Here is a 72,089-nt window from a genome sequence, read left to right on the forward strand (position 1 = left end):
TCATAAAAAAATATGTGATTGGACAACTCAAACTGGACTTCAAAATAATTTGGTTGACATATATGAACTCACACGGAAAACCAATTATTGTATCCACCTTTTCTCTTTCAATGTAGTTGCTACAATTTTAAATTCAATTGGTTTTAAAATATGTGATTTTTAGTTATTTGGTCATAAACTATGTTGCATTTGTTTAATAATCTATGAAGTTTCATTCAGTTGTTATATTTGGTTGTGAATGTTAAAATAAGAATGAGGGTGCGCTGCTCAGGAAAGAATTGGCAAGAAGAGGACCCGTGCTTCTCCCCACTTAATCTATACTACTATTAAACAATCAAACAAGAATTACACTATAGACACCCCATCAAACGCCCCACACACAAAAAACCAATCAGCACCCCACGATTAATCCCACAAATCTTAATCTAACAGCCCTCATTAATCCACCGTCTGCTGGGTGTACTTAGCAATTACAATTGGCTGAACATACTCCACCAACGAAACTTCCAATCATGCAAGAAAAAAAAGAGGAGAAAATGCCCAGCAACGTCCCCTGTAATCACGGGACCATGCAGCCACCAGCATCACGGGATTCTCATCAGGACCATCTGCCCAGTCGTACGTCCCCTGCAAGCATCACGGGATTCTCATCAGGACCGTCGCGCCGTCGCCGTCGCCACCACCCGCCCGCAGCTAATCCCATCGCCGCCGAGGTCACCTGCGACGACACCTCCCGCTGCTCCGGCGTTGCTCTGCCCAGGACTCTCCCCCGCCGGCCAAAAAGGTCAGCAGCTCAGATCCCCTCCACTCCCCCCATCGCGATTTGCTTCAATCACGAGCCCCTTACACCATAATGGAAAGAATATGGTAAGTTTATTCCTGTTGTAGAGGAGCTCAACATAATGGAAAGGATAATTCATAGCAAAAAGCATTCTCAGCTACACCATTCTTGTTGGCCACTTAAATTTTACAGTAACATCAAATGCCAAGTTACAGAAAATGGTTCACATTGCAGACTTTTTTATTTTCACAACAGTGGTCCCTCCTAAATAACTGGACCTCAGGAAACATTAGAACATGACACACATGCTGCCGAACTGGAGATGCATAAGATAAATTAGTGTAATGGCCATGACCACCTATCAATGTTCAGCGGGCACATGAAAATATTTATAAACGTGTCTTCAGTACCTTTTTTCACATTGCAGAATTTTTTATTTTCACAAGAGCGGTCCCTCCTAAATAACTTCCATCAAACACTAGCCTTTTACTGGACCTTAGGAAACATTATAAGATGACACACATGCTGCCGAACTGGAGATGCATAAGATAAATTAGTGAAATGGCCATGACCACCTATCAATGTTCAGCGGGCACATGAAAATAATTATAAACGTGTGTTCAGTACCTTTTTCACAAGGAAAAACATAGTCCCCTTTTAAGAATGTACTACCTTCCAGATTTAGGCGCACTATCCCCCAATTTCCGCTTTATTCCTGAATAAGGTATATGCCATGGAATCACTCTTATTCCTGAATAAGCTATATTTTTTTTGTTGCTTTGCAGCAATACTGGTGATATACTTACAGGTATTCATTTTGGTTGGGCTCATGTTTTGGTCTGGGGTCCTTGAGATGAAGATGTTATTCCTGTTGTAGAGGAGCTCCGCAGATGACTACCACCTTAAATTGCTGCTCAGCATAATGGAAAGCATAATTTGAGTGGCCAGCGGGATGTGCAAGCTGCCAAAGAAGATGGTAAGTTTATTCCTGTTGTAGAGGAGCTCAACATAATGGAAAGGATAATTCATAGCAAAAAGCATTCTCAGCTACAACATTCTTGTTGGCCACTTAAATTTTACAATAACATCAAATGCCAAGTTACAGAAAATGGTTCACATTGCAGACTTTTTTTATTTTCACAACAGTGGTCCCTCCTAAATAACTGGACCTCAGGAAACATTAGAACATGACACACATGCTGCCGAACTGGAGATGCATAAGATAAATTAGTGTAATGGCCATGACCACCTATCAATGTTCAGCGGGCACATGAAAATATTTATAAACGTGTCTTCAGTACCTTTTTTCAACTTTGTAAATCAACTTTGTAAGGCTCATGCTATTGTCAGGATAATGGAAAGGATAATTCATAGCAAAAAGCATGCTCTTTGCTTTGTCAGGTTGCTATATCTCTATTTTTTTCCTTTTTAGTGTACGTCCATGTCAGTTCGACATTCTTTTGGCTAATGTATGGCACTCTACACCATGCAAAAAAATCACACGTAATCTGATGAGAGAAATTTGAGATACTACAATACTGGTCCAGAATTACTGTTATGTGCTTCTCCAGAATTAATGCAATAATAGAGACATCAAGGCGAAGGTATGTCATTTCCCAATAACACCGGGCCACGCACCCCATTTCAGGATATAAGTAACAACCAATTATTGGGTAACTATCATCAAGCTCTTCTGAATTCGGTTACTTTGTTGCTGATGATTATGTCCTAACTTGCTGAATTTACTTATACAGACCCTAAGGAATTAAAGAGGCAAAGGAACAGAGAGTATTATGCATGCAATAAAGAGGAAATTCTTAAAAGACGTCGCGAGGCCCGTGAGAAAAAACAGGCTTCAACAACAGTTGTTAATGACAAGGAAAATGTAGCACATACACCCCTGGCCATGACGCTAGGTAAAATTGCCCTTATACTGCATGTTTGTTCGTAACTGATGAGATGCCATGCTCCAAACTAATGACAAACTGCCATAGATGTGGATCCTAATGAATTGCAGATGCAAATGGTTGGGGAACATTATTCACAAAACATGGATGTTGTATTGAATAGACAACATGAAGCCTATGGTGATAGAAGATTGTCCATGGTGATTGTTGGGGAACGTCGCATGGGAAACAAAAAATTTCCTACGTGCACGAAGACCTATCATGGTGATGTCCATCTACGAGAGGGGATGAGTGATCTACGTACCCTTGTAGATTGTACAGCAGAAGCGTTAGAGAACGCGGTTGATGTAGTGGAACGTCCTCACGTCCCTCGATCCGCCCCGCGAACAATCCCGCGATCAGTCCCACGATCTAGTACCGAACGGACGGCACCTCCGCGTTCAGCACACGTACAGCTCGACGATGATCTCGGCCTTCTTGATCCAGCAAGAGAGACGGAGAGGTAGAAGAGTTCTTCGGCAGCGTGACGACGCTCCGGAGGTTGGTGATGATCTTGTCTCAGCAGGGCTCCGCCCGAGCTCCGCAGAAACGCGATCTAGAGGAAAAACTATGGAGCTATGTGGTCGGGCAGCCGTGAGAAAGTCGTCTCAAAGCAGCCCTAATTGCTCCATATATATAGGAGGAGGGAGGGGGACCTTGCCTTGGGGTCCAAGGGACCCTCAAGGGGTCGGCCGAGCCAAGGGGGGGAGGACTCCCCCCCCCCCCAAACCGAGTTGGACTTGGTTTGGTGGGAGGAGTCCCCCTCCCTTCCCACTTCCTCCCTCTTTTTTTTTCTTTTCCTTTGATTTCCTTTTCTTGGCGCATAGGCCCCCTTGGGGCTGTCCCACCAGCCCACTAAGGGCTGGTGTGTCTCCCCAAAGCCTATGGGCTTCCCCGGGGTGGGTTGCCCCCCCCCGGTAAACTCCCGGAACCCATTCGTCATTCCCGGTACATTCCCGGTAACTCCGAAAACCTTCTGGTAATCAAATGAGGTCATCCTATATATCAATCTTCGTTTCCGGACCATTCCGGAAACCCTCGTGACGTCCGTGATCTCATCCGGGACTCCGAACAACATTCGATAACCAACCATATAACTCAAATACGCATAAAACAACGTCGAACCTTAAGTGTGCAGACCCTGCGGGTTCGAGAACTATGTAGACATGACCCGAGAGACTCCTCGGTCAATATCCAATAGCGGGACCTGGATGCCCATATTGGATCCTACATATTCTACGAAGATCTTATCGTTTGAACCTCAGTGCCAAGGATTCGTATAATCCTGTATGTCATTCCCTTTGTCCTTCGGTATGTTACTTGCCCGAGATTCGATCGTCAGTATCCGCATACCTATTTCAATCTCGTTTACCGGCAAGTCTCTTTACTCGTTCCATAATACAAGATCCCGCAACTTACACTAAGTTACATTGCTTGCAAGGCTTGTGTGTGATGTTGTGTTACTGAGCGGGCCCCGAGATACCTCTCCGTCACACGGAGTGACAAATCCCAGTCTTGATCCATACTAACTCAACTAACACCTTCGGAGATACCTGTAGAGCATCTTTATAGTCACCCAGTTACGTTGCGACGTTTGATACACACAAAGCATTCCTCCGGTGTCAGTGAGTTATATGATCTCATGGTCATAGGAATAAATACTTGACAGGCAGAAAACAGTAGCAACAAAATGACACGATCAACATGCTACGTCTATTAGTTTGGGTCTAGTCCATCACATGATTCTCCTAATGATGTGATCCCGTTATCAAGTGACAACACTTGCCTATGGCCAGGAAACCTTGACCATCTTTGATCAATGAGCTAGTCAACTAGAGGCTTACTGGGGACAGTGTTTTGTCTATGTATCCACACAAGTATTGTGTTTCCAATCAATACAATTATAGCATGGATAATAAACGATTATCTTGAACTAAGAAATATAATAATAACTAATTTATTATTGCCTCTAGGGCATATTTCCAACAGTCTCCCACTTGCACTAGAGTCAATAATCTAGTTCACATCACCATGTGATTTCAACGAATCCAACACCCATATAGTTATGGGGTCTGATCACGTCTTGCTCGTGAGAGAGGTTTTAGTCAACGGTTCTGAAACTTTCAGATCCGTGCGTTCTTTACAAATCTTTATGTCATCTCATAGATTCTGCTACTACGTGCTATTCGGAAATGCTCCAAATATCTACTCTACTATACGAATCCGTTTCACTACTCATAGTTATTCGGATTAGTGTCAAAGCTTGCATCGACGTAACCCTTTACGACAAACTCTTTAACCACCTCCATAATCGAGAAAAATTCCTTAGTCCATTAGTTACTAAGGATAAATTTTGACCGCTGCTAGTGATTCAATCATGGATCACTCTCTGTACCTCTCAACATACTTTGAGTCAAGGCACACATCAGGTGCGGTACACAGCATGGCATACTTTAGATTCTACGGCTAAGGCATAGAAGACGACCTTCGTCTATTCTCTTTATTCTGCCGGGGTCGGGTTTTGAGTCTTACTCAAATTCACACCTCACAACGCAACCAAGAACTCCTTCTTTGCTGATCTATTTTGAACTCCTTCAAAAACTTGTCAAGGCATGCATCTTGTTGAAACTTCCATTAAGCGCTTTCGATCTATCTCCATAGATCTTTGATGCTCAACGTTCAAGTAGCTCAATCCAGGTATTCCTTTGAAAACTCCTTTCAAACAACCTTGTATGCTTTACAGAAATTCTACATTACTTCTGATCCACAATATGTCAATCACATATACTTATCAGAAATTCTATAGTGCTCCCACTCACTTCTTTGGAAATACAAGTTTCTCATAAACCTTGTACAAACCCAAAATATTTGATCATCTCATCAAAGTGTATATTCCAACTCCGAGATGCTTGCACCAGTCCATTGAAGGATCACTGGAGCTTGCATACTTGCTAGTATCTTTAGGATTGACAAAACCTTCTGGTTGTATCACATACAATGTTTGCTCAAGGAAACCGTCGAGAAAACAATGTTTTGACATCCTACGTGCAATATTTCATAAATAATGCATCAACAACTAACATAATTCTAACAGACCTTTAGCATCGCTATGAGTGAGAAAGTCTCATCATAGTCAACTGTTTGATCTTGTCGAAAACATCTTTGCGACAAGTCGAGCTTTTCTTAATAGTGACTTATCACCATCATCGTCTGTCTTCCTTTAAAGATCCATTTTACTCAATAGCCCTATGACCATCAAGTAGTTCTACCAAAGTCTACACTTTGTTTTCACACATGGATCCTCTCTCGGATTTCATGGCTTCCAGTCATTTGTCGGAATCTGGGCCCACCATCGCTTTCTCCATAACTCGTAGGTTCACTGTTGCTCAACAACATGACCTCCAAGACAGGGTTACCGTACTACTATGCAGCAGTACGTGACCTTGTCGACCTACGAGGTTTGTAGTAACTTGATTTCAAGCTTAATGATCATCATCATCAACTTCCACTTCAATTTGGTGTAGGCGCCACATGAACAACTTACTGCGCCCTGCTACACACTGGTTGAAGTGATGGTTCAATAACCTCATCAAGTTCTACTACCCTCCCACTCAATTCTTTCGAGAGAAACCTTTCCTCGAGAAAGGATCCGTTTCTAGAAACAAACACTTTGCTTTCGGATCTGAGATAGGAGATGTACCCAACTGTTTTGGATATCCTATGAAGATGCATTTATCCGCTTTGGGTTCGAGCTTATCAGACTGAAACTTTTTCACATAAGTGTCGAAACCCCAAACTTTCAAGAAACGACAGTTTAGATTTCTCTAAACCTCAGTCTATACTGTGTCATCTCAACGGAAATACGCGGTGCCCTATTTAAAGTGAGTGCGGTTGTCTCTAATGCATAACCCATAAACGATAGTGGTAATTCGATAAGAGACATCATAGTATGCACCATACCAAATAGTGCGTGGCTATGACGTTCAGACACATCATCACACTATGATGTTCCAGGTGGCATGAACTGCGAAACAATTTCCACATTGTCTTAACTGTGTACCAAAACTCGTAACTCAGATATTCATTTCCATGATCATATCGTAGACAGTTTATCCTCTTGTTACGACGAACTTCACTCTGAAACGGAATTGAACTTTTCAACATTTCAGACTTGTGATTCATTAAGTAAATACTCTTGTATCTACTCAAATCGTCAGTGAAGTAAGAACATAATGATATCCACTGCGTGCCTCAGCACCCATTGGACTGCATACATCAAAATGTATCACTTCCAACAAGTTACTATCTTATTTCATCTCAATGAAAACAAGGCCTTGCTCATGTGGTATGATTTGCATGTCACTAGTGATTCGAAATCAGGTGAGTACAAAGATCCATCAGCATGGAGTCTCTTCATGCAATTTATACTAACATGACTCAAGCGGCAGTGCCACAAGTAAGTGGTACTATCATCATCAACTCGTATCTTTTGGCTCCAATATCATGAACATGTGTAACACTACGATCGAGATTCAATAAACCATTGAAGGTGATTATTCAAGAAAATAGAGTAACCATTATTCTCTTTAAATGAATAATCGTATTGCAATAAACACGATCCAATCATGTTCATGCTTAACGCAAGCACCAAATAACAATTATTTAGGTTTAACACCAATCCCGATGGTAGAGGGAGTGTGCGACGTTTGATCATATCAACCTTGGAAACACTTCCAACACGTATCGTCACCTCGCCTTTAGCTAGTCTCCGTTTATGTCGTAGCTTTTCATTTTGTGTTACTAATCACTTTAGCAACCGAACCGGTATCCAATACCCTCATGCTACTAGGAGTACTAGTAAAGTACACATCAACATCATGTATATCAAATACACTTCTTTCGACTTTCGCCAGCCTTCTTATCTACCAAGTATCTAGAGTTGCTCTGCCTCAGTGACTGTTCCCCTCATTACAGAAGCACTTAGTCCCGGGCTTGGGTTTAATCTGGGGTCTCTTCATTAATGCAGCAACTGCTTTGCCGTTTCACGAAGTATCCCTTCTAGCCCTTGCCTTTCTCAAAACTTAGTGGTTTTACAAACCATCAACTATTGATGCTCCTTCTTGATTTCTACTTTCGCAGTGTCAAACATCGCGAATTGCTCAAGGATCATTGTATGTATCCTTGTTATAGTTCATCACGAAGCTCTCACAGCTTGGTGGCAGTGACTTTGGAGAACTATCACTATCTCATCTGGAAGATTAACTCCCGCTTGATTCAAGCGATTGTCGTACTCAGACAATCTGAGCACATGCTCAACGATTGAGCCTTTCTCCTTTACTTTGTGGACAAAGAATCTTGTCGGAGGTCTCGTACCTCTTAACAAGGGCACAAGCATGAAATCACAATTTCATCTCTTTAGAACATCACTTATGTTCCGTGACGTTTTACAACGTTTTCGGCGCCTTGCTTCTAAGCCATTAAGTATTTTTGTACTGAACTATCGTGTAGTCATCAGAAACGTGTATGTCGGATGTTCACAGCATCCACAGACGATGCTCGAGGTGCAGCACACTGAGTGGTGCATTAAGGACATAAGCCTTCTGTGCAGCAACGAGGACAATCCTCGGTTTTACAGACTCAGTCTGCAAAGTTTGCTACTATCAACTTTCAACTAAATTTTCTCTAGGAACATATAAAAAACAGTAGAGCTATAGCGCAAGCTACATCATAATTCGCAAAGACCATTAGACTATGTTCATGACAATTAGTTCAATTAATCATATTACTTAAGAACTCCCACTCAAAAAGTACATCTCTCTAGTCATTTGAGTGGTACATGATCCAAATCCACTATCTCAAGTCCGATCATCACGTGAGTTGAGTATAGTTTTAATGGTAAGCATCCCTATGCTAATCATATCAACTGTATGATTCATGATCGACCTTTCGGTCTCATGTGTTCCGAGGCCATGTCTGCACATGCTAGGCTCGTCAAGCTTAACCCGAGTGTTCCGCGTGCGCAACTGTTTTGCACCCGTTGTATGTGAACGTTGAGTCTATCACACCCGATCATCATGTGGTGTCTCGAAACGACGAACTGTAGCAACGGTGCACAGTCGGGGAGAACACAATTTCGTCTTGAAATTTTAGTGAGAGATCACCTCATAATGCTACCGTCGTTCTAAGCAAAATAAGGTGCATAAAAGGATTAACATCACATGCAATTCATAAGTGACATGATATGGCCATCATCACGTGCTTCTTGATCTCCATCACCAAAGCACCGGCACGATCTTCTTGTCACCGGCGCCACACCATGATCATCCATCAACGTGTTGCCATCGGGGTTGTCGAGCTACTCATGCTATTACTACTAAGCTACATCCTAGCAAAATAGTAGACGCATCTGCAAGCACAAACGTTAGTATAAAGACAACCCTATGGCTCCTGCCGGTTGCCGTACCATCGACGTGCAAGTTGATATTTCTATTACAACATGATCATCTCATACATCCAATATATCACATCACATCGTTCGCCATATCACATCACAAGCATACCCTGCAAAAACAAGTTAGACGTCCTCTAATTTTGTTGTTGCATGTTTTAGGTGGTGACCAAGGGTATCTAGTAGGATCGCATCTTACTTACGCAAACACCACAACGGAGATATATGAGTTGCTATTTAACCTCATCCAAGGACCTCCTCGGTCAAATCCGATTCAACTAAAGTTGGAGAAACCGAAACTTGCCAGTCATCTTTGAGCAAAGGGGGTTACTCGTAACGATGAAACCAGTCTCTCGTAAGCGTACGAGTAATGTCGGTCCAAGCCGCTTCAATCCAACAATACCGCGGAATCAAGAAAAGACTAAGGAGGGCAGCAAAACGCACATCACCGCCCACAAAAACTTTTGTGTTCTACTCGAGAAGACATCTACGCATGAACCTAGCTCATGATGCCACTGTTGTGGAACGTCGCATGGGAAACAAAAAATTTCCTACGCGCACGAAGACCTATCATGGTGATGTCCATCTACGAGAGGGGATGAGTGATCTACGTACCCTTGTAGATTGTACAGCAGAAGCGTTAGAGAACGCGGTTGATGTAGTGGAACGTCCTCACGTCCCTCGATCCGCCCCGCGAACAATCCCGCGATCAGTCCCACGATCTAGTACCGAACGGACGACACCTCCGCGTTCAGCACACGTACAGCTCGACGATGATCTCGGCCTTCTTGATCTAGCAAGAGATACGGAGAGGTAGAAGAGTTCTTCGGCAGCGTGACGGCGCTCTGGAGGTTGGTGATGATCTTGTCTCAGCAGGGCTCCGCCCGAGCTCCGCAGAAACGCGATCTAGAGGAAAAACTATGGAGGTATGTGGTCGGGCAGCCGTGAGAAAGTCGTCTCAAATCAGCCCTAATTGCTCCATATATATAGGAGGAGGGAGGGGGACCTTGCCTTGGGGTCCAAGGGACCCTCAAGGGGTCGGCCGAGCCAAGGGGGGGAGGACTCCCCCCCCCCCCAAACCGAGTTGGACTTGGTTTGGTGGGAGGAGTCCCCCTCCCTTCCCACTTCCTCCCTCTTTTTTTTCTTTTCCTTTGATTTCCTTTTCTTGGCGCATAGGCACCCTTGGGGCTGTCCCACCAGCCCACTAAGGGCTGGTGTGTCTCCCCAAAGCCTATGGGCTTCCCCGGGGTGGGTTGCCCCCCCGGTGAACTCCCGGAACCCATTCGTCATTCCCGGTACATTCCCGGTAACTCCGAAAACCTTCCGGTAATCAAATGAGGTCATCCTATATATCAATCTTGGTTTCCGGACCATTCCGGAAACCCTCGTGACGTCCGTGATCTCATCCGGGACTCCGAACAACATTCGGTAACCAACCATATAACTCAAATACGCATAAAACAACGTCGAACCTTAAGTGTGCAGACCCTGCGGGTTCGAGAACTATGTAGACATGACCCGAGAGACTCCTCGGTCAATATCCAATAGCGGGACCTGGATGCCCATATTGGATCCTACATATTCTACGAAGATCTTATCGTTTGAACCTCAGTGCCAAGGATTCGTATAATCCTGTATGTCATTCCCTTTGTCCTTCGGTATGTTACTTGCCCGAGATTCGATCGTCAGTATCCGCATACCTATTTCAATCTCGTTTACCGGCAAGTCTCTTTACTCGTTCCATAATACAAGATCCCGCAACTTACACTAAGTTACATTGCTTGCAAGGCTTGTGTGTGATGTTGTATTACCGAGTGGGCCCCGAGATACCTCTCCGTCACACGGAGTGACAAATCCCAGTCTTGATCCATACTAACTCAACTAACACCTTCGGAGATACCTGTAGAGCATCTTTATAGTCACCCAGTTACGTTCCGACGTTTGATACACACAAAGCATTCCTCCGGTGTCAGTGAGTTATATGATCTCATGGTCATAGGAATAAATACTTGACACGCAGAAAACAGTAGCAACAAAATGACACGATCAACATGCTACGTCTATTAGTTTGGGTCTAGTCCATCACATGATTTTCCTAATGATGTGATCCCGTTATCAAGTGACAACACTTGCCTATGGCCAGGAAACCTTGACCATCTTTGATCAACGAGCTAGTCAACTAGAGGCTTACTAGGGACAGTGTTTTGTCTATGTATCCACACAAGTATTGTGTTTCCAATCAATACAATTATAGCATGGATAATAAACGATTATCTTGAACTAAGAAATATAATAATAACTAATTTATTATTGCATCTAGGGCATATTTCCAACAGTGATTACCAATCTCAATGACCAAGAAAATGGAACAGACACAACGGTGCCCACATCCAATGGTAATGATGATCAACAAATTAGCTACAGCTACAGCACTATGTATTCATGGTTATTATGTTTCTGACACATATATGCAGACCCTAAGGAGCTAAGGAGGCAAAGGGACAGGGAGCGATATGCTCAAAACAGGGATGAGATATTAAAACGACAACGCCTACCCCGTGAAAAGAGGAAGACTGCAAGTCGACTCCTGAACGATGATACCACTGTCTCACACACTCCAGCTACAGGTCAAACTGGTGTCACCCAACTACAAAGGCTGACATTTACTGATACAGGTTGTGGGTTACCATGTAATATGAATCTGTGTTCTTAGCTCATCCAACATGTCCAAACCAATGTTTACTGATGTGGTGCTGAAAATTTGTCGCAGGCTTATCAAGTATGCAAAATTCTGCTGATGAACGCGTCACTCATAACCAAGACATTAATTTAACAAACGAGGAAGATTCCAATTGGTTGCGCAGGAATGATGCGTATCAGAGGCAGCAACGACATGGTAAAGATTCCACAATCGAAGATGCAGGTTAGTTCAGAGATATAATCCTTTTGCATGTGGGCCAGCATGATTTATTTTGTCGTAAATCTGGGTTCTCTATCTTATGTTCAGGTATACAACCTTCACACGGATCCAATCAACCTTTACCTAGGCCGGCTAATAATACGAGAAGAGCTGCTGAACCGGCTACGCATGGTACTCAAAACACTAATAACTTGTAATTGGATTTGCGACATTCTTATCCTCTATTGATCTTGTGATTTGCCACCAGGCGAGGACCGGAATGATGATCCATATGGAATTTTTGAGCCCGTTGTTGAACATACCAGTTTAGAAGGTAAAACACATACTTTCGTTCACATATAAACGTCGTACATGCTTGTTTGCTGACCAATATATTCCCTACTAGACTGCTTGGATCCATTGCATAGTGGAGAACGTGCATACCATGAGCCTGATGAAGAAGCTAGAATTTATATGGATCAGGGTGTGTCCATTGTGTATTTCCTAATTTAGCATCCTCAAGTGCAAATTTTATAAGTGTTTACTGATGATGTGATACTTGTATCTTCTGTTCTAGATGTTGCTTTTAAATCGTTCCAAGATGGACGTCATACTACACGAGCAGCACCCGTAGCAAGTACAGATGAATTCATATACCGAAACCTACCTACAAAGCATCATGTCCTAAGAAAGGTTGCGGACTGTCGCCACTGTGGGGCATTGCGGTTTCCATTCGAGGGCCCAACATTTTGTTGCAAAAAAGGAAAAGTCGGATTATTTACTCCAGATGTTCCAGAAGAATTGAGACGGTTGTTCACAAGTCAAGATGATGAGGACGCTAAATATTTCAGAGAGCATATATGGTATTTCAAGTCGCACTTCTCATTCACAAGTCTAGCAGTCACCCTTGATCGTCGAGTAAGCACTGCGGCAGGAACTGGCGTATATACATTCCGTGCGTGTGGTGGGTTGTACCACGCTCTTGACGATCTGGTGCCGGGTGATAATGGACCTCGGCATTTGCAGCTCTATATTTATGGTACAGATCAAAACTTGGTTCACAAGGCTAATAGGTCTCCAGATCTTAATATAGACCTCATACGAAAGATTTTGAGAATACTAGAGCGTAACCCGTATGCACAAACTTTCAGAAGGCTTGGGTCGGTTCCAAATCTAGATGAGTACAAAATCTCACTAAACACGGATATCAAGTTGGATCAGCAAAGGTACAATGCCCCAACGACCTCCCAAGTGGCAGCCATATGGTTTGAAGGCATTGACCCACAAAATTGCTTCGACGGGAGTTTTGTCGTCCATGCGAAAAAACGAAACCGGCCACTATATATTAGAGCATACTATGGGTGCTACGACCCATTGTCATATCCACTATTCTTCCCACGTGGAGAGACTGGTTGGAATCGTTGCATTCCATATATTCCGCAACAGGATGACGCGACCCATGAGGCCATGACCCATGATTTACCTTCAGGTATCATTCATCATTGCTAAATATACAATTTGTATGTTGTCGACCATTATAGGTAAACCACCATACTGATATTTATGTTCGGTATCTTAAGATGACAATGAGGATAACCCAGATGAGGATTTTGCTCACAATGAAGGAGATGTAACACAATCCAGGAAATTTGTAACTGCAACAGAATAATATTGCTTCAAGCTACAAGTCAGGAGGAAGCTTTTTAACATAGTCTTCTTCGGGGGGGCGCCTTTTCCAACAATGGGCTGTTGACATGTATATTAAGATCGAGACTATGCGGCTTAACTGGTACTCAAAGCCGGAAAATCGGAAGGTCGTCCGCGCTGACATGTACCAGGTAATGTGCTTGTGTTTATTGTAATACATCATAATATAACTATGTGGTGGATGTTCCTGTTGGAATTATGCCCTAGAGGCAATAATAAATATAGTTATTATTATAATTCCTGTATCAAGATAATCGTTTATTATCCATGCTATAATTGTATTGAACGAAGACTTATATACATGTGTGGATACATAGACAAAACATTGTCCCTAGAAAGCCTCTAGTTGGCTAGCCAGTTGATCAAAGATAGTCAGTGTCTTCTGATTATGAACAAGGTGTTGTTGCTTGATAACTGGATCACGTCATCAGAAGAATCGCGTGATGGACTAGACCCAAACTAATAGACGTAGCATGTTGATCGTGTCATTTTATTGCTACTGTTTTCTCTGTGTCAAGTATTTGTTCCTATGACCATGAGATCATATAACTCACTAACACCGGAGGAATACTTTGTGTGTATCAAACGTCACAACGTAACTGGGTGACTATAAAGATGCTCTACAGGTATCTCCGAAGATGTTCGTTGAGTTAGTATGGATCGAGACTGGGATTTGTCACTCCGTGTGACGGAGAGGTATCTCGGGGCCCACTCGGTAATACAACATCACACACAAGCCTTGCAAGCAATGTGACTTAGTGTAAGTTGCGGGATCTTGTATTACGGAACGAGTAAAGAGACTTACCGGTAAACGAGATTGAAATAGGTATACGGATACTGACGATCGAATCTCGGGCAAGTAACATACCGAAGGACAAAGGGAATGACCTACGGGATTATATGAATCCTTGGCACTGAGGTTCAAACGATAAGATCTTCGTAGAATATGTAGGATACAATATGGGCATCCAGGTCCCGCTATTGGATATTGACCGAGGAGTCTCTCGGGTCATGTCTACATAGTTCTCGAACCCGCAGGGTCTGCACACTTAAGGTTCGACGTTGTTTTATGCGTATTTGAGTTATATGGTTGGTTACCGAATGTTGTTCGGAGTCCCGGATGAGATCACAGACGTCAAGAGGGTTTCCGGAATAGTCCGGAAACGAAGATTGATATATAGGATGACCTCATTTGATTACCGGAAGGTTTTCGGAGTTACCGGGAATGTACCGGGAATGACGAATGGGTTCCGGGAGTTCACCGGGGGGGCAACCCACCCCGGGGAAGCCCATAGGCATTGGGGGTGGCGCACCAGCCCTTAGTGGGCTGGTGGGACAGCCCAAAAGAACCCTATGCGCTATAGGAAGAAAAATCAAAGAGAAAAAAAAGAGGAGGTGGGAAAAGGGGGAAGGACTCCTCCTTCCAAACCTAGTTGGACTCGGTTTGGAAGGGGAGAACTCGCCCCCTTGGCTCGGCCGAAGCCCTTAGGGGTCCTTGGATCCCAAGGCAAGGCTCCCCCTCTTCCCCCTATATATACGGAGGTTTTAGGGCTGATTTGACACAACTTTGCCACGGCAGCCCGACCACATATCTCCACGGTTTTACCTCTAGATCGCGTTTCTACGGAGCTCGGGCGGAGCCCTGCTGAGACGAGATCATCACCAACCTCCGGAGCGCCGTCACACTGCCGGAGAACTCTTCTACCTCTCCATCTCTCTTGCTGGATCAAGAAGGCCGAGATCATCGTCGAGCTGTACGTGTGCTGAACGCGGAGGTGGGGTCCGTTCGGCACTAGATCGTGGAACTGATCGCGGGGTGGATCCAGGGACGTGAGGACGTTCCACTACATCAACCACGTTCACTAACGCTTCTGCTGTACAGTCTACAAGGGTACGTAGATCACACATCCCCTCTCGTAGATGGACATCACCATGATAGGTCTTCGTGCGCGTAGGAAATTTTTTGTTTCCCATGCGACGTTCCCCAACAGTGGCATCATGAGCTAGGTTCATGCGTAGATGTCTTCTCGAGTAGAACACAAAAGTTTTTGTGAGCGGTGATGTGCGTTTTGCTGCCCTCCTTAGTCTTTTCTTGATTCCGCGGTATTGTTGGATCGAAGCGGCTTGGACCGACATTACTCGTACGCTTACGAGAGACTGGTTTCATCGCTACAAGTAACTCTGTTGCTCAAAGATGACTGGCGGGTGTCAGTTTCTCCAACTTTAGTTGAATCGGATTTGACCGAGGAGGTCCTTGGATGAGGTTAAATAGCAACTCATATATCTCCGTTGTGGTGTTTGCGTAAGTAAGATGCGATCCTACTAGATACCCATGGTCACCACGTAAAACATGCAACAACAAAATTAGAGGACGTCTAACTTGTTTTTGCAGGGTATGCTTCTGATGTGATATGGCCAACGATGTGATGTGATATATTGGATGTATGAGATGATCATGTTGTAATAGATAATATCGACTTGCACGTCGATGGTACGGCAACCGGCATGAGCCATAGGGTTGTCTTTATAACTAACGTTTGTGCTTGCAGATGCGTTTACTATTTTGCTCGAATGTAGCTTTAGTAGTAATAGCATGAGTAGCACGACAACCCCGATGGCGACACGTTGATGGAGATCATGGTGTGGCGCCGGTGACAAGAAGATCGTGCCGGTGCTTTGGTGATGGAGATCAAGGAGCGCATGATGATGGCCATATCATGTCACTTATGAATTGCATGTGATGTTAATCCTTTATGCACCTTATGTTGCTTAGAACGACGGTAGCATTATGAGGTGATCTCTCACTAAAATTTCAAGACGAAATTGTGTTCTCCCCGACTGTGCACCATTGCTACAGTTCGTCGTTTCGAGACACCACGTGATGATCGGGTGTGATAGACTCAACGTTCACATACAACGGGTGCAAAACAGTTGCGCAAGCGGAACACTCGGGTTAAGCTTGACGAGCCTAGCATGTGCAGACATGGCCTCGGAACACATGAGACCGAAAGGTCGATCATGAATCATATAGATGATATGATTAGCATGGGGATGCTTACCACTGAAACTATGCTCAACTCACGTGATGATCGTACTTGAGCTAGTGTAAGTGGATCATGAACCACTCAAATGACTAGAGAGATGTACTTTTTGAGTGGGAGTTTAGCGAGTAATTTGATTAAGTTAAACTCTAATTATCTTGAACATAGTCTAAGTCCACTTTGAATATATTTGTGTTGTAGATCATGGCTCACGCGACAGTCACCCTGAATTTTAATACGTTCCTAGAGAAAGCTAAGTTGAAAGATGATGGAAGCAACTTTGTAGACTGGGCTCGTAATCTTAAGCTAATCTTACAAGCTGGGAAGAAGGATTATGTCCTTAATGCTGCGCTAGGAGATGAACCACCCGCTACGGCTGATCAGGATGTTAAGAACGCTTGGTTAGCACGTAAGGAGGACTACTCGGTAGTTCAATGTGCAGTCTTGTATGGCTTAGAACCGGGACTTCAACGTCGCTTTGAGCGTCATGGAGCATTTGAGATGTTCCAGGAGTTGAAGTTTATCTTTCAGAAGAACGCTCGGATCGATAGGTATGAGACCTCCGATAAATTCTATGCTTGCAAGATGGAGGAGAACTCGTCTGTCAGTGAACATGTGCTCAAAATGTCTGGGTACTCAAACCGTCTAGCTGAGCTAGGGATTGAACTCCCGCAAGAAGCTATCACTGACAGAATCCTTCAATCACTGCCGCCAAGCTATAAAGGCTTTGTGTTGAACTACAACATGCAAGGGATGAACAAGTCTCCCGGCGAGTTGTTTGCGATGCTAAAAGTCGCAGAGTCTGAACTCCGTAAAGAGCATCAAGTGTTGATGGTGAATAAGACCACTAGTTTCAAGAGAAACGGCAAAGGCAAGAAGGGTAATTCAAAGAAGAGCGGCAAGCCTGTTGCCATTCCGACAAAGAAACCCAAAGCTGGACCTAAGCCTGAAACAGAGTGTTACTATTGCAAGGGTATGGGTCACTGGAAGCGCAATTGCCCCAAGTATCTAGCTGATAAGAAGGCGGCCAAAGAAAAATCAGGTATATTTGATATACATGTTATTGATGTGTACTTAACCGGCTCTCGTAGTAGTGCGTGGGTATTCGATACCGGTTCTGTTGCTCATATTTGCAACTCGAAATAGGAACTGCGGAATAGGCGAAGGCCGGCGAAAGATGAAGTGACGATGCGCGTAGGAAATGGTTCCAAGGTTGATGCAATCGCCGTCGGCACAGTTTCACTTCAGTTACCATCAGGATTAGTTATGAACCTGAATCATTGTTATTTAGTGCCTGCGTTGAGCATGAACATTATATCTGGATCTTGTTTATTGCGAGACGGTTACTCTTTTAAGTCAGAGAATAATGGTTGTTCTATTTCTATGAGTAACATCTTTTATGGTCATACACCCAATGTGAGAGGATTGTTCATATTGAATCTTGATAGTGATACACACATACATAACACTGAGACCAAAAGAGTTAGAGTTAACAATGATAGCGCCATATTTTTGTGGCACTGCCGCTTAGGTCATATTGGTGTAAAGCGCATGAAGAAACTCCATGCCGATGGAATTTTGGAGTCACTTGACTTTGATTCACTTGACACGTGCGAACCATGCCTCATGGGCAAGATGACTAAATCTCCGTTCTCCGGAACAATGGAGCGTGCAAGAGGCACGCGGCAGATATCGTTATTTTCTCACCTTCACTGACGATTTGAGTAGATATGGTTATGTCTACTTAATGAAGCATAAGTCTGAAACTTTTGAAAAGTTCAAGCAATTTCAGAGTGAAGTTGAAAATCATCGCAACAAGAAGATCAAGTTCCTACGGTCTGATCGTGGGGGTGAATATCTGAGTTTCGAGTTTGGTGCTCACTTAAGACAATGTGGAATTGTTTCACAGTTGACACCGCCTGGAACACCACAGCGTAATGGTGTCCGAACGTCGTAATCGTACTTTATTAGAGATGGTGCGATCTATGATGTCTCTTCCTGATTTTCCATTATCATTTTGGGGTTCTGCATTAGAAACAGCTGCATTCACTTTAAATAGGGCACCATCAAAATCCGTTGAGACGACACCATACGAACTGTGGTATGGCAAAAGGCCAAAGTTGTCGTTTCTTAAAGTTTGGGGATGTGATGCTTATGTCAAAAAGCTTCAGCCTGAAAAGCTGGAACCCAAAGCGGAAAAGTGCATCTTCATAGGTTACCCAAAAGAGACAGTTGGGTACACCTTCTATCTCAAATCCGAGGGCAAAGTGTTTGTTGCTAAAAACAGAGCTTTTCTCGAGAAGGAGTTTCTCTCGAGAGAATTGAGTGGGAGGAAGATAGAACTTGACGAGGTTGTCGAACCTCTCATCCCTCTGGATGGTGGCGCAGGGCAAGGGGAAACCTCTGTCGTTGCGACGCCGGTTGAGGAGGAAGTTAATGATGATGATCATGAAACTCTGGTTCAAATTTCTGTCGAACCACGCAGGTCAACGAGACCACGTGCTGCTCCAGAGTGGTACGGTAATCCCGTCTTATCAATCATGTTGTTGGACAACAATGAACCTGCAAATTATGAAGAAGCAATGGTGGGCGCAGATTCCAACAAATGTCTAGAAGCCATGAAGTCCGAGATAGGATCCATGTATGAGAACGAAGTGTGGACTTTGGAAGTACTGCCTGAGGGCCGCAAGGCTATTGAGAACAAATGGATCTTTAAGAGGAAGACGGACACTGACGGCAATGTGACCGTTTATAAAGCTCGACTTGTGGCAAAGGGTTTTTCACAAGTTCAAGGAGTTGACTACGATGAGACATTCTCACCCGTAGCGATGCTTAAGTCCGTCAGAATCATGTTAGCAATAGCTGCATTTTTCGATTATGAAATCTGGCAGATGGATGTCAAAACGGCGTTCCTTAACGGTTTCCTTCAGGAAGAGTTGTATATGACGCAACCCGAAGGTTTTGTCGATCCTAAGAATGCTAACAAGGTGTGCAAGCTCCAGCGATCCATTTATGGACTGGTGCAAGCATCTCGGAGTTGGAACAAACGCTTTGATGAGGTGATCAAAGCATTTGGGTTTATACAAGTGGTTGGAGAATCTTGTATTTACAAAAAAGTGAGTGGGAGCTCTGTGGCGTTTCTAATATTATATGTGGATGACATATTGCTGATTGGAAACAACGTAGAGTTTTTGGAGAGCATAAAGGATTACTTGAATAAAAGTTTCTCTATGAAGGACCTAGGAGAAGCTGCTTACATTCTAGGCATTAAGATCTACAGGGATAGATCAAAACGCCTGATAGGACTTTCACAAAGCACATACCTTGATAAAGTTTTGAAGAGGTTCAAAATGGAACAGTCCAAGAAAGGGTTCTTGCCAGTTTTACAAGGTACGAGATTGAGTAAGACTCAGTGCCCAGCAACTGATGAGGATAGAGAGCATATGCGCACCGTCCCCTATGCTTCAGCCATAGGTTCTATCATGTATGCAATGTTGTGCACTAGACCGGACGTTAGCCTGGCCATAAGTATGGCAGGTAGGTTCCAGAGTAATCCAGGAGTGGATCACTGGACGGCGGTCAAGAATATCCTGAAGTACCTGAAAAGGACTAAGGAGATGTTTCTCGTGTATGGAGGTGACGAAGAGCTCACCGTAAAAGGTTACGTCGATGCAACCTTTGACACAGATCCGGACGACTCTAAGTCGCAAACCGGATACGTATTTATTATTAATGGGGGTGCGGTAAGCTGGTGCAGTTCCAAGCAAAGCGTCGTAGCAGATTCTACATGTGAAGCGGAGTACATGGCTGCCTCGGAGGCGGCTAAGGAGGGTGTCTGGATGAAGCAGTTCATGACGGATCTTGGAGTGGTGCCAAGCGCACTGAATCCAATAACCTTGTTCTGTGAGAACACGGGTGCCATTGCCCTAGCAAAGGAACCACGGTTTCACAAGAAGTCCAGACACATCAAACGACGCTTCAACCTCATCCGCGACTACGTCGAAGGGGAGGACGTAAATATATGCAAAGTGCACACGGATCTGAATGTAGCAGACACGCTGACTAAACCTCTTCCACGGGCAAAGCATGATCAACACCAGAACTGTATGGGTGTTAGATTTATTACAATGTAATTCGCATGACGATGTGAGGGCTAGATTATTGACTCTAGTGCAAGTGGGAGACTGTTGGAATTATGCCCTAGAGGCAATAATAAATATAGTTATTATTATAATTCATGTATCAATATAATCGTTTATTATCCATGCTATAATTGTATTGAATGAAGACTTATATACATGTGTGGATACATAGACAAAACACTGTCCCTAGCAAGCCTCTAGTTGGCTAGCCAGTTGATCAAAGATAGTCAGTGTCTTCTGATTATGAACAAGGTGTTTTAGCTTGATAACTGGATCACGTCATTAGGAGAATCACGTGATGGACTAGACCCAAACTAATAGACGTAGCATGTTGATCGTGTCATTTTATTGCTACTGTTTTCTGCATGTCAAGTATTTGTTCCTATGACCATGAGATCATATAACTCACTAACACCGGAGGAATACTTTGTGTGTATCAAACGTCGCAACGTAACTGGGTGACTATAAAGATGCTCTACAGGTATCTCCGAAGGTGTTCGTTGAGTTAGTATGGATCGAGACTGGGATTTGTCACTCCGTGTGACGGAGAGGTACCTCGGGGCCCACTCGGTAATACAAGATCACACACAAGCCTTGCAAGCAATGTGACTTAGTGTAAGTTGCGGGATCTTGTATTACAGAACGAGTAAAGAGACTTACCGGTAAACGAGATTGAAATAGGTATACGGATACTGACGATCGAATCTCGGGCAAGTAACATACCGAAGGACAAAGGGAATGACATACGGGATTATATGAATCCTTGGCACTGAGGTTCAAACGATAAGATCTTCGTAGAATATGTAGGATACAATATGGGCATCCAGGTCCCGCTATTGGATATTGACCGAGGAGTCTCTCGGGTCATGTCTACATAGTTCTCGAACCCGCAGGGTCTGCACACTTAAGGTTCGACGTTGTTTTATGCGTATTTGAGTTATATGGTTGGTTACCGAATGTTGTTCGGAGTCCCGGATGAGATCACGGACGCCAAGAGGGTTTCCGGAATAGTCCAAAAACGAAGATTGATATATAGGATGACCTCATTTGATTACCGGAAGGTTTTCGGAGTTACCGGGAATGTACCGGGAATGACGAATGGGTTCCGGGAGTTCACCGGGGGGGCAACCCACCCTGGGGAAGCCCATTGGCATTGGGGGTGGCGCACCGGCCCTTAGTGGGCTGGTGGGACAGCCCAAAAGAACCCTATGCGCCATAGGAAGAAAAATCAAAGAGAAAAAAAAGAGGAGGTGGGAAAAGGGGGAAGGACTCCTCCTTCCAAACCTAGTTGGACTCGGTTTGGAAGGGGAGAACTCCCCCCCTTGGCTCGGCCGAAGCCCTTAGGGGTCCTTGGACCCCAAGGCAAGGCTCCCCCTCTTCCCCCTATATATACGGAGGTTTTAGGGCTGATTTGACACAACTTTGCCACGGCAGCCCGACCACATATCTCCACGGTTTTACCTCTAGATCGCGTTTCTACGGAGCTCGGGCGGAGCCCTGCTGAGACGAGATCATCACCAACCTCCGGAGCGCCGTCACACTGCCGGAGAACTCTTCTACCTCTCCGTCTCTCTTGCTGGATCAAGAAGGCCGAGATCATCGTCGAGCTGTACGTGTGTTGAACGCGGAGGTGCCGTCCGTTCGGCACTAGATCGTGGGACTGATCGCGGGACGGTTCGCGGGCCGGATCGAGGGACGTGAGGACGTTCCACTACATCAACCGCGTTCACCAACGCTTCTGCTGTATGGTCTACAAGGGTACGTAGATCACACATCCCCTCTCGTAGATGGACATCACCATGATCGGTCTTCGTGCGCGTAGGAAATTTGTTGTTTCCCATGCGACGTTCCCCAACAGTTCCATGCTTTGAGTATAACCTGGTATGCTATTACAGGGTCTTGTTGACACCGTCATTGCCGGTGAGTCAGGCGGTGATCGAATTGGCAAAAGAATCGTGCTTCCACGGACATTTCCTGGTGGTGATCGTGACATGCAGGGGAGGTTCTTGGATGCTATGGCAATAGTGCAGCGGTCGGGTAAACCCGATTATTTTATCACGATGACTTGCAGTCCATATTGGGAGGAGATAACCGAGGAACTGTTGCCTGGACAAATGTCGCAGGACCGCCCAGACCTGGTTGCAAGAGTATACAATGCTAAACAGCGAGATATGATGCACTTACTAACTAAGGGGAAGCATTTCGAAGAAGTCGCAGCCTATGTACATGTCACCGAGTTTCAAAAGCGAGGTATCCCGCATGACCATGTACTTCTAATCATGAAAGCAAAAAAGCAAGTTAGCGACTCCAGATGACTATGATCGGGTGATATGTGCAGAGATACCTGACAAACATAAACACCCCATTCTACATGATCTAGTCGTCAAACACATGTTGCACGGACCATGTGGTGAGTTGAAAAAAAGTTGCCTATGCATGATTGATGGACAATGTCGGTTCCATTACCCTCGAGATTTTTGCGATGCCACACAACAAGGGAAAGACTCATATCCCATCTACAGGAGGAGGGACGATGGGCAGCGAATTAGGATCCGAGGAGCAGATTTGGACAATAGGTGGGTGGTCCCTTACAACCCTTCTCTGCTTATGCGATACAACTGCCACATTACTTTAGAAGCATGCTCCAGCATCAAGGCAGTCAAGTACTTGTTCAAGTACATCTGTAAAGGGTATGATCGTACATCCTTTGCATGCGAGCAAGATATCATCAATGATGGTGGAATCATCAATGAAATCCGGCAATATAGGGATGCACGCTATGTATCTCCTCCAGAGGCTATATACAGGATTTTTCGTTTTAAACTGTTTGGTGTCAGTCCGTCTGTGCTACAACTCTAGCTTCATTTGCCAAATATGCATACAGTTGCATTTAAAGCTTGTGAAAATCTGGAAGATGTTGTAGCACGACCGTCTTCTTCCAAGTCCATGCTTACAGAATACTTGGAGATGAACCGGAAGTTTCCAGTAGCACGAAACTTATTGTACAGAGAGTTTCCAGAACATTACAGATGGATACCTGGAAAAAAAAAGTGGCAGAATAGAAAAACTAAGAGATTACAGATTGGAAGACTTGTGTATGCACACCCTGCTGAAGGAGAAAGATACTACTTGCGTGTGCTCCTAAGTCATGTCCGAGGTGCCACTTCATTCGATGCTATAAAAACTGTAAATGGCAATCCATTCAGTTCCTTCAGGGAGGCATGTGAGCACTTAGGCCTGATTGAGCACGATAGAACTCTCGATGATTGCATGACGGAGGCAGCCACATTTCAGATGCCTTCTGCACTGAGATGGTTATTTGCGACTATACTGGTGTTTTGTGAGGTAACAGAAATCCGACAACTATGGGACAAACATCTAGCATCGATGTCTGAGGATTACCGTCGTAATCAATCCAATGATGCAGCAATTGAGAAGATGGTCCTCAGAGATATTAGGGAAATGTTGCAATCAATGGGGAAGGTATTGCAGGCTATGGACTTCCGGATTTGCTTGACACTGATGGTTCTGATGACGGTGAGTACAAAGAGGTAACAGAGGAGAGGGAAATCAGCGTGGACAAAGAACACCTAGATTTATTTAGCAGTTTGAACAATGAGCAACTTGCTGGTTACAATGACATAATGGATCATGTGATGAAACAAAAAAGGCAGATATTCTTTGTTGACGGTCCAGGAGGCACTGGCAAGATATACTTATACAAGGCATTGCTTGCGAAGGTGCGTTCAATGGGCCAGATAGCGATCGCAACTGCTACATCAGGGATAGCGGCGTCAATAATGCCCGGAGGACGGACTGCGCACTCCAGGTTCAAAATTCCAATCAAGCTCACTGACAACAGCATGTGTAGTTTCACTAAGCAGAGTGGTACAGCGGAGTTGCTTAAACAGGCGTCATTGATTATTTGGGACGAGGTTGCTATGACAAAACGTCAAGCAGTTGAGACGCTTGATAGATCGCTTCAGGATATAATGGGATGTCCTTTGCCATTTGGGGGATAGGTTGTAGTCTTTGGTGGGGATTTCAGGCAGGTCCTTCCTGTTGTGACACGTGGGACAAGAGCACAAATCACAGATGCTACACTTCTAAGATCCTACCTGTGGGACAAGATCCGCAAGATACGCCTCACGCGCAATATGCGGGCACAGGCTGATCCTTGGTTCTCCGAATACCTCCTGAGGATCGGCAATGGTACAGAAGAGACAATTGGTGACGACTATGTGCGTCTCCCTAACGATATTGTGATTGCCTATACCGAGGATGAGAAAGCTATGAACAAGCTCATCGAAGATGTCTTCCCATCGTTGCATGCCAATGCTAAATCGAGAGAGTACATGAGCACATGTGCTATTCTTTCGACCAAGAACGATCATGTCGATGACCTAAATGACAAGATGATCTCAAGGTTTCCAGGCGAAGAAAATCTATGCCATAGTTTCGACTCAATCGAGGATGACATGCAGAATAATTACACGGTTGATTTTCTAAACTCGATCACACCAAATGGCTTGCCCCCGCATGTATTGAGATTAAAGGTCAATTGTCTGGTCATTCTGCTACGGAACCTCGACCCATATAATGGCCTATGCAATGGAACACGGCTTATGATTAAAGCCTTCCAGGATAATGCAATCGACGCAGAGATTGTTGGTGGTCAGCATGCTGGAAAGAGGGTGTTCATACCTAGGATCCCTATGTCGCCCTTGGAGGACATCTCACTTCCTTTCAAACTAAAAAGAAAACAGTTCCCCATCCGCCTGAGTTTTGCAATGACAATTAACAAGGCGCGGGGTCAAACGATCCCGAACGTCGGTATTTACCTTCCCGAGCCAGTATTCGCACATGGTCAGCTATATGTTGCATTGTCAAGGGGGGTGTCGAGGGAGACGACACAGATTTTGGCCAAGCCAAACAAGGAGGTCGATAAATATGGGAAAAGCACCAAGAACATTGTCTATAGAGATGTTTTGAGAGATGAGGGAGGTGCGTTATTCCATTATTTATTTGCACACGTGAATATGTTAATTTATCTGAAACTACTCCTGCATTTAACGTTAATTGTTTTTCATTTACGGGCTTAACTAATGAGAAGAAGTAGCGGATGAGGGGGTAACACAGGAGTATCTTCTTCCATCCAGCAAAAGGTAAGAGCCTTTCTCTGCTTCTGCATGTGATCACCCTTTGATATAAATGTATGCTACTGTGTTCTTGTGCTACTGTTTTGAACTCTTGTGCAACTTTTTGTGCTAAATGAGCTAAGGGTATGCTAATATGTTCTCCTGCTAATGTGGTTTTTTCATGGACGGACATGTGTTTAAAAACCTTGCTGAAAACTTTAAACTTTTGACCAGTGAATTTGATTTTAGCAGTATGCTCTGAAAACTTTAAAAAAACCTTGCTGCCAAACAGATTGGTTCAACGAGTATATTATGATCCTAAATGTTAAAAAAAACTGCTGCCAAATATTTTGGTTCAACAAGTATATTATGAGCCTAAATATTTAAAAATAACGCAGTACGCTCTGAAAACTTAAAAAGAACTTGCTGGCAAATGTATGGTTAATGTTTTTTAGATAATATGAGCTAAATGCTAAATGTTAAAAAAAAATCTGATGCCAAACATATAATACAATTTGTTTCTCATTTGATTGGCAAGTAACTGGATGTTTGAATGGAAAAACTGGAATGAGTTGTTCATGGGAAGCATATGTGCTACACGTAGGTTGAGTAGTTGACAGAGATGCATTCTGTATTCTTTTTAGTGCATACACTTCCGTCTTTTAGACTTGTACCTAACTAACAAGAAAGATAAACATAGCCGTAGCAACGACTGGGTTGATCTTTGTCTTGGCCTGTTAACGGTGTAGTGGCAGCTAAATAATGGTGCCTACCTTTTTGAAAGTGTAGTGGGTTTACCTCTTTCTCTTCTTTTACAACATCTTTGAAATAAATGAAATGTTTAGTTTGCCTAGAATCTGTTTAATTTCTGTCGTGCAGGCTGATGTGTTACTTTCATGATATTTCCTGTCTTTTGATCATGAAATTATGCAATAAATGAATCAAGGCAGAATGATTAGTTCGAGATGCTAAACAAGAGCAAAATAGTTACTTATCACCAACATTTGTGACATTAGCTAATGCTATGAATCTCACTGCTATTGTCGGGGTTCTAATATTTTTCTGTAATGATGTCCAGTCTTGCAAATATCAGATTAATGTTGAATTTGAAAATGTCAGATATTTTTAATGCAAGGAGTACTGGATATAGATTCGGGAACGTTATCCAATCATCTCATGTGCTTGCATTTATATTTTGCAAAGGTGCTCCCTCCGTCCCAAAATACTGGAAGAGGCACACGACACATTGAGTGTCGAGGTGCATATTAAGCGAGAAAGAGGAGAAAGAAACAACACATCACATGAAGACGGGGCACACAAAGTTAATATGTTGTGGTCTTAATAAGATGATGTATCTATCATAATTATTGTCTTTTGCTATTTACTCGCTCATTATCTATATTTGGGCCATCACATTTTCCTGCTGTGATGATCAAGCGATTGCGCTCGTTTTACTGTAATGATTTCGGCTTCAATTTTGGGCCATCATATTTTCCTGTTATGATGATCAGGCTCCAATTTGGGTATGATGTATCTATCATAGTTAGTGGCTTTTGCTATTTTCGTGTAGTGTATTGTTTCAGGACCTACTTGTGGTAGTACTACCATTAGTTGATGTGAAATACTCCAATCTTGTTACCTACTTGTGGTAGTACTACCATTAGTTGATGTGAAATACTCCAATCTTGTTATCTACAGTGGCAAGAATTTTGGGTACTAACATTAATTTTCCTCTAAAAAGAACCACTTATGGAGCGATGGCTACACTGGGATTTCTACAGTGGCAAGAAGTTTAGTTTCATTTCTTTCCATTAAATAACTATTAAAGATACACCAGTTCACAAGTTCTTTCTTTTCTTTCACCTCAAAATCTTTGTTGCATTATCCACACAAGGGGCATCTCTCAAGCATAGCTTACGAAGTACATTTAATCTGCATACAACAGTGTCCTAAAAGGTACTCCTAAAGCTACACGCCACCTTTTAAAATGGATATAATAAGAGCATCCTCTCCAGTTCTCACTCCTTTGGCATCCACGCGTGCACGAAGCAAAGATGCCACAACAAACTTGAAGAGTGAATAGGAATCCTTTTCCAGTTTACCTGACAAATTCATTCTTGTGCTGAAGTGTACTGAGTTCAACTCATAAGAAGAAACATAAATGAATTGCCGCAGTTGCGAGAAAACTTGGCTATCATTCCTATCTACTCTTCGATGCAAATCTTGTAGGATTGAAGCGTGAGAAAATCTCTCTTCAAGCCTGCAAGGCTCTGAACTGCCAGGTACATTTGAGAAATCTACAGAAAATGCAGTACAAAATGACAAAAGTGAGCACATGAAAGCAAGCCTGGCTATAGTAGTAAAGCTTTCATGAACCATGTCCCCATGGGATGCAGCAAGCAGATCATAACTCTTGCCTAGGTCAATCAGTCTTAAAGAACAATTAGTCAAAGCTACAAGGACTTGGTTGTTCTCTATGGCTACACTTGAAGATTCATGATGGGGTATGTCTTTGGGAGGAGAAGAATGTGCATTAAGGATGCCAAGAACATCAGTTAAGATCTTAAGAAAAGACGCTCTAAGACTAATGAACCACCTCTGGAAGAAGAATTCGCGGTCTGAGGAGGCATTAGATGAGAGGACATCATTTGGTAATGTGTGCTGACCTGTACCAGGTAATGTGCTTTGATAAGAGCGAAGATCAGCCCTTAGTTCTTGAGCTCCCCTCAAATCTATTACTGCCAGATCTGGTCGATTCAATGAAAGATGGAGATTGCCCTTAAAGAACATAAGCAAACAGTAAGCCTACTGCCTGGATAACAAAGAATGAAAAATAGAATCCAACCAAATACGAATTTTGAAGTAACTAAGCCAACAACCGCAACAGGCTTGTTGTAAACCCACCAACCATGCTTGTATACTTCATTGCAATACATTTCCATAATATGACAATGCAAGTAGACACTGGTACAAAAAAACAATTATGTTGTATGGCCAATAACATTTTGTGGTATTACCTTCATAATATAGCCGGTTATATGCATATCATCAACTCGGAGGCTCTGCAAAATGTAAAGCAATGCAAGGAACATTACATGGATGATCCGCTTCCAAAAAGCATATCTATAAAAGGTACAGATTTCTTTGATCCCAAATTTGCTTAAGTATAAGGGGACCTGGAGGGAGTTGACGGCGCCGAGGTGCGGGGTGGCGATCTCCTTGCGGTTGGAGAGCGCGAGCGAGGCGGCACGACCGGGCGAGGGCTTGGAAGCGCCGCGCGGGCAGCTCCCCGCGTTCCCTTCTCCTCACCTTCTCCCACCAGATCCACTCGGGGCGCACCGCGGTGTATGCACTCTGCCGCCTCTCCCTCCGCGGCCTGTGGGCGGCGCGAGCCCCAGGGGCCGCCGGAGAAGCGCGCCCGCGGCCCTCTGCGCCATGAGCTTCGGTGGCCTCGAGAGAGGAGCGCGTACGGTAGGGGAGCGGCGGCGACGAACAGGAAGGAGTTGCCGGGCCGACTGGGCCGAGAGGTCAACCACCACGAGCTCGCGGCGGCCGTTGGCGGCGAACAGGAAGGAGCTACCGGAGGCACCGAGGAAGTAGAGGACCTCTCCCGGGGGCACGGCGGGGGAGATGATGTCCGAGACGGCGATGCAGAACCAGCGGGCCCGTGGAAGCCCCGTAGCGCAGCGCCGCGGGGCGGGAGCTTCTTGAACACAAGGAGCCACGCGGCGGCCGGGACGGGGCCGGACGAGACGGAGGACAGGTGGTAGAAGCGGCGGAAGTCTGGGGAGGAGATGAGGTGGGACAGGGGATGGGCAACGGAGCGGACGCGGAGCAGCTCCGGGAGCGCGAGGCGGATGAGGATCTCTGATGGGAGGAGCAGCAGGGTTTCGCGCGGAGCACACCGGAGTCGCCGCAGTGCAGAGGAGAGGATAAGGTTCGGGTGGGAAGAGGGCCGTGGTCGCAGTGCACTCAGAGGAAAGGATAGGATCGGGTGGGGAGAGGGGGAGTGGGTGAGATTGTGTTTTTTTTATATAACGAGGTGGGTGAGATTGTGAGTTTTTTTTAGAGAATTGTGAGGTTATTTTTTATAACGAGAGTGGGTGGGGTCTTTTTTTTTATAACAGGAGTATGTTCTTATTTTTCTTTTTTACCTTTTCTGTGTCTACCATGTTTATTTGTACATTATGGAATATTTGATTCTATTTTGACTACTTCCTCCATTCCTAATTATAAATCTTTTTAAATTTTCGAATATAAATCACATATGGATCAAAATGTCTATATGCATCTGTATGTACTGCATAAAAGATATATGTTTAGGCACGGAGGGAGTATACAGACAATAAGTATCCCATATGTTCTTTACGGAGAAATTCACCACGTTGATTGCCTTGGATGTGTGATTTTTGCTAATTATGAGCAGGGAATTTTCGATGTACGGTTATTCGTGCGTTGCACATGCATGCTTACTAGTAAATGAAAAAAACAAACAAAATCTACATCCATTTAGGATGAAGCGTTGGAGTTGGCCGTGGTTGTGTCCATAAGAGCATCATACCGTCCATAAGAGCATCATACCCAGTAAAAATTGATCCTTCAAAAAATATAAGAGACACCGTAAGTCGCTTTTACAGTCCGAATTGTCTCACTGATCTCGTAAATTAAATTGTATTCGGCTATAGCCTATTTTTTCCCCTTTCTCCTCCCGTTTCGACGAGTCCGTCTCCGGCCACAACATGCCTCGACCTGGTGCCCCGGCGTCGCCCACCTCGTCCCCGCCTCGTCCTGGCGCCATCCGTTTCGACCATGCATGCAGTGAAGGAGTCCCGCGTTGCCGTCCTCGATTGAGCCCGGCACTGCTCGTTCCCGATTGAGTCCGACACTGCCTACAGTCGCACGCACGTTCCCCGTCGTGGTCCCGCGAGCTTCCCCACACATGCCCAACTCTTCTCTGGTGCCGCTTCGTCCTGATTCAGGCCGTCGATGGCCTGCTTCATCCTGCCCGTGGACGGCCTCGCCTCGACAGTGAAGGTCGAGTTGGCCGCAGTTCTTCGTGCGGCGACTTCTTCCAACATGCGATGACGTATTCCGATGAGTTGCAGGTAGATATCGGTCAGTTCCGCGGCGGAGCGTTTGCTCCGACGAGGTTTAATCAGTTTACGGATTGAACTGTATACTGCCTCCAAAACTTTACCGTGTCCTTTATTAAAAAAATTAAGGATCAAGGCGTATTTTTTCATCGAAACTGTAAACGGCGTCGTTTTTTCTTATGGATTTGACACTATACGGGTATGCTAGATGCTCTAATCGAAGCCCGTATGCGTAATCTGTAACGAGAAGGCGCCTACGAGCGGCATGGAGCGCATGTGCATGTGTCGAACGGACATGGAGCAAGAGCAGGCGAGCAACGCCAGCGGCACACGTGACGCGATCCGCGCCCGGGCGCTGGGATCTGCCAGATGCGCGCGCGCCACCGCATGCGAGGTGTCATCATGTCGCCGCTCCGCTCTATCCACCACCACCTCGACCGCACGCCGAGACAGACAAGGCGGGTATACGCCGCCCCCCTATCTATGACCGCCAGGCCAGGGACACCCACCCCCGCACCGCCGGCCTCCGCTCCGCGGGACCCGCGCGTCAGCCGCGAGAAGCCCCGCCCGTCTCTGCTCCACGGGGACCGCAGCGCAGGCCGTTGGTTGCATCTATCTAACCACCGTGGGCGGGGGCGGGGGCGGGGGCCAACGACCTTTGCTTCCCCTCGCCGCATGTTCCCCCCTCACGTCATCGCCCTCGACCGCGCGTCGCCATCGTCGTCCCTCTACCTCGAGCTCTCGGCGACTCCTCGGAGCCGATGAGAGGCGCCGGGATCGCGGCGGGCCGTGACGATTCCGGTGCTGGAGCAAGAATTCGCGGGGAGAACTCCGGCCCCGGGGGCTGCTCTCACATGGACGGGCTGCCCGGGGAGCTCTGCTTCAAGATCTTCCACCTCCTCGATCACCAGGCCCTCGCCGCCGCTCCCCAAGGTTCGCTCGCTCGCTCGCTCGCCGCCTTCGATCAAAAACTCCACGGTTACTTCTGATGTCGGCATCCTATTATCAGCTACTCTACTTCTTATGTCGACGACATGCTATCATCAGCTGCTCTACCCAGGGCCAGGGGCATTTCCTCTTCTTCTGTACAAGCATAATTCACAACTTGTGGCGGCCTGAACTGAATTGTTAGTGAAATGCATAGTCTGCAGGAAGTGGAGCGCGTTGTCCTGCGACGACGAGCTGTGGCGCAAGCTGTTCGAGGACAGGTGGGGAGCCGACGCCACGGCCTTCTACGCGCCGGAGCCGGAGGGCTCCAAGCCCTGGAAGGACGTCTTCGTCGTGCAGGACCGATGCGACCGATACGGCCTGTAAGTCCCTTGTTAACACGGACTTCAGAGTTCAGCATATCATACGTGAGTGAGTTTCACAGGCAGTTGTGTTCGTCTTCCAGGGGCGTCAGGATCATCAGGGAAGGAAACGACTACTACCTCATCTACCAAGGCGAGATCCAGAGCTACCTGGGCACCAGCTGCGACGCCAAGGACGCGCAGCCGCAGGGCGCTCAAGCCGACAAGAGGCAGATATCTGACCGGATCCTCTTCTTCCTGGGAGACCTGGAGACTGCTTATGCGGACGCCAAGCGTGTCGAGGCGTGACCTCGTCCTTCAGAACCAAAGCTGTTGGAAAATGTCTGTAAAATCCTTGTCCCTGTTTTGCATAGCTCGTGCATAAGGTCGTATCTAGTCTACGTACAGACAAGCCATAGTGTTTCACCGTCGTATTCTTCGTCTGGACGTTACACTTCAGATGTTCACCTTTTACTAATCTTCTTGCAGTTCCCAAACTGCAGATAATGGACGATACGAGTTATTCAGTCACTTATGCTTGTAATAGCAGTAATGAAAACAATGGCGAAGGGCAACAAACTAATGAGTTTCATCGTCTTTTCTTTAATCAAAAGATATAACTCTACTTGTTCGTTCAGCCGTCTTCTCTTTAATCAAAAGATATAACTCTACTTGTTCGTTCAGCCTCGTACGGATAAGATAACCAATCTCTGCTATCAGGTGGATGTTTTACGCCAAGGAGCATACATAGTCAAATGCCGACATGTCAATGGTAAATTCGCTGCACTGAAACTCAATCATAACACGGTGAGACTGTTTTACTGCTTGTTGCTTCGGTTGAATTAGCATTTGAGGGCAGCTCTGGCCATTTCCAAGGCTCCCTCGTAGGTCTTGTTCCCACCAATGAATCCACTCATATGGATGAACACACAGCCAGGGATGCCGGTTTCCTTGGACAGTTCATCATCTCTCATGCCCCTCCACTTCTCTGGGAGAGCCTTTCGGCTCTCGAATCTGTCGGGTGCAACAGAGACGGCTTGCACTCGCCAGCCTTTGCTCCTCTCATCCTGCAGTTATGCGGACCAAGTCAAACATATGTATGAAAATCTGGTGAAACAAGAAGCATGCTAGGAAGAAACAGGTTGCAACAACAAAAATGCTAGGAAGAAACAAGTTGCAGCAACAAAAACAAAAAAACAGGCGAAGAAAGTTGATCGCACTGCTGGCTGCAAAACTGCCAGCATTACTATTACTTTAAAGCATTACACCACTTCTTCCCAAGATTAGCATTTTGGTGGTTACTATGCACAAGTGTATGCACACTATCCAAAGAGAACTAGAAGTAGTCAATGAAATTCATATTGGATGACCTGGAAGGGGCCACATTTCTTACCTCATACAGCACATACTTGGTCAGGGGATCAGTCTTCAGCTCCTGCTCTAGCTCAAATAGATGAAGTTTCCACTGCCATAATGGACAAGCGTTGAGGTTACATGCGCTGGTGATTTTAGTATTATCACACTTCAATATGTCAGGCAGTTAATAATTAAACAAAGCACTTGCTGAAAAAGGTTCAAAGAAGAAGAAACATAAAACTAGTAATGCAACCGGCAAGAAAGCAGCAAACATCCAGGGCCGGTACTAAGAAGCATAGGCTAAAGTTCTTATTGCCTAACAATTTTCAAAACTTCTACAGGACGTTAAAAACATGGTTTCAGATGGAAAACGCAAAAATATTGAGCACACTAAAGACTGACATAACCAGAATAGGTACAACATTCAATCATTTATGGCTTCCATGTGCAACAAAGAGCAACAGAACAAAAACACAGTTGTGCATAGGACAAATGTGTACACGGTTCCAAAACTACCAAGATCTTACCGGGCAGAATCTATCTAAAACCATGATTTCTCCACTTGGATCAACATTTCCTCTTGACAGCAAACACTCCATGACAATAGATCTTGCAGGTAGCCACGACTTAACATGAAAGCGGACACTCTGGCAATGAAAGCGGAAATATAGTCATACAAACAGGAGATGTTCTGCTTAGGGACTAATGGAATTTGGGACTGCCCCATTTGTTAAAAAAGCAAAAGATATAACAAACATAATTTAGTAAGTCCTTAAGCAGTGCATGAACAAAACACATCAACTGACTAAACAGGCATAAGTTATACCTCCATAAACTCACTTCCGGCAAGAGCCATTGCCTGTTGAAACGCGGCATTTTCCTTCTCAGGTGATTGATCTGGATCAGTCCAATCTGGATTAAGGCGCCCAACACGTGAAGACAAGTGTGTATTGTTCACATACTTGGGGGTTTGCTCCGTGTCATATTGATTGATTCCATTATCGATTGCATCAAGTGCCTGTTACATAAAAGATATTGCTTCTTTGGCAGATCATATTGTATTGGGTAATTAAGACAAACATTAGACAAACAAACACACGAATAAAATAAGGAAGGACAATGGGATGTGTCTCAGAAAATTGATGTCCATTTATGTACTGAGGTTCTCTACACTTTATTAACTTGCAAACCTTTGAGCGCAAGTATAGAACTTGCCAACTGATTGATGATGTAGGCTTATATTACCTCTTTTCTGCCTAGAAGAAACGCCTCTGAACCACACAGCCTGGCTACAAGCAGCCGTCTGCGACCGTGTTTAGCCAACATACAGTGCATCTTTCCAACTAACCCCGATAAAGCCAAATCACATCTATATGTTAAAGCTAACTACAGACCCTTAACACAGGAAACAGTTCAGGAAAAGGTGTAGATTCTGGAACTCCCTCCCTCAGTACCCCTATGTTTACGCAGCCTTAAGCTCATAAATTACTTTAAAAAAAACTAATCTAATGAATTTCACAGCTGGTACTGCCGATTCCTAGTCAACAGTCATGCTCCTATCCTTAAATCAAAGTTTCCATATTAAAAAGTACACATATAAATTTCACAGATGATTATGAGTTTAAATTCACACCTCAACAAAGCTTTTGTATATGGCAAGATACACGCGGTGAACATCTTCATGGTCCTCATTAAGCTGAAGCTCCTTCGCAATTATCTCCTTACCAAAATGCTGCAGTACAAAAAAAAATGATAAGCAAACCATCATTTTAACATTTGGGAGACAAAGTAGCAGTTACAGTCGATAATTTGCAGCTTATAAGCTTCGATGGACTAGCAAATTGTGAAAAGGCTGTGCGTGCATATAAGACAGGTGCGCTATGAAATTCACAACATCCAGTAACAAATCCCCCAATGAATCCACCTAGTTATGTAGTACGATTGGGACCCATTTGAGCAGATGTTGCCAATTTTATAACATAGCTTCTAATGGAAAAGAATTATTGTTTCAACACCTTCAGCGTCTATGGAAAGTACCTTGTAAACAAGCCCAGCACTGCTAAGTTTCGTGTTAAAGCCATATCCAAAGACCTCGTTGAAGCCCTTCTGGTGATGATCATAGCGATGACGGCTGGGATCATAGACACCACCAACGTCAAGCACGGCCTCCAGCGAATCAAGGATCTAGAGTTAAGTTCCAAATAAAAAGTTAACATACAAATAAGCGCATAACGGAATACAAAAAATGATAATGCATATTTTTAATATTTTTGCTGTATCATATACACGTGGGATTTTGTAAGCAAATCATCCAACCGGATGAAGTACAGCTGCCCACAGTAAGACAACTTCATAGTCTCAGCCAACAATAATTGTAGAACTGACATGAACTGCAAACTAAAAAGGGTCATGAGATGTGAAATCATGCTATTATAGACACAAGAAAACATCTTAACTACATGGCATACTAAGCATGGTATGTTGACAGGATGGAGTTCATGACTTCCTGTACTACTCCCTCCGTTTTCTAATTATAAGCCTTTTTAGAGATTCTAATATGGACTACATACGGAGCAAAATGAGTGACACTACACTCTAAAATACGTTTATATACATTTGTATGTAGTCCGTAGTGAAATCTCTAAAAAGTCTTATATTTAGAAATGGAGGAAGTAGATGATACTAGGAGGCCGGAGCACGCACAAAAAAGAGGCGTTCATATACAAGTGTGATTTCATAAGCAAATCATCCAACCAGATGAAGTGCGGGCACACACATTAAGACAACTTCATAGTCTCACCCAATAATAATTGTGGCACTGACACGAATTTACAAACTAAAAAGACACAGTACTCCCTCCGTTTCATAATATAAGTCTTTTTAGAGATTCCACTAGACGACTACATACGGATGTATATAGACATACTTTAGAGTGTAGATTCACTCATTTTGCGCTGTATGTAGTTCTTTAGTGAAATCGCTTAAAAGACTTATATTTAGGAACGGAGGGAGTATAAGACCTTTTAGAGATTGCACAATGAACTACATATGGATGTACATAGACATATTTTAGAATATAGATTCACTCATTTTGTCTCGTATGTAGTCTTCTAGTAAAATCTCTAAAATGTCTTATATTTTGGAACGGAGGGAGTACATCCTAAATTTTACGAATCCTAGCAAGGTACGCCTCGGCGAAACAACCACCGAAACATTTCTTGCAGGAAATGGCAGGCCAATCGAGCCAGCGACGAGGCGACAGACCTGGGAGTCGCGGGTGCGGACGACGTCGGCGCCCGCGAACTGGGAGGTGAGGCGGATGAGGAAGCAGCCGAGCGCCTCGTCGCAGTGGAAGCTGCCGTTGTGGGTCCCCACGCGCCTGCCGTTCCCCGCGCCGTTGGAGGGGTCGGCGTCGCCGGCGGCGGACGAGTATACCCTCAGGCGCTTGGGCGAGGCGGCGCCGGCGGCGGCGGCCATGGGGAAAGGGTTTAGGATTTGGGGTCGCACGCGGGGAAGGAACGTGACGGCTCGCTGGGACAGCCTCCAGGCGCAGGCGGCGAGCATTATAGGTCGTGCCGACGGTTGGGCTGCGGTGGTTTCGGGGTTGTGTGGAGATGTAGGGTTTTCAGGAGGGGGGTTTGGGCTTTTGGCAAGTCGGCCAGACGCATTTCCCAACCCTTCTTTTATTTCCGAAGGTGCTAGATATTTTATGTTTGCAGATTTTTGTGTTGCCAAACTAATTCTAACTATATTTGAACAACTTTTTCTTTTCGGGTAAATATTTGAACAACATTGTTACGGTGTTATATTCATAATTAATTTCATCCACCTTTTACACTCACCATTATAAGACTGGCAAGTGCTAAATTTGTTTTCTTTCATATAACGAAAATATGCATCACTCTTTTTCACTAGATAATTTTCCATATGGATGCGTAAATAGTCTAGTAGGTTACTTCATGATTTTACGCGCCTATATTAATTTGATTGTGTAAAAAAAGGTACTAGTATGACTTTACTCTATTCGCTCCTAAATATAAGGTGTATTAGTTTTTTTTAAAGTTAAATCTTGTCTATGTTTGACCAACGGTATGGAAAAATATATAATGATTTACAATACTAAATATGTAAAATCTAAAAATGTATTTCATAATGAATCTAGTGATTATGATTTGGTATTCTAGACCTTGGTATTTTTGTCTACAAACTTGGTTAAGTTTGATTTTTTGAAAAAATAATACACCTTATATTTAGGAACAGAGGGAGTATTTCATAAGCACCTAAAGCATTTATTATACTATTACAAAATAAAACGGTTCATTTGGTACTCCCTCCATCCATATATATAGGGCCTAATAAGTTATTTAAGATTCCCTTTGATGATGAGTTAGAGAAGTGATATATGGCATGTGTGTCACACAAAACATACCGTAAGATTCGTATGTGAAAGGAGTTTGTAATGATATGATTTTTATATCGTACATATCATGTATTCTTAATCTTGTTAATGGTTAAATGCAATCTTGAAATTCGTATTAGGCCCTATATATATGGATGGAGGGAGTAAGTAGAATAAAAGGCACGACAGTTGAGGTGATTTTTAGAAGAAAAAAAAGGGTGTAAAAATCAAATGTGGGATGGAAAAATTAAAAAGGGGGAAATGGGGGGCAGGTTGGAGGAAGGATGAGTGGGTGACAAAACCCAATGGGATTTTAAGTAAGAGAGATACAATGACAATAAGAACGAGATTCTTAATGTTCTTCATTGTTGCAGTGGAAAAAATATCACAACAGTATTATTTGCCTTGGCACTGCATTTTAGTGTCTATAAATTGGTAGAGTGACATTGATCAATTGAGACATATATTATGCACAATGAGAAAAATATCACACGACGAGAGGGAAAAAACCCTAAAACATGTATGCCCAAGAGGAAGAAATAATGGATCAAACTGGAGTCGCTACTTTCATTTACTTATCAAGTCATTAGTCAACATCAAGGGCCCCGAAAGACCTATTATTGCATTTAACATAAAGCGATGGAGCAATTCATTTTACACCATGAATAAAAAAATAAAAAGTATATAAACAAGTCCCTACATTTTACAAGGAGGACCTGAGCTAAGATATAAAAACATAATAGGGTCCCTAAGCTCCTTCAATATGTATTCAATCTCGCCATCGCCGGGACAAACCACTTTGGGGTGACATGACCACCATACCAACATCACCTACACGCCACAACCTCCGAGCTGAAGTTAAAACTGCCTCATGTCGTGATATTTTTCACAAAGTGCATGACAAAAGTGCAAGAACTATGGTGTATTTGTATTTGCATGATATTGAGATGTAACTTCAGGTTACTAGATGAACACCAGACACATATTTTACCCTGGGTTGGGCCCCCGCATGGTGAGTAAAAACCATAATCATACTTGTCTAGAATTAGATCACCAAGTGATTATAAGGATCAAGTACACAGTGTGTTTGTCGGGTTCAAGTGAACTTGACGAGTTGGGGGTGCAATATCTAGACAAGATGTCTCAGTCGGATTTATCTTGCTCGGATAATTCAACAAATCTTGGGCTTTTGGTGATCTTGGCGTCAACCGAAGATGTCCCTGTTATAGTAGGGTGGCCACATATTTATTGGGGCCTTGGTTAGTTGTATCTCCCATCACCGCCTTGTTCTCCTAGTTTGTCTCGTCTTCTGAGTCATTATCACCTTGGTCTCCACAGGTAAGGAAAATGTAGATGGCATGTTTATAGAAGTAGATTCCTAGGGTGGGGTCCTCTTCTTATGCCTTTCTGGGCTTTTATGGCTCAAACATGGGAGGTGTGATTTGATGAAGTGTGGAAATATTTTTCTCCCGTCAAGCCCCCATCATCACTTGTGATGAAGAGTCGCAATGATATTTCAGGATCGTGTGAACTTTCGATGAAGTTGCTCAGGTGCCTTGTACCACGTTGTGCTATATTCATATAGGCCATCATCGTTGTGTCAATTTTTTTCCTTGCTCTTGTATTTGACATGTGCGGTGCGGGATGTTGACGTAAATCACAAATTTTGATGCAACATCTCATAAGTGGCGTGTGCTTCCGGGTTTGGGCCGCTCAGGTTGGAAACATGCCCTAGAGCCAATAATAAAGTTATTATTATTCTATTTTTCATGTTCATGGTTAAGTTTATATTTCTATGATGGAATTGCATTGATTATGTGAGATTAGGAGGAAAACCTAAGTGCATGTGTAAAATAATAAACACCAATCAGATCCCTAGTCAGACCTCTAGGCTTGCTCATGTATTGTTGATGATCTCGTTTTCCTAACCATGGGCATACTTAATGCAACAAGGATGCCAACAATAGTGAGAGCACATTGTTAGGGTAACATTGATTTTTGGTAGACCCAACTTATGAAATATTGCGAGATCACTTGTAAATATGTTGTCGGTTCTTTCACATAATGTATTAACGTCTACTTATGTCCTTAGACCATGAGAATACTGTTGATACGAACATCATATAGATTCTTTGGGGTTGCCAAACGTTACTACATAATTAGATAATTATAAAGGTAATGGAGAGACACACTAGGGGCCCACTCAATATTATGGTGTCGAGCATCGCCTAGCTAGGTATTGTGACTAATGAGTTAGTCACGGGGATACCAGAATAAGAAAGAGAGAAAATAGTATAAACCAGTAACAAGGATGACTATGTATAGCGATCAAGGTGTTGATCATGAGGATGCCGTTAATGTCATGCCTCGGCTTGTGTAACGTATCATAAGGTGATATGAATTTTATGTGGACATGCAAGATTCACTCAATAAAGATCTTCGTTGATATGTGAGAATTATTACGGGTGTCCAGATCTTGTTAATAATTATTGACCGGAAGGTTTTTCGGACATATACACATATGCTCGGACCTACATGGTCACACACTTAACAAAAAGAAACATGTTGGAATGCTATGATTTTACGTATAATGAGAGAAAGGGCTCCTAGAGTATTTCACATGATCTCAAAAGTATTTTGGATATCTCAGAGTGTTCGGTGATGTCCGACAATGTTCTCGAAGGACGAGAAGATTCTAGAATGTGGCGGAAGCTTTCAAAATGTTCCTGGACTTTTTTGGAAGGTTCCCACTGATGCCCCCACCTGTTGGAAATATGCCCTATAGGCAATAATAAATTGGTTATTATTATATTTCCTTGTTCATGATAATTGTCTATTATTCATGCTATAATTGTATTAACCGGAAACCATAATACATGTGTGAATATATAGATCACAATGTGTCCCTAGTGAGTGTAAGTGCATCTAGTGCCCCTTAGTGATTTTGGTTGTTTGAAGACTTATAGGTTAAGTATCTAATGTGTTTATGAGTGTACACAGGATCTATAAGTCATTGAGGAGTTTGAGATATTTGAAGAATATCGACCCCTAAAAATATATATCTTCGGTTGAAGAAATTGGTCTGAAGCTGAAGAAATGAATCGCGAGGAATCTGCGATGAAATTGATATTCCTCATGAAGATACTGAAATTGAGGAATTCGATGTGTCCTGAAGAAAATCATTTTGAAGACTTTGAAGCATGAAGATTTACTCTTTATGTTTTATTTTCTTCGCATTTGAGTAATAGGAACACCGTACTGTTAAAGTGGGTCGAAGTTACACTTTGGAATGAATTTCCTCATGATGCTCAACCCAAGCCTAAATCTACCAAAAGCCTCAAGTGAGGAATACGAGTGACATGAGGACTCTCACAGTTGAGGGTTCCGACCGTCTCGATAGCCACGCCATGTCATTGGTCTTATCCACACCAACGGTCATATTATTTAAGGGCATTAGTGTCAAATCATGTCGGGATGCTCCCAGGCTATAAATAGCCACCCCCACAACCATTAGCTGGTTGGCTGCTCCGTTAGAAACTGACACTTGTCATAAGAGCAACCCAATTCCTTAGAGTCTTCGAGAGTAATTCATCAGTGAGGAAATACCCCATACACCGAAACCACAAACCAAACCTAGTGATTGAGCATCACTGAAGAAGTTGTTCCTGTGTGGGACTGAAGCCTTTTACCTTTGAGGACTGTGCATCCTCCAGACGGTTAGGCGTCATGGTCTACAACTTTCTAGCAGTCAATTGTGGATCGCCGGGTGACCAAGTTTGTGAGGGTTTGGAAGTCTTCCCTGAAGACTTACCACGAGTGTTGGGCGAGGACTGTGTGTTCTTAGCCCAAGGAGAACACGGTAGGGACTGTGTCCCGGGACTGTGTGTCCTTTGGTTTCAATAACAAGCCGCTCCAAACCAGATGTACGACTGCCACAGCAGTTGGAACTGGGTCATCAACTACTGTCTTCATTGAGAAATGGTGCAATCTGTTTTCACATTCCTCACTCTGAAAATCTGCTGTTGTGAAACTTTGCACTTCTGACCCTTTACTGTTTCCGCTGTAAGTTAGTCATGAGTGAGGAATTTCTCAAAAGGAATTTCCTGAGTGATGAAATTCTAAAAATCTCCTATTCACCCCCCTCTAGTCGATATAACGCACTTTCAGTGAGCCTCTAGTTGGCTAGCTCGTTGATCAATAGATGATCATGGTTTCCTGATCATGGACATTATATATCATTGATAACGGGATCACATCATTGGGGAATGATGTGATGGACAAGACCCAATCCTAAGCATAGCACTAGATCGTATTGTTCGTGTGCTAAAGCTTTTCTAATGTCAAGTTTCATTTCCTTAGACCATGAGATTGTGCAACTTCTGGATACCGTAGGAGTGCTTTGGGTGTATGAAACGTCACAACATAACTGGGTGATTATAAAGGTGCACTACAAGTATCTCCGAAAGTATTTGTTGGGTTGTACGAATCGAGACTGGGATTTGTCACTCCGTGTGACGGAGAGGTATCTCTGGGCCCACTCGGTAATCCATCATCATACTGAGCTCAGTGTGACTAAGGAGTTAGTCACGGGATGATGTGTTACGAAACGAGTAAAGAGATTTGCCGGTAACAAGATTGAACAAGGTATACCGACGATCGAATCTCGGGACGAAGGGAATTGCATACGAGATTGATTGAATACCCAACATCGTGGTTCATCCGATGAGATCATCGTGTAACATGTGGGAGCCAACATGGATATCGAGACCCCGCTATTGGTTATTGTCCGGATAGGTGTCTCGGTCATGTCTGCATGATTCCCGAACCCGTAGGGTCTACACACTTAAGGTTCGACGACGTAGGGTTATATGGGAATAGTGTACGTGGTTACCGAAGGTTGTTCGGAGTCCCGGATGATATCCCGGACGTCACGAGGAGTTTCGGAATGGTCCGGAGGGAAATATTCATATATAGGAAGTGAGGATTTGATCGCCGAAGTGTTTTCGGGCGACACCGGTAATGTACCGGGACCACCGGAAGGGTTCCGGGGGTCCAACGGAAGGGTTTTCGGGGGTCCACCGGGAAGGGCCACCAGCCCCAAAGTGCTACATGGGCCAAAAGTGGATGGGAATCAGCCCCTAGGTGGGCTGGTGCGCCACCACTAAGGGCCCAAGGCGCACAAGGGGTGGAGAGGGGCAAAACCCTAGGCATGGAGGGGCACCTTTGGGACCAAGGCCCACCCTAGGGTGTCTCCTCCACCCTTGGCCGCCGCCTCTTGCCCTAGATGGGCTGCCGCACCCCTTAGGGTGGGAAACCCTAAGGGTGGGCACCCTCCTCCCTCTCCTCCTATATACAGTGGAGGGTTTGTGGCTGTTTTGAGAGACAATCTCTCTCTCTCTCGGCGCATCCCTACTCCTCTCCTCCTCGTCCTCCGTAGTGCTTGGTGAAGCCCTGCCGGAGTGCCGCGTAGCTCCAGTGTCACCAAGCCGTCGTGCCGCCGGAGCCCTCCCTCAACCTCTCCTCTCTCCTTGCTGGATCAAGGCGTTGGAGACGTCACTGGGCTGCATGAGTGTTGAACGCGGAGGCACTGTTGTTCAACGCATAGATCGGAATCCACCGTGATCTGAATCGCTGCGAGTACGACTCCATCAACCGCATTCTAGTAACGCTTCCTCTTAGAGATCTTCAAAGGTATGAAGATGCTCTACCCCTTTGCTCGTTGTTGGTTTCTCTATAGATAGATCCTTGTGAAGCGTAGGATTTTTTTTTTGAAATTACTACGTTCCCCAATAGTGGTATCAGAGCCAGGTCCTATGCGTAGATTCTAGGCACGAGTAGAACACAAAAGTTGTGGGCGCTGATTTGTCAATTGCTTTCCGTTACTAGTCTTATCTTAATTCGGCGACATCGTGGGATGAAGCGGCCCGAACCAACTTTACACGTACTCTTATGTGAGACTGGTTCCACCGACTGACATGCACTTGTTGCATAAGGTGGGTAGCGGGTTTCTGTCTCTCCCACTTTAGTCGGATCGGATTCGATGAAGAGAGTCGTTATGAAGGGTAAATAGCATTGGCATATCAACGTTGTGGCTGTCATGTAGGTAAGAAACGTTCTTGCTAGAAACCCTAATCCACCACGTAAAACTTGCAACAACAATTAGAGGACGTCTAACTTGTTTTTGCAGGGTATGCTATGTGATGAGATATGGCCAAAAGGATGTGATGTTACATATGTGATGTATGAAATTGATCATGTTCTTTAATAGGATTCACGAATTGCATGTCGATGAGTATGACAACCGATAGGAGCCATAGGAGTTGTCTTAATTTATTGTATGAGATGCAATGCCATGTGATTACTTTACTTTATTGCTAACCGTTAGCCATAGTAATAGAAGTAATAGTTGGCGAGACGACTTCGCAAAGACACAATGATGGAGATCATGATGATGGAGATCATGGTGTCATGCCGGTGACAATGATGATCATGGTGTCCCATAGAAGGATATCAAATGAGCAAGATGATATTGGCCATATCATGTCACTATATGATTGCATGTGATGTTTATCATGTTTCTATATCTTATTTGCTTAGAACGACGGTAGTAAATAAGATGATCCCTCACAAAAAATTCAAGAAAAGGTGTTCCCCCTAAGTGTGCACCGTTGCGAAGGATCGTTGTTTTGAAGCACCACGTGATGATCAGGTGTGATAGATTCTAGCGTTCGCATATAACGGGTGTAAGCCAGATTTACACACGTGAAACACTTAGGTTGACTTGACGAGCCCAACATGTACAGACATGGCCTCGGAACACGGGAGACCGAATGGTCGAACATGAGTCATATGGTGGATACGATCAACATGGAGATGTTCACCATTGATGACTAGTTCGTCTCACGTGATGATCGGGCACGGGCTAGTCGACATGGATCATGTATCACTTGGATGACGAGAGGGATTTCTATCTAAGTGGGAGTTCATTGGATGAACTTAATTATCATGAACGTAGTCGAATAGGTCTTTGCAAATCATGTTGTAACTTGCGCTATAGCTCTACGGTTTTTGATATGTTCCTAGAGAAAACTTAGTTGAAAGGTGATAGTAGCAATTATGTGGACTGGGTCCGTTAACTGAGGTTTGTCCTCATTGCTGCAGAGAAGGCTTATGTCTTTAATGCATCACTCGGTGTGCTAAACCCCGAACATCGTCTGTAGATGTTGCGAACATCTGACATACACGATTTTGATAACTACATGATAGTTCAGTGAATAATGCTTAAACGACTTAGAATTGAGGCGTTAAAGACGTTTCGAACGTCGCGGGACATACGAGATGTTCCAAGAGATGAAATTTGGATTTCATGCTCGTACCCTTGTTGAGAGGTATGAGACCTCCGACAAGATTCTTTGTCTACAAAAGTAAATCTCAATCTTGAGCATGCACTCAGATTGTCTAAGTGCTACAATCGCCTGAATCGAGTGGGAGTTAATCTTCTAGATGAGATAGTGATAATTCTCCAGAGTCACTGCCACCAAGCTACTAGAGCTTCGTGATGAACTATAACATATCAAGGATAGATATGATGATCCTTGAGCAATTCGCGATGTTTGACACCGCGAAAGTAGAAATCAAAAAGGAGGACCAATTGTTGATGGTTAGTAAAACCACTAGTTTCAAGAAGGGCAAGCGCAAGAAGAGATACTTCATGAAATGGCAAACCAGTTGAACAAAATGCAAATGCATCTACAAGCTATTGATAATGATCTCTGGTATATTGTGGAACATGGCGTCCCCATCATCTCTGCTAGTGTCTCTGCTGCTGATGTGAAGAAATTCAAGCAACTCGATTCTCAAGCGAAGAATATCATCTGTGGCCATCTGAGCCCAGGCCAGTTTGGAAGAGTAAGTGCTTTGGGCTCTGCAACACTGATCTGGGAGAGACTGTGCAAAGTAAATGAAGGTGTATCAACCCAGCGTGACTCTCGTGTTGATATTCTTCGCAATCTCTTCAATCGCTTCAAGAGACACGACAATGAAAGCTACCAAGACACTTTTGATCACCTCACTGACATATCAAATGAACTGCAAGCACTGGGAGCTCGAGACATTACTGATCACGAAGTTGTGAAGAAGCTGCTGAGATCTTTGGATTCCTCATTTGATACTTTAGTTCTGATGATTCAGGAAAGACCAGACTACAAGATGATTGATCCAGCTGATATACTCGAAAGGTTAAATACTCATGAATTCCAGCTAGAAGAAAAGAAAGACCTATATGGACCAAGCTATTCCAGACCACGTGCATTGAAGGCTAGAGCAATCTCCTCATCTGAAGAAGAAGACTCAGATGACAACATTGGTGACCCTGAAGAATTTGGACAGGAGCTTGCAATGCTCGTGAGGAAATTCCAGAGGTTTACACGACATGGCCAGTTCGGTAAATCTTCAAGAAGAGACATGAGGAAATCATAATCTTCATCTGAGGACTACAAGAAACAAACCTGCCACAAGTGCAAGAAATCATGTCATTACATTGTTGATTGTCCCCGTTGGGGAAAGGAATCAAAGAAGAAGAAATACAAGGATGACAGTTCTGATGACTCGAAGAAGAAGAAGAAATCTTCAAAATCCTCATCTTCAAAGCCCTCATCGCACAAGAAGACTAGTTTCAGAAAGGCTCGGGCACTTATTGGCAAGGAAATGGACTCCGAGGCAGAATCAGAGGAATGTGATGAAGAAGAGGGTTCTGATGAAGACTCAGAATCCGGACAGCTAGTCTTGCACTGGCAACCACTTTCGTCAGCAAGTCAATCTTCAATCTTGAAGAAAATGATTACACCATCCACACTGATGACTATGCTAATGACTTCGCTCCAACCTATTGCTTCATGGCAAAAGGTTCAAAGGTACCAAATAATGCCTCCTCCTCTGATTCAAGTGACTGTGGACCTGATGATTACAAAAAACCCAGTTATAGTAAACTTGCTATCATTGCCACTAAACAACAAACTACCCTAGAAAAGCTTCAGAAACTGCTAGATAAAAGTGATGATCTGTTGAATGATGAAATGAACCTTACTCAAATCCTCACTGAAGATGTGAAAAGTCTTCAGTCTAGATTTGATAATCTTCAGGATCGTTATGATACACTCCTCGTTGATCATGAGAAGCTTTCCTATGAATTTCTTCAAATGAAGCTTGATCTTGAGAAGCTGAGGATGTCTCATGATGATCTTCGTGTGGAAAATGATTCATTACTAGCTCAACAGATCAGCGCTGGTCAAGTTGAATTCATTCCTCCATGTCTTAAATGCATTGAACGCGAAACTGCTAATTCCTCACCAGAATCATCAAATGCTACTATTGCTACAAATTCTTCAACTGCACCTGTTGTGTCTATTTCCTCACTTGAGGAAAACACAAATGTTACTGATGGAAATGCAAGGTTGAAGGAATTGTATGTGACACGCATATACAAAAGCCTCAAAGGACATCAAACCCTTTGTGATGTGCTCAAAAAGCAGATCTTAAACAGGAACCCAAGGAAAGAAGGAATTGCCTTTGAGAGGAAATTAAATGCTGATGGATCTTATTGGAAACCTGAGCAGTATCCCAAAACCTCATGGGTTGCTGCTACTGGGCCTCCTTTTGATCCGTCTAATCTAACTGGCTTTTCATGTGAATTATCCTATTCCTCAGATGAGTCATTTGACTCCAACTATAAACTGTTCAAAAATCAATCTGGTGAAGTATTTGCTCGATATGTTGGAACTAACTGCAGGAATGGCCCTCCCTTGAGGAAAATCTGGGTTCCCAAAAGTTGTCTTGAAAATCTTCAGGTGAATGTCCTCATGACACCACCACTGAAGAATCTGAACCCCAGATCAAATTCCTCAGGAGGACCAAAGTCTTCAAGAGGATTAAAATCCTCAACTGGTCAAAATTATGCTCGTACCCGTGCTAATGCATCTAACATGTAGGGAAACTACAAGGAATATGAGTATGAGCGTTACTCTTCAAATCACTATGTTCATAAATCCTCACATCAGTTTTCTGCATATTCATATGAGTACTTTAACCCCCCTACTGTTAAGAGAAGTGCATTAGCTTCAATGCCACCTTTCTCATATGGTGCTCGCAGGATGATGAATTCTTTGCCACCCCTTCAGATGTGGGTGGTGAAGAAATCAAACTAATCACTTCTGCAGGTCAGGTCTCCAGATGAAAATCATCATCTGAAGAATTTGCTGGAGACCTGAGGAATTGCTTGATAGGACGCAAGCTAATGTTGATGAAATAGAAATATTTCACACGTCCTTATAATTCTGTTGTGATGAAATTCTTATCTGATGAAATTGATATCATATTCTTCAAACCTGAAGCATATGAGATGGTAAGCTGTACTAATTCATCTGCAGGATGACAAACCCAAGAATACTGAGTGGGTTCTTGATAGTGGCTGCACACATCACATGACTGGTGATAAAAGCTTGCTGATGAATATGCCACTAACTCCATCACCTCTGGAGCAAATCACATATGCTGACAAAGGTAAAAGCAAGGTATTGGGACTTGGCAAAGTGGCTATTTCCAAGGATAGGCATATGGAGAAAGTGATGCTTGTTGAATCCCTTGGTTTTAACCTCATGTCAGTCTCGATGCTTTGTGATCTTGATATGATTGTTATCTTTGGTAGATATAGATGTGTAGTCATCATGGAATATGACAGATCCAAAGTCTTCGAAGGTGTAAGAAGAGGGGATTTGTACATTGTTGATTTCTCTACAAGTCCTCTACCAGCCACTTGCTTACCAGCAAAAACCTCAAAAGGATGGTTGTGGCACCGAAGACTAGGTCATGCAGGAATGAGGAATTTGCACACGCTCGCGAAGAAGAAGCATGTCATCGGCATCGAATCAGTCAAATTCCTCAAGGATCATCTTTGCGGTGCTTGTGAATCTGGGAAAATGACCAGATCCAAGCATCCCTCGAAGACTATCATGACCACTACACGTCCATTCGAATTGCTTCATATGGATCTATTTGGACCTACTCACTATGCCACACTAACCAATGCAGCATCTTTATATGACTTCGTCATAGTTGATGATTATTCCAGATATACATGGGTGCATATCATATTGTATAAAACTGAAGTGCAGGAAATCTTCAAACGATTTTCTTCAAGGGCCTCGACGAATTTTGGCATCAAGATCAAACACATCAGGAGTGATAATGGAACCGAGTTCAAAAACACTGGTCTTGATGATTATCTTGATGAACTTGGTATTACTCACGAATTATCTGCTCCTTATACTACTCAGCAGAATGGTGTCGTCGAAAGGAAGAACATGACTCTGGTTGAAATGGCAAGAATTATGCTTGAAGAATATCAGACTCCTCGTCGCTTTTGGCCTGAAGCAATCAACACTGCATGCCATATCATCAACAAGGTATATCTTCACAAATTCCTCAAGAAAACCTCATATGAACTCCTCACTGATAAGAAACCCAATGTAAGTTATTTCAAAGTCTTCGGTGCAAAATGTTGGATTAGAGATCCTCACCATAGCTCAAAATTTGCACCTAAGGCACATGAAGGTTTTATGCTCGGTTATGGAAAGGACTCGCTCACCTACAGTGTCTTCAACAACTATCACAACAAAGTTGTTGAGACTGTAGATGTGCGGTTCGATGAAACTAATGGCTCGCAAAGAGAGCAATTGCCTTCTGATCCAGATAAGCTGTCTCCTGAGGAAGCAATAAAGCTCAAACCTACTGAAGACATTGTCCCCACTGAGGAAATTGGTGAAGAAACGATCCCCATCACTGATGAAAATCAAGAAGATGCTCCTGAGGAAATTGCACCTGAACCACTTCCTCAGCCCAGACGAAATCCTCAACCAGCTCATCCGAGGATTGCAAATGAACTAGAACTTGACAAAATCCTCAACGACATCAACGCGCCAGGTCCTCTCACTCGCTCAAAAGCTTCACACTTAGTTAACTTTTGTGGGCATTTTTCCTTTGTATCCATCACAGAACCCTCAAAAGTTGCTAAGGCTTTTCTGGAACCGGAGTGGATCCAAGCTATGCAAGACGAACTTCTTCAATTCAAGCTGAATGATGTATGGGAGCTCGTCAAACGACTAGATCCTCGCAAGCACAACATCATCGGCACCAAGTGGATTTTCCGAAACAAGCAAGATGAGGACGGTCAAGTGGTGGGGAACAAGGCATGACTTGTAGCCCAAGGCTACACCCAGGTTGAAGGAATAGATTTCGATGAAACTTTTGCACCTGTTGCTAGACTTAAAGCTATTCGAATACTACTTGCTTATGCTAATCATCATAACATCATCTTATATCAAATGGATGTGAAAAGTGCATTCCTCAATGGTAAGCTTGAGGAAGAAGTATATGTTGCTCAGCCCCCAGGTTTTGAGGATCCAAAGAATCCAGACAAAGTCTTCAGACTCAAAAAGGCTCTTTATGGTCTCAAGCAAGCCCCTCGGGCATGGTATGATACATTGAAGGAATTCCTCATCAACAAAGGCTTCGAACCTGGTTCACTCGATCCAGCTCTTTTCACTAAATCCTATGATAATGAGCTATTTGTGTGTCAAATATATGTCGATGATATCATATTTGGCTGTACTGACAAACGATACAGTGATGAATTTGCTTACATGATGAGTGAAGAATATCAGATGTCTATGATGGGGGAGCTGAAATTCTTCTTAGGTCTTCAAATTCGTCAACAACGCAATGGAATCTTCATATCACAGGAGAAATACCTCAAGGATGTTCTGAGGAAATTCGACATGCATGAATGCAAGGGTGCCAAGACTCCAATGCTTACCAACGGCCACCTCGGCACTGATGAAAATGGTAAAGATTTCGATCAGCAGGTATATCGCTCTATGATTGGCTCTTTATTGTATCTATGTGCATCTAGGCCAGATATAATGCTTAGTGTTTGCATGTGTGCACGTTTTCAAGCAAAACCGAAGGAATCACACCATAAGGCTTTGAAACATATTCTTCGATACTTAGCTCACACACCAACACTAGGATTATGGTATCCCAAGGGCTCAAATCTTCATGTGGTAGGGTATTCTGATTCTGACTATGTTGGTGACCGTGTGGATCGCAAGTCAACTTCTGGCACATGCCATTTCCTCGGAAGATCACTAGTTTGCTGGTCCTCAAAGAAGCAGAACTGCATATCACTCTCCACTGCCGAAGCTGAGTACATTGCTGCTGGTTCATGCTGTGCTCAATTACTATGGATGAAGAAAACCCTCAAGGACTACGGCATCAACATGAAGAATGTGCCTCTCTACTGCGACAATGAGAGTGCAATCAAGATTGCATACAACCCATTACATCACTCGAAGACCAAGCACATCCAGATTCGTCATCATTTTCTTCGGGACCAGGTCCTCAAGGGCAATATCCTCATCGACCATGTGAAGACTGATGATCAACTGGCAGATATCTTCACTAAGCCCTTGGATGAGAAAAGGTTTTTCAAGTTGCGGTGTGAGCTAAATATCTTAGAATCTTCAAATGTTTTGTAAAAATATGCACACATCCTAACACTTATGCAAAATTGATGACTTAGATGTGCAACACATGATGAATCGATTTTCTTCAACTGATGAAGAATATCACTCTGAATGTGAAGAAATCAACGAAGAAATTGATTCTCAGGGCCCTACGACAATTGTACGTGGCGTGTGTAATCAACATTCTTATATGGTGGGTCACGCCACCGCCCAATGTGAAATTCCTCAAGTTGATTTTCTTCAAATGTTCCATTTCCTCAAAATGTGTTTTTTCTTCAAAACAGTGTTCTTCATTGTGACGATTTATCACAAAATCTTCAAAAACACTTGATGATTTTCATTTGACTAGATAGAATGTGATTTCAAGTCCTCAACAACATTCACTTATAGCTATTTCTTCAAGTTGATATTTCTTCTAAGTGAATGTGATCGGACCCTACTTCCCTCTATGCTATACTCATCAGTCTATTCAATTCTTCATATGCGTCCTACTTGAAACTTTGTTCAAAATCCTCACTGCGCCCTTGTCAGCTGATGATTTTGTAACGAAAATCCTCAAATCTTCAAAAATTGTTTCTTTAATGCACAAGTAACTGAACCCCACTTCCCACGTTCGGATAACCACGATCTCCACTATCTCCACCGCCTTGTTCGGGAACTACACGTGTCCTGCGGAGATGTAGAGGCAGGGGCTGTTTGGTCCGAAATCTTCGCGCCAACAGTAACTGTCTGGCTATAAATATGTCCCTATCCCCCTCGGCAAACTCTTCTTCGCCCCATCGTTTTCCTGCTACAGCAAACAACACCCAACCCTAGCGCCATCGCTGGAAGTCTCGTCGCAGGTGAGGAAGAGCTTCAGTGCCTCGACTTCTCCGTCACCGGAACCACGCCGGAGTCGGACCATCTTCGTCCGCCACCGCCGTAGACGTCCTCTGTCGTCGGGTTAGGGCGCATTGGACACACGACCGAAGAGCCTCTCTACACAACTTCTCTGTGTTCTTCGTGTGCTCCTTCAAGGGTAAATAAAATCCCATTTTTACCGCAAGTTAGATCTACTATTTTACATCTTCTATGGGAAATATGTTTTTCCTCAAGAATCGATATGCACTTGATTCCTCAAACACTGCCTATCACCACATCATTGATGAACTATACTAAGCATCTAAGATTTTCACGAGATTCCTCAATTGTGCGAATTTTCGGATCTGTACAACTCTGGAACCCAAGAACAGTATGCTTAGGCAAATTCCTCAACCACTGGTTAAATTCCTCAACTGTCAAACTTTTTCATTTTCTTCAAATCTGAGAACGCATATGACCTCTCCAAATTCCTCGCAACTATACTCTGTTCACTGGTACACACATGTCAGCTGATGAATCTCTCGGTTCTCATCACATTAACTCATTTGCAGCGTTTCTTGAAGAAAATCTTCAAGTCTCATCAGAATCCTCAAGAGTTCAATCTCATCAGCTAAATCCTCAGCTGAACAAAATGGAGGATGACAGAAAACAGAAGGGAGGAAAGAAACTTGAGCAAAACACAGCTGCGGATATCCCTGAGGATATTTACTTGGACTATTGCACACCTGATGAAAATGAGACAATGGCCAAGAGAAAGATCCGGCTGCAGAAGATAGAACGCCGATGGGCGAAGGAATGGAAGGAATACAGGTTTGTAACTGCCAAGTATGCAAAGAAATTTGCTCTGAAGCCCCCTGGCAAACGGGCCCCACTTGAGGCTCATCAAGTAGCGCATCCCTCAAGCCTCAAGACCCTTGATGACTATCCAGATGAGAAGGAAAAGCATCTGGCTAAGCTCAAGAAGCAAGCAGAGGATGCAGTGAGGAAATTCAATGAATCCTCAGCTGCTGCCTCAGTCGCAGCTACTTCCTCTGCCGCTGAGACCTCTGGTTCAGCAATTCCTCAACCACAGTCTGTGTCGTCAAAGCCAAGGGCTCCAAAGCCTCAAGAGAAGTCTGCTCAGGCATCAGTTACAAAACCCTCAACGCCAAAACCCTGAGCGCCAAAACCATCAGCGCCAAAACCCTCAGCGCCAATCTCCTCAGCTCCAATATCCTCAGCACCACCACCAAAGCCTCAAGAGACACCAGTACAGAAGCAAGTCATGAAGCCTATGACCGCCAGCTCCAGCTCCTCACTCCCGGCTGCAACCAGCTCGGAGACAAAGTCTTCACCACCTCCTGTGAAGACTTAGGTGTTTGCTGAAAGAGCAACTCTGCCAAGCCCCAGCAAAATCATCACCGTCCCATATGCATCAGAGGGCAGTGATGAATATGATGATCAAACCCTGCAAGCCATCATCAGAAACAAGCAGGAAAGAGTAGCTCAAGCATCAGGCAGCGCCATTCCTCTGGCCATGGAGCCCAAGGTCCTCCTTGACTACATCAACATCTGGTATGAGGACCCAAACACTCCGCTTGATGATTTGAAACTTCCCCCTGGCATCAGCCACATGGTGGACACTTTCATCAATGAAGCCAAGTGGAAAGAACAGCAGGCCAAGGTTGCAAAGCTTAAAAAGGAAAAATTCCTCAAGTAGAATCTCCTCAGCTTGACACCTGATGCACTGGTGTCAACACAGGCTGTGCTGAAGAATTTGACTAACAAGTACTCCAAGCTGTCAGATCGTAAGAGTCTCAAGAGCAATTTCATCAAGCTGGCCACTAAAGCTATTGATGACTACAACAAGAAGGTTGCACCTCCAGCACCAACTTCCCAGTCCTTGATCGAGGAGCCAGCAGATGAATCTCCTCAAGCTGAGGAAATACACCAAGAAAGCCATGTAGATGTACCGGCTATTGAAGAAATCATCTTGGAAGCTCTAGCTGATGAATCTGCTGCAGTTGAAGAGACTGCCCCTGACCCAGCTGCTTCATCAAAGCAAGCTGATGACTCTGCTTCAGCTGGTTCCTCAAAGCCAGCTGAAGAATCTGTCGAGAGAACGCCTTCACCAAAAGCTTCAAAGGTGAAGAAGATGACTCCGTCTGCATCAGACGTGAAGAAAACCAGGGCTGCTGAGAAGGAAGCCAAAAAGAGAAAGGCCTCCTCCGTAGAAGAAGAAACAGGGGCCAAGCGCCTCAAAGCGCTTGAAGAGACTGCTCCTTTGGACCCTGTGCCCCTAAATGTCGCTCCTTCTTCTGAAATGGTCATTCTTGATGATCAAGCAAAAAGGGCAGATGAGGAAATGAAGGATGCCGCCTCTGAGGAACACACTGACGAAGAAATTCGTATTGACGACAGTCCTCAGCCCTTCATTCCTCAGAAAGACACTGCTCAAGGATCAGCTGCACCAGCTGATGAAACTGCCTTTGCCACCAAGCCAGCTGAGGAAGAACAAACTGAAAATCCTCAAGCTGATGAAATTCAAAGCTCTGAGAAAAATCCTCAAGATGAGGAACAGGCTGACCCAACTCCTCCACCTGAGCAAGATGAAACTATTCCTCAGCCTGATGCACAGCCAGAGCAAGCCCCTCAGCCTGACGCCCAGCCAGGGCCATCTCCTCAGCCTGAAGGCCCAGCTGCTGAAATTCCTCACCCTGAGGAAAATGCTGAGGAAAATGCACCTGACCAAGACAATGCATTCGTCGTGCTCAACCCCAAGACTGCAATTGTTGTCTCCCCTCCTATTCCTCGGCAAAATCTTCAGCCAGTTCAGCGTCAGCCATTCTCCAAGCGACCAAAGTTTCAAAAGGAGAATTTCTTTGAAGAACGCATGTACTTCATTGGAGAGAACCCCTATGACAAGCCTCAAATGAGGCATCTGAAGTTTTGTACTAGGACACAGATGAATTACTATGCCTCTGTGCTGTGAGGAAGAAACAAGATATTCCAGCAGAGGTCTGTCTACAGTGTGCTCGCACCGATCAAAGGCCATGATGATGAAGAAGATGTCGTAGGCCTCATGAAGAATATCCTCTTCAACATCATTCATGGTATTCCTATCAACATTCATGATTTCTTCTTGAGGACTTTGGCCGACAATGCTATGTGTCCTTTTGATCACAAGATATATGCCCCATGGATCATGAGATTCATCAGGACAAGGACAGACATCAACTTTCACGCTGAGTGCCAAAACCATGTTGGTTATGTGCCTCCTATCCGGGTCAACAAGAAGACTTTCGAGCCCATTGAAGGAAAAGGTAAATCAGTGATTGAAGAAGGCAGTAGGCCCCTTGATGGCCAGTTCAGAGAGCCAGAAGCTTATTCTTCATGGGATGATACTGAGACTCGTCCGGCAAGCCCCGTTCCTCCTCGCGTGATGAATACAAGAGAGCTCCTCCTCAGTCTTCACCAGAAGGTGGATCGGAATCACAAGTGGGTCAAACGCCAGTTTGGCGCCATTGTGAAAATCCTCACTGAAACACAGAACTCTGTGAAGCTCAACCATCACTATCTGCATGAGGTTTTTGATCGCACCTAGGCTACACTTGCACATCTGAAGACTCAGACTGAGCTTGAAGAAATGGACTTTGAGCGAGACTTTGACTGGTCGTGGCCTCCCAAGAAGAAGTTCAGGCCCATTCCAGTTCCAGATCTTGAAGACAGCTCCTTTTCTTTATTTCGCACTGCTGAAACTGATGAAGAACAACTCGACACTGCTACTGGTCCAAGGAAGAAGACTACTCCCAAGAAGCATCATGGCTCTTCCTCAACCGCCAAGAAGTGAAGTCTTCACGGGCGTTAGTCCTCAGTTTGTCCCTTTTTGTCACTTGATGACAAAGGGGGAGAAACTTGAGAGTTAGTCTTCAAGCGGGATATTTTTGGGGCTTATGAACTATATTTAAGTTACAAACTCTTGGCTCTTCTGAAGTTTTTATGTAATGAGTTGTAACTTAAGCCCGATGGTACTCTGACGCTTTTGAATGTTTTTCTTCGCATGCTTATTCCTCAAGTTTTAATGCACGCATGCTGGAATTCGTCACATACCATTTGTCATCATGCATATTCATTTTCTTCATACGATATATTACATGTATGCATTATTTACAAGACTCAGGGGGAGATCTCCATGATATAAATCACCAATGTGCATTTGCTGTGAAAAGCAAAATCCTCAAGATATGCACATCTTCAGGGGGAGTCTCTCTGAATCTTGATTTCAAATTCCTCAAATGAGTATTTACACTTCATATTTTTGATCCCTGTTGAAGACTTAACCTAATTGTCATCAACCACCAAAAAGAGGGAGATTGTAAGTGCATCTAGTGCCTCTTAGTGATTTTGGTGGTTTGAAGACTTATAGGTTAAGTATCTAATGTGTTTATGAGTGTACACAAGGTCTATAAGTCATTGAGGAGTTTGAGATATTTGAAGAATATCGACCCCTAAAAATATATATCTTCGGTTGAAGAAATTGGTCTGAAGCTGAAGAAATGAATCGCGAGGAATCTGCGATGAAATTGATATTCCTCATGAAGATACTGAAATTGAGGAATTCGATGTGTCCTGAAGAAAATCATTTTGAAGACTTTGAAGCATGAAGATTTACTCTTTCTGTTTTATTTTCTTCGCATTTGAGTAATAGGAACACCGTACTGTTAAAGGGGGTCGAAGTTACACTTTGGAATGAATTCCTCATGATGCTCAATCCGAGCTTAAATCTACCAAAAGCCTCAAGTGAGGAATACGAGTGACATGAGGACTCTCACAGTTGAGGGTTCCGACCGTCTCGATAGCCACGCCATGTCATTGGTCTTATCCACACCAACGGTCATATTATTTAAGGGCATTAGTGTCAAATCATGTCGGGATGCTCCCAGGCTATAAATAGCCACCCCCACAACCATTAGCTGGTTGGCTGCTCCATTAGAAACTAACACTTGTCATAAGAGCAACCCAATTCCTCAGAGTCTTCGAGAGTAATTCATCAGTGAGGAAATACCCCATACACCGAAACCACAAACCAAACCTAGTGATTGAGCATCACTGAAGAAGTTGTTCCTGTGTGGGACTGAAGCCTTTTACCTTTGAGGACTGTGCATCCTCCAGACGGTTAGGCGTCATGGTCTAGAGCTTTCTAGCAGTCAATTGTGGATCGCCGGGTGACCAAGTTTGTGAGGGTTTGGAAATCTGCCCTGAAGACTTACCACGAGTGTTGGGCGAGGACTGTGTGTTCTTAGCACAAGGAGAACACGGTAGGGACTGTGTGTCTCGGTACTGTGTGTCCTTTGGTTTCAATAACAAGCCGCTCCAAACCAGATGTACGACTGTCACAACAGTTGGAATTGGGTCATCAACTAGTGTCTTCTCTGAGAAACGGTGCAATCTGTTTTCACATTCCTCACTCTGAAAATCTGCTGTTGTGAAACTTTGCACTTCTGATCCTTTACTGTTTCCGCTATAAGTTAGTCATCAGTGAGGAACTTCCTCAAAAGGAATTTCCTCAGTGATGAAATTCTAAAAATCTCCTATTCGCCCCCTCTAGTCGATATAACGCACTTTCAGTGAGCCTCTAGTTGGCTAGCTCGTTGATTAATAGATGATCCTGGTTTCCTGATCATGGACATTATATATCATTGATAACGGGATCACATCATTGGGGAATGATGTGATGGACAAGACCCAATCCTAAGCATAGCACTAGATCGTATTGTTCGTGTGCTAAAGCTTTTCTAATGTCAAGTTTCATTTCCTTAGACCATGAGATTGTGCAACTTCTGGATACCATAGGAGTGCTTTGGGTGTATCAAACGTCACAACATAACTGGGTGATTATAAAGGTGCACTTGTTGGGGAACATCTGATCTCGGCAGGGCTCCGCCCGAGCTCCAAAGAAACGCGATCTAGAGGTAAAATCGTGGAGGTATGTGGTCGGGCTGCCTTTGAAAAGTTATCTCAAATCAGCCCTAATTGCTCCATATATATAGGAGGAGGGAGGGGAGGCTTGCCTTGAGGCTCAAGGAGCCCCAAGGGCTGCGCCACCAAGGGGAGGAGGGCCAATCCTAGTCCAACTAGGATTGGAAGGTGGAGTCCTTCTCTCTTTTCCCACCTTTCCTTTTTTTTTTCTTTCTATTCTTTTGATTTTTCTTTCTCTTGCGCAAGACAGCCTTGGGCTGACCCCACCTACTTGGTGCGCCACCCCCAAGGTCCTTGGGCCCTCCCAGGTGGGTGGTCCCCCCTCCCGGTGAAGATCCAGAACCCATTCGTCATTCCCGGTACGTTACCGGTAATGCCTGAAAACCTTCCGGTAACCAAATGAAGTCATCCTATATATCAATCTTTGTTTCCGGACCACTCCGGAAACCCTCGTGACGTCCGTGACCTCATCCGGGACTCCGAACAACATTCGGTAACCAACCATATAACTCAAATACGCATAAAACAACGTCGAACCTTAAGTGTGCAGACCCTGCGGGTTCGAGAACTATGTAGACATGACCCGAGTGACTCCTCGGTCAATATCCAATAGCGGGACCTGGATGCCCATATTGGATCCTACATATTCTACGAAGATCTTATCGTTTGAACCTCAGTGCCAAGGATTCATATAATCCCGTATGTTATTCCCCTTGTCCTTCGGTATGTTACTTGCCCGAGATTCGATCGTCAGTATCCGCATACCTATTTCAATCTCGTTTACCGGCAAGTCTCTTTACTCGTTCCGTAATACAAGATCCCGTAACTTACACTAAGTCACATTGCTTGCAAGGCTTGTGTGTGATGTTGTATTACCGAGTGGGCCCCGAGATACCTCTCCGTCACATGGAGTGACAAATCCCAGTCTCGATCCATACTAACTCAACGAACACCTTCGGAGATACCTGTAGAGCATCTTTATAGTCACCCAGTTACGTTGCGACGTTTGATACACACAAAGCATTCCTCCGGTGTCAGCAAGTTATATGATCTCATGGTCATAGGAACAAATACTTGACACGCAGAAAACAGTAGCAACAAAATGACACGATCAACATGCTACGTCTATTAGTTTGGGTCTAGTCCATCACGTGATTCTTCTAATGACGTGATCCAGTTATCAAGCAACAACACCATGTATATAATCAGAAGACCCTGACTATCTTTGATCAACTGGCTAGCCAACTAGAGGCTTGCTAGGGACAGTGTTTTGTCTATGTATCCACACATGTATATAAGTCTTCATTCAATACAATTATAGCATGGATAATAAATGATTATCTTGATACAGGAATTATAATAATAACTATATTTATTATTGCCTCTAGGGCATAATTCCAACAGTCTCCCACTTGCACTAGAGTCAATAATCTAGCCCTCACATTATCATGCGAATTACATTGTAATAAATCTAACACCCATACAGTTCTGGTGTTGATCATGCTTTGCCCGTGGAAGAGGTTTAGTCAGCGGGTCTGCTACATTCAGATCCGTGTGCACTTTGCATATATTTACGTCCTCCCCTTCGACATAGTCGCGGATGAGGTTGAAGCATCGTTTGATGTGTCTGGTCTTCTTGTGAAACCGTGGTTCCTTTGCTAAGGCAATGGCACCCGTGTTGTCACAGAACAAGGTTATTGGATTCAGTGCGCTTGGCACCACTCCAAGATCCCTCATGAACTGCTTCATCCAGACACCCTCCTTAGCCGCCTCCGAGGCAGCCATGTACTCCGCTTCACATGTAGAATCAGCTACGACATTTTGCTTGGAACTGCACCAGCTTACTGCACCCCCATTAAGAATAAATACGTATCCGGTCTGCGACTTAGAGTCGTCCGGATCTGTGTCAAAGCTTGCATCGACGTAACCCTTTATGGCGAGCTCTTCGTCACCTCCATACACGAGAAACATCTCCTTAGTCCTTTTCAGGTACTTCAGGATATTCTTGACCACCGTCGAGTGATCCACTCCTAGATTACTCTGGAACCTGCCTGCCATACTTATGGCCAGGCTAACGTCCGGTCTAGTGCACAGCATTGCATACATGATAGATCCTATGGCTGAAGCATAGGGGACGGTGCTCATATGCTCTCTATCTTTATCAGTTGCTGGGCACTGAGTCTTACTCAATCTCGTACCTTGTAAAACTGGCAAGAACCCTTTCTTGGACTGTTTCATTTGAACCTTTTCAAAACTTTATCAAGGTATGTGCTTTGTGAAAGTCCTATCAGGCGTTTCGATCTATCCCTGTAGATCTTAATGCCTAGAATGTAAGCAGCTTCTCCTAGGTCCTTCATAGAGAAACTTTTATTCAAGTAATCCTTTATGCTCTCCAAAAACTCCACATTGTTTCCAATCAGCAATATGTCATCTACATATAATATTAGAAACGCCACAGAGCTCCCACTCACTTTCTTGTAAATACAAGATTCTCCAACCACTTGTATAAACCCAAATGCTTTGATCACCTCATCAAAGCGTTTGTTCCAACTTCGAGATGCTTGCACCAGTCCATAAATGGATCACCAGAGCTTGCACACCTTGTTAGCATTCTTAGGATCGACAAAACCTTCGGGTTGCATCATATACAACTCTTCCTTAAGGAAACCGTTAAGGAACGCCGTTTTGACATCCATCTGCCAGATTTCATAATCAAAAAATGCAGCTATTGCTAACATGATTCTAACGGACTTAAGCATCGCTACGGGTGAGAATGTCTCATCGTAGTCAACTCCTTGAACTTGTGAAAAACCTTTTGCCACAAGTCGAGCTTTATAAACGGTCACATTGTCGCCAGCGTCCGTCTTCCTCTTAAAGATCCACTTGTTCTGAATAGCCTTGCGACCTTCAGGTAGTACTTCCAAAGTCCACACTTTGTTTTCATACATGGATCCTATCTCGGACTTCAAGGCCTCCAGCCATTTGTTGGAATCTGGGCACACCATTGCTTCTTCATAATTTGCAGGTTCATTGTTGTCTAACAACATGATTGACAAAACGGGATTACCGTACCACTCTGGAGCAGCACGTGGTCTCGTCGACCTACGTGGTTCGATAGGAACTTGAACCGGAGTTTCATGATCATCATCATTAACTTCCTCCTCAACCGGCGTCGCAACGACAGGGGTTTCCCCTTGCCCTGCGCCACCATCCAGAGGGATGAGAGGTTCGACAACCTCATCAAGTTCTATCTTCCTCCCACTCAATTCTCTCGAGAGAAACTCCTTCTCGAGAAAAGCTCCGTTTTTAGCAACAAACACTTTGCCCTCGGATTTGAGATAGAAGGTGTACCCAACTGTCTCTTTTGGGTAACCTATGAAGATGCACTTTTCCGCTTTGGGTTCCAACTTTTCAGGCTGAAGCTTTTTGACATAAGCATCACATCCCCAAACTTTAAGAAACGACAACTTTGGCCTTTTGCCATACCACAGTTCGTATGGTGTCGTCTCAACGGATTTTGATGGTGCCCTATTTAAAGTGAATGCAGCTGTGTCTAATGCATAACCCCAAAACGATAACGGCAAATCGGTAAGAGACATCATAGATCGCACCATCTCTATTAAAGTATGATTACGACGTTCGGACACACCATTACGCTGTGGTGTTTGAGGCGGTGTCAACTGTGAAACAATTCCACATTGTCTTAAGTGAGCACCAAACTCGAAACTCAGATATTCACCCCCACGATCAGACCGTAGGAACTTGATCTTCTTGTTACGATGATTTTCAACATCACTCTGAAATTGCTTGACTTTTCAAATGTTTCAGACTTGTGCTTCATTAAGTAGACATAACCATATCTACTCAAATCGTTAGTGAAGGTGAGAAAATAACGATATCCGCCGCATGCCTCCACGCTCATCGGACCGCACACATCGGTATGTATGATTTCCAATAAGTCACTGGCACGCTCCATTGTTCCGGAGAACGGAGTTTTAGTCATCTTGCCCATGAGGCATGGTTCGCACGTGTCAAGTGAATCAAAGTCAAGTGACTCCAAAAGTCCATCGGTATGGAGTTTCTTCATGTGCTTTAGACCAATATGACCTAAGCGGCAGTGCCACAAAAACATGGCGCTATCATTGTTAACTCTAACTCTTTTGGTCTCAATGTTATGTATATGTGTATCACTATCAAGATTCTATATGAACAATCCTCTCACATTGGGTGCATGACCATAAAAGATGTTACTCATAGAAATAGAACAACCATTATTCTTTGACTTAAAAGAGTAACCATCTCGCAATAAACAAGATCCAGATATAATGTTCATGCTCAACGCAGGCACTAAATAACAATTATTCAAGTTCATAACTAATCCCGATGGTAACTGAAGTGAAACTGTGCCGACGGCGATTGCATCAACCTTGGAACCATTTCCTACGCGCATCGTCACTTCATCTTTCGCCAGCCTTCGCTTATTCCGCAGTTCCTGTTTCGAGTTGCAAATATGAGCAACAGAACTGGTATCGAATACCCATGCATTACTAGGAGAGCCGGTTAAGTACACATCAATAACATGTATATCAAATATACATGATTTTTCTTTGGCCGCCTTCTTATCAGCTAGATACTTGGGGCAGTTGCGCTTCCAGTGACCCATACCCTTGCAATAGTAGCACTCTATTTCAGGCTTAGGTCCAGCTTTGGGTTTCTTCGTCGGATTGGCAACAGGCTTGCCGCTCTTCTTTGAATTGCCCTTCTTGCCTTTGCCGTTTCTCTTGAAACTAGTGGTCTTATTCACCATCAACACTTGATGCTCTTTACGGAGTTCAGACTCTGTGACTTTCAGCATCGCAAACAACTCGCCGGGTGACTTGTTCATCCCTTGCATGTTGTAGTTCAACACAAAGCCCTTATAGCTTGGCGGCAGTGATTGAAGAAGTCTGTCAGTGATAGCCTCTTGCGGGAGTTCAATCCCCAGCCAGCTAGACGGTTTGAGTACCCAGACATTTTGAGCACATGTTCACTGACAGACGAATTCTCCTCCATCTTGCAAGTATAGAATTTATCGGAGGTCTCATACCTCTCGATCCGGGCGTTCTTCTGAAAGATAAACTTCAACTCCTGGAACATCTCATATGCTCCATGACGCTCAAAGCGACGTTGAAGTCCCGGTTCTAAGCCATACAAGACTGCACATTGAACTACTGAGTAGTCCTCCTTACGTGTTAACCAAGCGTTCTTAGCATCCTGGTCAGCCGTAGCGGGTGGTTCATCTCCTAGCGCAGCATTAAGGACATAATCCTTCTTCCCAGCTTGTAGGATCAACTTAAGATTACGAGCCCAGTCTACAAAGTTGCTTCCATCATCTTTCAACTTAGCTTTCTCTAGGAACGTATTAAAATTCAGGGTGACTGTCGCGTGAGCCATGATCTACAACACAAATATATTCAAAGTGGACTTAGACTATGTTCAAGATAATTAGAGTTTAACTAAATCAAATTACTTGCTAAACTCCCACTCAAAAAGTACATCTCTCTAGTCATTTGAGTGGTTCATGACCCACTTACACTAGCTCAAGTCCGATCATCACGTGAGTTGAGTATAGTTTCAGTGGTAAGCATCCCTATGCTAATCATATCAACTATATGATTCATGATCGACCTTTCGGTCTCATGTGTTCCGAGGCCATGTCTGCACATGCTAGGCTCGTCCAGCTTAACCCGAGTGTTCCGCGTGTGCAACTGTTTTGCACCCGTTGTATGTGAACATTGAGTCTATCACACCCGATCATCACGTGGTGTCTCGAAATGAAGAACTGTAGCAACGGTGCACAGTTGGGGAGAACACAATTTCGTCTTGAAATTTTAGTGAGAGATCACCTCATAATTCTACCGTCGTTCTAAGCAAAAAAAGGTGCATAAAAGGATTAACATCACATGCAATTCATAAGTGACATGATATGGCCATCATCACGTGCTCCCTGATCTCCATCACCAAAGCACCGGTACGATCTTCTTGTCACCGACGCCACACCATGATCTCCATCAACGTGTAGCCATCGGGGTTGTCGTGCTACTCATGCTATTACTACTAAAGCTACATCCTAGCAAAATAGTAAACGCATCTGCAAGCACAAACGTTAGTTTAAAGACAACCCTATGGCTCCTGCCGGTTGCCGTACCATCGACGTGCAAGTCGATATTATCTATTACAACATGATCATATCATACATACAATATATCACATCACATCGTTGGCCATATCACATCACAAGCATACCCTGCAAAAACAAGTTAGACGTCCTCTAATTTTGTTGTTGCATGTTTTACGTGGTGACCATGGGTATCTAGTAGGATCGCATCTTACTTACGCAAACACCACAATGGAGATATATGAATTGCTATTTAACCTTATACAAGGACCTCCTCGGTCAAATCCGATTCAACTAAAGTTGGAGAAATCGACACTTGCCAGTCATCTTTGAGCAAGGGGGTTACTCGTAGAGATGAAACCAGTCTCTCGTAAGCGTACGAGTAATGTCGGTCCAAGCCGCTTCAATCCAACAATACCGCGGAATCAAGAAAAGACTAAGGAGGGCAGCAAAACGCACATCACCGCCCACAAAAACTTTTGTGTTCTACTCGAGAAGACATCTACGCATGAACCTAGCTCATGATGCCACTGTTGGGGAACGTCGCATGGGAAACAAAAAAAAATCCTACGCGCACGAAGACCTATCATGGTGATGTCCATCTACGAGAGGGGTTTTTCGATCTACGTACTCTTGTAGATCGCACAGCAGAAGCGTTAGTGAACGCGGTTGATGTAGTGGAACGTCCTCACGTCCCTCGATCCGCCCCGCGAACCGTCCCACGAACCGTCCCGCGATCCGTCCCACGATCTAGTGCCGAACGGACGGCACCTCCGCGTTCAGCACACGTACAGCTCGACGATGATCTCGGCCTTCTTGATCCAGCAAGAGATACAGAGAGGTAGATGAGTTCTCCGGCAGTGTGACGGCGCTTCGGAGGTTGGTGATGATCTGATCTCGGCACGGCTCCGCCCGAGCTCCGGAGAAACGCGATCTAGAGGTAAAACCGTGGAGGTATGTGGTCGGGCTGCCTTTGAAAAGTTATCTGAAATCAGCCCTAATTGCTCCATATATATAGGAGGAGGGAGGGGAGGCTTGCCTTGAGGCTCAAGGAGCCCCAAGGGCTGCGCCACCAAGGGGAGGAGGAGTCCTCCTCCAATCCTAGTCCAACTAGGATTGGAAGGTGGAGTCCTTCTCTCTTTTCTCACCTTTCCTTTTTTTTTTCTTTCTCTTCTTTTGGTTTTTATTTCTCTTGCGCAAGACAGCCTTGGGATGACCCCACCTACTTGGTGCACCACCCCCAAGGTCCTTGGGCCCTCCCGGGTGGGTGGTCCCCCCTCCCGGTGAAGATCCGAAACCCATTCGTCATTCCTGGTACATTACCGATAATGCCCGAAAACCTTCCGGTAACCAAAGGAAGTCATCCTATATATCAATCTTCATTTCTGGACCATTCCGGAAACCCTCGTGACGTCCGTGATCTCATCCGGGACTCCGTACAACATTCGGTAACCAACCATATAACTCAAATACGCATAAAACAACGTCGAACCTTAAGTGTGCAGACCCTGCGGGTTCGAGAACTATGTAGACATGACCCGAGTGACTCCTCGGTCAATATCCAATAGCGGGACCTGGATGCCCATATTGGATCCTACATATTCTACGAAGATCTTATCGTTTGAACCTCAGTGCCAAGGATTCATATAATCCTGTATGTCATTCCCTTTGTCCTTCGGTATGTTACTTGCCCGAGATTCGATCGTTAGTATCCGCATACCTATTTCAATCTCGTTTACCGGCAAGTCTCTTTACTCGTTCCGTAATACAAGATCCCGCAACTTACGCTAAGTCACATTGCTTGCAAGGCTTGTGTGTGATGTTGTATTACCGAGTGGGCCCCGAGATACCTCTCGGTCACATGGAGTGACAAATCCCAGTCTCGATGCATACTAACTCAACGAACACCTTCGGAGATACCTGTAGAGCATCTTTATAGTCACCCAGTTACGTTGCGACGTTTGATACACACAAAGCATTCCTCCGGTGTCAGTGAGTTATATGATCTCATGGTTATAGGAACAAATACTTGACACGCAGAAAACAGTAGCAACAAAATGACACGATCAACATGCTACGTCTATTAGTTTGGGTCTAGTCCATCACGTGATTCTTCTAATGACGTGATCCAGTTATCAAGCAACAACACCTTGTATATAATCAGAAGACCCTGACTATCTTTGATCAACTGGCTAGCCAACTAGAGGCTTGCTAGGGACAGTGTTTTGTCTATGTATCCACACATGTATATAAGTCTTCATTCAATACAATTATAGCATGGATAATAAACGATTATCTTGATACAGGAATTATAATAATAACTATATTTATTATTGCCTCTAGGGCATAATTCCAACAGCACTACAGGTATCTCCGAAAGTATTTGTTGGGTTGTACGAATCGAGACTGGGATTTGTCACTCCGTGTGACGGAGAGGTATCTGTGGGCCAACTCGGTAATCCATCATCATACTTAGCTAAGTGTGACTAAGGACTCACGGGATGATGTGTTACGAAACGAGTAAAGAGATTTGCCGGTAACAAGATTGAACAAGGTATACCGACGATCGAATCTCGGGACGAAGGGAATTGCATACGAGATTGATTGAATACCCAACATCGTGGTTCATCCGATGAGATCATCGTGTAACATGTGGGAGCCAACATGGATATCGAGACCCCGCTATTGGTTATTGTCCGGATAGGTGTCTCAGTCATGTATGCATGGTTCCCGAACCCGTAGGGTCTAAGGTTCGATGACGCTAGGGTTATATGGGAATAGTGTACGTGGTTACCGAAGGTTGTTCGGAGTCCCGGATGATATCCCGGACGTCACGAGGAGTTTCAGAATGGTCCGGAGAGAAATATTCATATATAGGAAGTGAGGATTTGATCGCCGAAGTGTTTTCGGGCGACACCGGTAATGTACCGGGACCACCGGAAGGGTTCAGGGAGTCCAACGGAAGGGTTTTCGGGGGTCCACCGGGAAGGGCCACCAGCCCCAAAGTGCTACATGGGCCAAAAGTCGATGGGAACCAGCCCCTAGGTGGGCTGGTGCGCCACCACTAAGGGCCCAAGGCGCATAAGGGGTGGAGAGGGGCAAAACCCTAGGCGTGGAGGGGCACCTTTGGGACCAAGGCCCACCCTAGGGTGCCTCCTCCACCCTTGGTCGCCGCCTCTTGCCCTAGATGGGCTGCCGCACCCCTTAGGGTGGGAAACCCTAAGGGTGGGCACCCTCCTCCCTCTCCTCCTATATATAGTGGAGGGTTTGTGGCTGTTTTGAGAGACAATCTCTCTCTCTCTCTCGGCGCAGCCCTACTCTTCCTCCTCCTCGTCCTCCGTAGTGCTTGGTGAAGCACTGTCGGAGTGCCGCGTAGCTCCACTGTCACCACGCCGTCGTGCTGCCGGAGCTCTCCCTCAACCTCTCCTCTCTCCTTGCTGGATCAAGGCGTTGGAGACATCACCGGGCTGCACGAGTGTTGAACACGGAGGCACTGTTGTTCGGCGCATAGATCAGAATCCACTGTGATCTGAATCGCTGCGAGTACGACTCCATCAACCACATTCTAGTAACGCTTCCGCTTAGAGATCTTCAAAGGTATGAAGATGCTCTACCCCTTTGCTTGTTGTTGGTTTCTCTATAGATAGATCCTTGTGAAGCGTAGGATTTTTTTTGAAATTACTACGTTCCCCAATAGCGGTATCAGAGCCAGGTTCTATGCATAGATTCTAGGCACGAGTAGAACACAAAAGTTGTGGGCGCTGATTTGTCAATTGCTTTCCATTACTAGTCTTATCTTAATTCAGCGACATCGTGGGATGAAGAGGCCCGAACCGACTTTACACGTACTCTTATGTGAGACTGGTTCCACCGACTGACATGCACTTGTTGCATAAGATGGGTAGCGGGTTTCTGTCTCTCCCACTTTAGTCGGATCAGATTCGATGAAGAGGGTCCTTATGAAGGGTAAATAGCACTGGCATATCAACGTTGTGGCTGTCACGTAGGTAAGAAACGTTCTTGCTAGAAACCCTAATCCGCCACGTAAAACTTGCAACAACATTTAGAGGACGTCTAACTTGTTTTTGCAGGGTATGCTATGTGATGAGATATGGCCAAAAAGATGTGATGTTACATATGTGATGTATGAAATTGATCATTTTCTTGTAATAGGATTCACGACTTGCATGTCGATGAGTATGACAACCGACATGAGCCATAGGAGTTGTCTTAATTTATTGTATGAGATTGTTGGGGCATAGTTTATGCCTAAGTAATTTTCTTGATTGATGACAGTACCGTAAAGGACTAGCCGTGTGTGTTAAGGTTTCAGATAACACACGTCAACGGCACAAGACGACTCGCCTCCTCATTCATGGAACGGAAGCACGACGCTCTCTACGATTCTCTTCATTTGAGTCATAGGAAAGCCGTACTATTAAGAGGGGAACCGTAGTGGAAAGGTTTGGGTGGAATCTATCTTTGCACGCGCACACTTCACATATTTTCCCTTACCTTCATCTTTGGTGCGGCCCCACCACTGTGTTTCTTTCCTCCTTGCAAAATGGTCCCCAGCGGTAGTACCGCTGGAATGCTGGCGGTAGTACCGTTGCAGCCAACGGTAGTACCACTGGCTGGCGGTAGTACCGCCCCTGGTCAGCGGTAGTACTGCTCCAGGAGCTTAGTACCGCCTGCCTAGCGGTTGTTCGTGGACGGACCTTTTTGCGAAGACTTTCTTGGCGGTGGTAGTGATTTTGCACTACCCCGGGCCCAGCGGTAGTACCGCTGGAATGCGAGCGGTAGTACCGCTGCAACCAGCGGTAGTACCGCCCCTGGTCAGCGGTAGTACCGCTGGAGCTCGGGCAGAGAGTGGGAAAACGGTTGGATTCCCCCCACTATATAAAGGGTTCTTCTAGCTGTGGAACCTCATCTCTCACCTCCCCAAGCTCCATTGTTGCTCCCTAAGCTCAAAAGTGCCCGATCTCTCTCCCTAGCCAATCAAACTTGTTGATTCTTTGGGGATTGGTTGAGAAGGCCTAGATTCACACTTCCACCAAGAGAAAAGTTGATTCCCCCACCAATCCCTTGCGGATCTTGTTACTCTTGGGTGTTTGAGCATCCTAGACGGTTGAGGTCGCCTAGAAGCCATATTCCATTGTGGTGAAGCTTCGTGGTCTAGTTGGGAGCCTCCAAGCTTTGTGTGGAGTTTGCCCCAACCTTGTTTGTAAAGGTTCAGTCGCTGCCTTCAAGGGCACCTATAGTGGAATCACGGTACCTTGCATCGTGCGAGGGCGTGAGGAGAATACGGTGGCCTTAGTGGCTTATTGGGGAGCATTGTGCCTCCACACCGCTCCAACGGAGACGTACTTCCTGTCAAAGGGAAGGAACTTCGGTAACACATCCTCGTCTCCATCGGTTCCACTTGTGGTTATCTCTAACCTTTACTTTGTGTATGCTTATATTGTTGACTATATCTTACTTGTCTTAATAGCTCTCGTTGTTAGCTCCATTAGGGTTCACCTCATTGTCGTAATATTTGTGAACCTATATGGTGTTTACCTTAACTTGCTAAGATTAATTAAAAAGTGGTCGTTGTCTATTCACCCCCCCTCTAGTCAACCATATCGATCCTTTCAATTGGTATCAGAGCCACGTCTCTTTATTAAGGGTTTAACCACCCAAAGAGTATGGAAGGAGAAGAGGGAATTAACCATGGGCAACCCGAGGCCATGGACTTGACTTCGGTCACAAGGGATGACTTGAATACGGCTATGGCCGCTCTCAAGACGTCCTTGACGAACGAGGTCAAGACCATGCTTAAAGAGTTAATTGAGGGATTTAAAAGTTCACCTGAACCGGCTATAGTGGTTAAACCCACCGTTTCCGATTCGGAGGCCAACTCCTCTAAGGAAGAGGCTAAAGGTATGCAACCTCCCTCATCTCACGAAAAGGATGGGACTGGAACATATGCCTTAGTTCCACCCCCCATGGTCTATGGAGGATCCGTTCCCGCACCACGTCTTAATCCTGTTGGTCCTCCTCCTAAGCTTGTGAAAGGTGACTTTGCTAACTGGGTATTTTCTATTAAGTCTCATTTGAATCACAGCCCAACAAACTTGTGGAGAATGATCGAGCAAGGATATTATCCCCATGATCCAAGCAACCTCACTCCAAGAGAAGATGCAGACAATCAATACAATCACTCTGCTTTGTTTATTCTCCAGTCTGCCGTGCCACCTGAAGATCTTCCTCACTTGCGTCCCTTCACTTTGGCCAAGGATTGTTGGGAGCATATTATGGTATTGTACAAGGGAAGCTCAAGCATTCAACGATCCAACTATGAAGTGATACTTGATAAGGCCGATGAGTTTGTGATGAAGGAAGACGAGGACCCTCGTGATCTCTATCGGAGGGTGACTGCTATTGCTGTGGCACTCAAGGATCATGGGAGCAAGGATGTGGATGATACATGGGTCAAGCGCAAGTTCCTTAAATCCATCATGCCTTTCAACAAAGCCATGTCATCTGTCATTCGTCAGCGGCCAGACTTCCACTCCTTGTCTTCCAGTGAGGTGTTGGATGAATTCATTGCAATGTCAATCATGAACGAAACAGCCGACAATGCACTTGCTCGTGTTCGATCAAAGACAACTTCACCCAACCTTGCGTTGAAAGCAAAAGCAATGCTTGAAGAAGAAGAAGAAGAAGAATATGAGGAAGAGGAGGGCTGCCCTGAAGAAACAAAGTATGCTTATCATGAGCACATGGCTCTTGCATCAAGGCAATTTTGGGGCAACAAGAGGAACTCAAGACCGTCCTTCACCAAGAACAACTCGAGTGGATTCAAACCCAAGCAACGAGTAAGGACATGTTATAACTGTGGTAACATGAGTCACTTCGTGGCCGAATGTCCCTATGAGAAAAGGGAAGACAACGGAGGCAAGCTCATTCGCAAAGACAAAACCAAATCATTTCCAATCAAGAACAACTTTGTGAAGAAACCTCACCCAAAAGGGATGGTGGCCCTTGAAGAGTACCCTTCCGATGATGATGATGATGATGATACAGTGGCAACGGCAACTGTTGCTATTGCCACTACACCTCCCCAGAAGGTGTCTCTCTTCAACGCCCCCAACGAGAACCACATCACCAAGTGCCTCATGGCAAAAGGTATCAATCAGGTAACTCCCATCATTAAGACCAACATTACTTCCGCCCCTTCATTGTTAAATTGTGTTGAAGATAGTGATGTTGGGGAACTTAATGAGCATGATCTTGACAAGTTTCTGTGCACTAT

At 44.4% G+C, this 72,089-nt stretch overlaps 2 protein-coding genes across 2 annotated transcripts; one reads left to right on the forward strand and one right to left on the reverse strand.

Annotated features, from left to right (window-relative positions):
* Positions 1-31,697: 31,697 nt before the first annotated feature.
* On the forward strand, positions 31,698-33,109 carry LOC123400955 (probable E3 ubiquitin ligase complex SCF subunit sconB). The gene is made up of 3 exons (XM_045094671.1): positions 31,698-32,128; positions 32,340-32,505; positions 32,589-33,109. Exons 1-3 carry the CDS (start codon positions 31,957-31,959, stop codon positions 32,791-32,793), a joined length of 543 nt encoding a protein of 180 aa, XP_044950606.1. The 5' UTR covers positions 31,698-31,956; the 3' UTR covers positions 32,794-33,109.
* Positions 33,061-37,453, reverse strand: LOC123400954 (MYG1 protein C694.04c). Its single transcript, XM_045094670.1, has 7 exons — positions 37,105-37,453; positions 35,878-36,024; positions 35,474-35,572; positions 34,667-34,858; positions 34,368-34,487; positions 33,878-33,949; positions 33,061-33,551 (listed from the first exon to the last, which is right to left on the reverse strand). The coding sequence occupies exons 1-7, from the start codon at positions 37,402-37,404 to the stop codon at positions 33,327-33,329; spliced, it is 1,155 nt and encodes a 384-aa protein (XP_044950605.1). The 5' UTR covers positions 37,405-37,453; the 3' UTR covers positions 33,061-33,326.
* Positions 37,454-72,089: the final 34,636 nt, after the last annotated feature.

This window comes from Hordeum vulgare, chromosome 6H (genome assembly GCF_904849725.1).
Source record: "Hordeum vulgare subsp. vulgare chromosome 6H, MorexV3_pseudomolecules_assembly, whole genome shotgun sequence".
NCBI lineage: Eukaryota > Viridiplantae > Streptophyta > Magnoliopsida > Poales > Poaceae > Hordeum > Hordeum vulgare.

Excerpts from the sequence above, each read along its gene's own strand:
- LOC123400955 (XM_045094671.1), top strand. The coding sequence starts at position 31,957 with ATGAGAGGCGCCGGGATCGCGGCGGGCCGTGACGATTCCGGTGCTGGA. Across the intron at positions 32,129-32,339 it reads CCTCGCCGCCGCTCCCCAAG|TCTGCAGGAAGTGGAGCGCG; the intron begins GTTCGCTCGCTC and ends TGAAATGCATAG. Across the intron at positions 32,506-32,588 it reads CGATGCGACCGATACGGCCT|GGGCGTCAGGATCATCAGGG; the intron begins GTAAGTCCCTTG and ends TTCGTCTTCCAG.
- LOC123400954 (XM_045094670.1), bottom strand. The coding sequence starts at position 37,404 with ATGCTCGCCGCCTGCGCCTGGAGGCTGTCCCAGCGAGCCGTCACGTTC. Across the intron at positions 34,859-35,473 it reads TATACAAAAGCTTTGTTGAG|GCACTTGATGCAATCGATAA; the intron begins GTGTGAATTTAA and ends TTTATGTAACAG. Across the intron at positions 33,950-34,367 it reads TTTTAGATAGATTCTGCCCG|TGGAAACTTCATCTATTTGA; the intron begins GTAAGATCTTGG and ends CCATTATGGCAG.